At 31.7% G+C, this 72,089-nt stretch overlaps 2 protein-coding genes across 8 annotated transcripts in view; both read right to left on the reverse strand.

The window, feature by feature from the left end:
* Positions 1–220: 220 nt before the first annotated feature.
* On the reverse strand, positions 221–54,825 carry LOC106653561 (eukaryotic translation initiation factor 4 gamma 3-like). 4 transcript variants are annotated; one of them, XM_014373055.2, is made up of 24 exons: positions 54,736–54,825; positions 54,094–54,291; positions 42,556–42,890; positions 41,797–42,051; positions 38,435–38,558; positions 36,299–36,496; positions 34,074–34,258; positions 31,031–31,211; positions 26,883–27,052; positions 26,443–26,563; positions 21,074–21,879; positions 20,027–20,335; positions 17,524–18,226; positions 17,088–17,185; positions 16,289–16,428; positions 15,020–15,075; positions 13,641–13,882; positions 12,969–13,141; positions 12,714–12,793; positions 11,013–11,248; positions 4,261–4,386; positions 4,000–4,075; positions 2,895–3,044; positions 221–752 (listed from the first exon to the last, which is right to left on the reverse strand). In XM_014373055.2, exons 2-24 carry the CDS (start codon positions 54,272–54,274, stop codon positions 568–570), a joined length of 5,130 nt encoding a protein of 1,709 aa, XP_014228541.1. In that variant the 5' UTR covers positions 54,275–54,291; positions 54,736–54,825; the 3' UTR covers positions 221–567. The 4 variants fall into 4 exon arrangements, with proteins under 4 accessions (XP_014228541.1, XP_014228539.1, XP_014228540.1 ...); XM_014373053.2 differs by lacking the exon at positions 54,736–54,825 and adding an exon at positions 54,615–54,729; XM_014373054.2 differs by lacking the exon at positions 54,736–54,825 and adding an exon at positions 54,563–54,729.
* A 6,616-nt stretch (positions 54,826–61,441) lies between these two features.
* Positions 61,442–72,089, reverse strand: part of LOC106653449 (RNA-binding protein 1) — a 16,346-nt gene continuing 5,698 nt past the window's right edge. For all 4 annotated transcript variants that reach the window (XM_014372890.2, XM_014372891.2, XM_014372893.2 and 1 more), the window contains 3 exons: positions 71,965–72,089; positions 67,709–67,804; positions 61,442–61,636 (listed from right to left, as the gene is read on the reverse strand). The exon at positions 71,965–72,089 is cut by the window's right edge and continues 92 nt beyond it. In XM_014372890.2, coding sequence (XP_014228376.1) covers positions 61,543–61,636; positions 67,709–67,804; positions 71,965–72,089 — 315 coding nt within the window. In that variant the 3' untranslated portion in view covers positions 61,442–61,542. The remainder of the gene's footprint in view (positions 61,637–67,708; positions 67,805–71,964) is intronic.

Genomic DNA, 72,089 nt, shown 5'->3' on the forward strand with positions numbered 1-72,089 from the left:
AACTGTATGATTCACTCAATTGTTATAATAAAATAAATTATTATTATTATTGAATAAAGAAATAGGAATTTTCCTTAAATTGATTTTGTAAAGCTTAATATTTCTAATAAAGATCTTCGAATCAACTTACCATAGCTATAATTATTTATGAAATACTGATCAAATTAATAATTGAGTTGTTAGGTATTATACTTAGGAAATATAAAGAAAACTCTCGATAAATTTTTTGTCATTTTAATAATATGTATGATACTTTTATATCAATTCCTGCGTATCTCAAATACACTGGCTATATATAGTTTCAAAGAATTTTATATTATATAAATTTTTTTATTTTAGTATTTTAAAGTCTTCTTGCATAGCTATTTTACACACACGCACTTCACTTTCGAATAAAGTTTAATATTCATTTATATTCATAAAAATAAATTGAAATAGTTATAACAAGAATACTACGCAGAAATTTCGCGTAGTTTTATTTCAAAATCACGTCGTCAATGTAAACATACACTAAACAATAAATAACTTATCACAAACAGTAAATAAGTTATAAAGATGATTCTGAAATTACGGTTCCTCTTCACTTAAATCACCACTCTCTTTCAAGATAGCAAAAAATGATTTTAAGGACATCAGAGCTATTACTTTACCGTCCCTTTCTGCAGGTTCTTCATTTTCTTCCCAATTTAGAAAAGCTTCATTAGAGAGGATATTGCCTTCAAGTAGATAAGTAAAGAGCTTGTTCATAAGACCTAAAAGAACATATATTTGAAAATAAATGAAAAGATTAAACAAATTAAATGACATAAAGTTGAATAATTTTATATTGAGCATAACATCTTGCAATTTTGGCCAATTTGAGATAACAAAACATAATTTAAGAATTTTCTTCATATTCATGCGAGAAAAGCAAAATAACATTCGAAAATGAAAATTCAACTTTGAGCCCCTGTAAATTCATGAGAGATGGATCAGTAAGGCTGAAATTTTCAGGATTTTCATTTTTCAATTTACTTTTTAACAATACATACACAATCTCAAAGTCATTATTTTGACACATCACGCTTGATTTGGAATAGCTCATAAATTTAACTTTGATTGAGGGTGGTATTCATAATTCTGTTATGATTGATATGAACGCTCGCACTTTAAGAGTAGGGGTAACCGAAGTGTGCAAGAATAAACCAGGTGTATGAGTGAGGGCGCCACTGCTTCCCATGTGAATCTCATGGGCTCTGTACAATGGTTTTTTGTTGCTAATATTCATTTCAATCAATAATTAATAATAGTCGAGGTAAAGAGTGTTCGGCCTTTCAGGCCCAAGTATCGCATTATATCAGCTTACTGAGGTTACAATTATCCCCCTTCTTTTGAGATATAATTTGTATGTTTTGGGGCTGCGGGATGAATTTAGAAGAAAAATTAATTTTCAGTTTACTCCAGTCGAAAATAATCTATTTAAGCCCTACGGCAAAAAAAGTTAATTTTTATTGGGAAATTCAAAAGCATGCATATATGTGGCATTTCACGTCAACTCTCCCAGTTCCGCGCGGCGCGGCAGAATTAAGTCAATCACTAAATTTGAAAATCGCTGTAAAAGTACTAAAATGCACCTAGAGAAAAAAACGAACACAGGTTTTCAATGGGAAATTACCTCAGCTTTCCGATGGTAAGGTCAGATTTTCCGAAATTTCCAGCTTTACCCGAGAAAATCGATGGGAAAACTTTAAAGTCGATTATCTCAAAAACTTCATTTTTAAGATTTTTTTGTATAATCTAGATAGAAGGATCAGAAATTTTCCATCGATATAGACATTTTCCATCGAGGCGTTTTTTGATTTTAGTGAGATATAGCGAAAAAGGAGAAAAAACTTGGTTTTAGCGCGTGCTGCGCCAGCCGGGTATGCAAACACCATTAAAAAACCACGTTTTTTCTTCTTTCTCTCGCTATATCTCGCTAAATCCAAAAAACGCCTCTCTGGAAAATGTCTTTATCGATGGAAAATTTTCTGATCTTTCGATCTAGATTATTTAAGAAATTCTTAAAAATGAAGTTTTTGAGATAATCGACTTTTAAGGTTTCCCATTGATTTTCCCGGGTAAAGTGGAAAATTTTAGAAAATCTAACCTCACTATCGAAAAGGCAATATCACATCGTTTTTTTCTCTAGGTGCATTTTAGTACTTTTACAGCGATTTACAAATTTATTGATTTGACTTAATTTTGCAGCGCCGCGCGGCACTGGGAGAGTTGACGTGAAATGCCACATATATAAAGCGAAAATAAAAGGCTCAGAACATATATTCATTAGCCTCGATTTCACCTTGGCCGACAATTACACACGAGGCTTTCAATTTGTATGCTCCTAACGCACGCAATCTACAAATTTTACAGCTGAGCCATCATACGTCAACTGGCCCACCGCTGAGTCAAAAAATTGAAGCCACGTAAAATATCGAGTGGGGGCATAACATTTTCGTATAAACAAGGGCTTTTGAAATTTACCTAGCCTTTATTCCAAAACAGCACGTGACCCAGCTTTTTGTTTTGTTCAATTTATTATAAAACTATCATCGCGCGGCCGATTGAGGTCCCCGACAAGCCAAATGAAAGGTTTTAAGCTCTACTTTAAAAAACCATATGTTGAAATGAAAAATAGCAAAAAAGTCTAAAAATTAGTTTGTTTGTCACGGTCGAATTGGCCAATATTTAGAAGAAAATAGAAATTTTTCTAAAATTCGATTATCAGCTAATAGAGACCTACCACCAATGGAGAGGTCTATTGGTCAACTGATAGCCAAATTTTAGAAAAGGTTAGTTATGTAATTTAAGCCAATTGACTCATAATCTATTCAATGTATGTTAATTATTTCAAATATTTAAATGTGATTTACCTGAAGGATGTTGTAATTTGTGTACGAAAGATTGAACAGCAAACAGACACTGGAGTTCTAAAGACTCATCTGCATCCACATACCGGTGGATAAGTTTTTGTAAGATGTCAAAGGTTTCAATCTTTAAATTCCATTCAAGACCTTCCTTATCTATAAAACGTAAATAAATAATTATATCAAAACATGTTAGTAAATTCTTTCAAAAATAATTATTAAGCTTACAAAATAATTTTTAGGTTATAACACCGGAAAAATTTTTTTTTATTGTGGATACGGAACTAGGCCGTCCCTTTCAGAAGATCTTAAAGTCAGGCCAACCTACATTCGCCTAGGTTTCCGGACCAGGGGCAAGGAAAAACCTTGTACCAGTGTACGCGGTGTAACAGTGGATTTGCACTGGAGGTACACCTTTAGGGAAAACCCCGCCCCGAGACGGCGAAGCCTGTAGGTACTTTTCCCGATTAATACCCTTTCGGAAAAGTTCGAAAATGTACTCGCCAGGAATCGAACCTACGACCCCTTGAGCGGTGATGTTTCCATGACCAGCATGCTAACCACTGACCCATCGACCGCTCTAACCGGAAAAAATGAGAAAAATTTTGTCGGTTTGTACCGAAACAGATTAAACAATGTTACAGAAACGTTATAGAATCATTAAATAATAATCGAACCAATAACTTTATAATAAAAGTGAACATTTTTTTATCTCAAAAAAACTGGATATTTAATATTTACGAACACTTTTTAAATTTTAACATTATCAAATCGATTCGATCACTTGAATAACCACGAGTTCAACAAATAAAACGTTTCGATGGATCAAATTAGATATCATTATTTATACAAAAAATACTTTGACATTTAGTGTAAAATTTTGATTGTTTAACTGGATTTAGTGAGGTATGGTCAAAATTTAATTTCGGTAATATTCCCTGATAGAAATCAAACATTATTTTGCCCATTTATTAGCCAACTCACCTTATTGGTCATTTAATGGTCAATAAATTCTCAAGAAAACGTCAAGGAAACGTCAAGGAAACGTCAAGATTAAAGAAACATAAAGTAATAAGTAAAAAGTAATAAGTAATTTATAATGTTTACTTACACGTTACTGATTCTAAAATAGCTGTCATGAGCAGTCTAATAAATTTTGGATGTTTCGAGTTGGTATTTAGTTCGACCTGAAATTTATATTTAAATTAATAACAACTTTTTCATACCATTTTAGATTCACTAATATTTAATGTTCAATGTATTATCTTAATTGTTATTTGATTGGTATTTTTTTGTGTATCATAAACTAAAAAATGGTCTTATGCAGTAATTTATTATTAATATTCAAATCGAATATGCATATATTCCTTACCTTAATCCAATCACATATTTCATCAAAATTTGGATTTTTCATTAAATCAAGTAACTTTTGATGAATTTTTTCTGCATTCATAAGCGGATTGTCATTTTGCATAGGAAGAATTAAAAAACCAAGATTCTGAAAAAATAGAGTATAACTTTTAGTGTCGTGCATTAAAAATATGAAAATATAATAAATCTCATAATAATTATTATCAAATATAAAATAAAAAACAATTGATTTTTGGAATTTTCAATTTTGTATCTCAAATTCACATCGATTGTGACAATGACAGTTAATGTTGCCAGCTTCACATTTAAGCCCCCTTCTCCGAGTGATTACGAATTTTTTGGTCGTATCTAACCCCACTCCGCGGTACGATGGTATCACTCATGTCTCGAATTACGTGGTATAATGTAAATTTACCACAATTTTATAATTTGGGTAAAATATTCGTGCCGTAGGAAACCCATCGAGTCACAAAGTATCGCTTACTATTCTGGTGCCATACAATCTTTATCATACTCAATGCATTCTTGCGCTAACATCAGTTCTGTAATTTTGAACTAAGGGAAACACTCAAGTACTTGACTACTACTACCACTACTACTACCACTACTACTACTACTACTTGAAAGTACTAGTACAAATTAAAACATACTGCTTTTCGAATTTGTTATTTTTTCAAGCTTCGTCTTGTTCTCTTTAAGGAGGTTCGGGGGTCTCATTTAAAGTGCAGCCAAGTTTTTAAAAAACATTTATTTGCTTTGAAACTTTATATTATGAATGTTAATATCAAAATACAACTTTCCACCGTAAAATTTTATTAAAATGATAAAAAAAAGTGTTTGACCTTTTACCATGGTTTCTTACGAGAAATCATGAATTTTCCACTTTCAATGAGCATAAACATAATGTATATAACAAAAACTAAATGGAAAAAAATACATACATATAGGAAATTTAATAAGGAATGATTTGACTGCAAAAAAAAAGTTCATCGATGGTTTAGTTATCGAGAAATTAATTGTGTAAAAATTCGTGGGTCATTTGCGCGTACCCCAACCAACAAATGAGCTAGAGCAACAAAAATATGTGCTCATTCGACTCTAATGACAAATAGAATCAAGGAGCGCGTGTCGCGCTTCGAATGACGAGTATGGCGGACGAGAGCAGTGTCACTCCACGCTCCTCATATACACGAGAATCACGATTTTGGGACCCGCGAAAACAATCTAACATTATCATTTGAAATCTTTAAAAGATACGGTAATTCTAATTTGGTAAATCGATTCTTCGTAAAAAGTGACACAAAATAGTGTAATCATAGTCTCCGAAAAACGCAGTATTAACTAATTACGAGCGATAAAATAAAAAATCTCTGTGGAAAAAACGGTCTCACGCAAAACGCGGTCTCACGTGGTCTCACTTAACCGGGAACTTGCGATGTTATTGTACAGAAATAACCCCGGGCGGCTCGTTTGACGCGCTAGGTTCGAATCCGGACTCGACGATGACTTTCTCCGAGAAGTCACGATATTTTGGCACGAATATTATCGTCAATATGTAGGCTGGGCAAGTAGAGTCATGAGTAAGGTTTTTATATACCACTGTTAACTTTGAATGATCGCATGGGATTATCATTTCACTTATCACTGTATGTAATTGTAAATTGAATAATAGTTACTATAAATTTTAACAATTATATTAATTAATTATTTTATTGAATTATTTTATCACAAACTTTGCATTCTCGTTATCGCTTAAGAAATAAAAATATTACATCTGCGTGAGTACTTGTCTTAATGTATTTGATTTCATTACTATCATAGCTAAGTAATTAATAAATGGTGGATTGAGATTAAGAGTTTTAACAATTTGAAAAACGAAAGGATTTTACATTTAGATTCAAATCAAAAGGATAAGACTGTCATACTTGCCCCTATTTAAACTTTTGAAAAAAGTATTACCACGGTTTTGAATTATTCTATTGTAAACATTTCAGTAGGCTATTAGTTTGAAAGAAAAAATTTTTAGTTTGTTCAATACTTGACGGAATTTATTTGATTTCAATAATATCATAGCCAAGAAATTGATTGTCATTTACGATTTGAGATTACCAATAGAATTGTTTAGGTACAAATCTTAACACAAAAATATAAGAATAAGACGGATATACTTTCTCATACATGTTTCTTTTAAAAAAAAAGTTTATGGGATTTCAGATTATTCTGGATTTAATATTAGTATGCTTATGATATTGTTTTACTAAAACATTGAAAAAAACTCATCAAAATGATTTAATTATTAATAATAGCTATAATTGTGTGCCAGCTCATTGAAAAAACCTATAATTTCGTGTTATTTTGAAGTTGGCAGTTTTGATTTTTTAACACAGTTGACAAGGCCCGCGCGTCCCACTTTGTTTCCCTCTGAGACCCCCGAACCTCCTTAAGTATAACCAAAAGTTTTTAGTACAAATTAAGTATGTAGAATACGGATTGAATAACTTTAATGAATAAAATTTAATGAGTAAAATGATTTTAGAGCTAGTAAAAGTATATGAGCATTTCCGAAAAAAATCTTTCGTTGAAAGGTCAAAAAATTGGAAGATAAAGTTCGTTCGAATGCAAATTCTGCATTCAAATACAATGCAGATTTACACCTACAGTAGCCGGCAAGGGGGTACCGAATCAAACGGACACTAGTGTACATAAAAAAAGTTGATAAGTATTGGCTGTACAAACGTTTCGAACACACTTTGTAGACCACATGTATCATAAAAAATTCTAAAAAAAAATTGAAAATGCTCTTTGATAATTTCTAAGACATTTTCGTTCTATAAAATTTTCTTCGCAACTTATTAGTTTCCGAGTTAAATTACAATTAAATGTAATTTATTTAACAAGAAAATGTTACAATTTTTGAATTTAACAAAATTGACTAGAACGGCGAAAAAATGTTTTCCAAATTATATTTAAAATCCTTTTTTTTTCGATTTTAAACTCTCTTTATAGCACTGTGTGGCATAAGTCGCACATTCTGGCACCGCCTTTTTTTGCATAACACTCGCTACGCTTGTGCTCTAACCTCGCTCCACAGAACCAGAAACTGCGACTTATGACTCGGAAAAGCGGGCTTCAAAGTGAACTGAGCACAGGGCTTCAAAATTGAGTATGATGATCGTGCTGTAAGCGACACTTTCTGACACGGCCATTAGAACGTATGGTACTTACATCACGAAGCACTATTTATGTCGGGTCGTTGTCTCATCTACTCTGCCGAGCGGATGAGGAGTTATATGAAATCAACAGTTAAGCTATTTTCTCTTTGTTTTCAATTGACTCTTAGATTTCTATTGATAAGTTATGAACAACGCATAGTATAATAAATTTTGACGAAAGTTATTCGTTCGGAAACGTCTTTTTTTAACACTGTGTGCGCGAAACACGGGTTTTCTAACCTTAAAGCGTCAGAAAACCCTAGTTTCTCGCAAGCAGAGTTAAAAAATATCGTTTGCAACTAGTCCGCGAGGAAGTTGACTCATCCAGGAGTCTTTGCACCCTCGCTACGCTCGGGTGAAAACAACTCCTGGATGAGTCAACTGCTTCGCGCACTAGTTACAAAATATACTATTTCAGCACTCCGTGCGGAAAATGCTACTTTCGCGCACGGCGGGCGATCTTAAAATTGACTTTTTATCACAGCGTGCGTGAAGTATGTGATTTCCCAAACAGTACTGTAATAACAATACTTCTCGGAAATACATACTTTCCGCACGACTGAGCGTGCGGGAAATAAAAACTTCCCGCAACTCGTGATAAAAAATTAATTCTCGCGAAGTGGGCGAGAAGCCCCACGCGCACAAGTGACGTTATGTACTATTTCGCACGTTGTAATGAAAATTAGTAATTTACTAATCTAGTATGATCAATAATATCACTCATAGCAGGTTTTAAAAAATATATTAAACTTTTAATTTGTGAACTTTTGTTAAAAAAAGAATGATTTGAAAAGAACATTTAGTTGTAGGCTTGAGGTGGTTGGGTGATAAATCGAATATGGTGGTACAGTTGTTAAATTTTGGGTGGTTATTCAAGATGACTTTCCTCAGGTGCCCTTCAAAATTTTAGCCAAAGTTTCCGAATCAACTTTGAAGAAAAACTAACATAAAAATTGGTATTTTCATATGGACATTTATTAAAGGTTAACGAAACTCGAACAATAAATCGTAACGTATTAAAATTATGGAAAAAAATTATGGTAAAATTAAAAATTTAGCTCATTTCCTATAGTTTTCTCATAACTTTTTTTTGAAAGTAATTTTAAAATTATGGGAAAACTAAGGGAAACGAGCTAAATTCATAATTTTGCCATAATTATTTTCCCATAATTTTACCGCAGTTTTATTTCCACGTGTGTACATTTAACCGGAAGAAAATATTTAGTGATGAGGGGTCAAGTCAAAATCAAGTAATTTTAGTTTGCATCAAATAGATTAACCTACTAGGATTTTATAGAAAAAGGCAGTATTGGGAAGTAATGCTAAAGGTGAAGGCGATACATGTAGTCGCTATACTTAAGGAAGATGAAATTGTTGCCCCAGCGCAGGAAGGTATCTATTTCAAATCTGAACTATCTATCTAATCTCTATCTAACTCTCTCTAACTCGAGCGTAGAAGCAAAAAAGTAGCTTATTCAAACGAAGTGGCAAGAAAGTTTTGACGCACTGAATTTAGGTTGGCAACGCAGCCGTAAATGATAAAATTTTGTTTTGTACTAGAGCAAAAAAGAGAGAAAACAATTAAGCTAGTGTAATGATTTTCATCCATTTGTAATGCGAGCAAACAAATCAATCTCGCCGCGATTTCGACTCGATTTGCCACTTATGGAGAACTTTGTATGTTCTGAGAGGAAAGTAGAAGTTATCGGCTGTACATAACTTTGAATGAAAAGTTTAATGTTGAATGTTGAAAAAAAATTTCATCATACGGATGCATTACCAACCTAAATTCAGCGCGTCGAAACTTTCTTGCCACTTCGTTTGAATAAGCTACTTTTTTGCATCTACGCTCGAGTTAGATACCTTTTTGCCGCTGCGCTCGAGTTAGATACCTTTTTGCCTCTGCGCGCGAGTAAGTATCCTTCTTGCTACAGATTTGAAATAGATACCTTCCTGCGCTGGGGCGACGATATGTGAAGTTCACCTATACGTACACGAATACGTCATCCATAGTCAAGAAGCATTAGTTCCCAATAGTAAAGTAATACTATGATAATTATGATTATCCATCCATTAAAGTTATATTCAAAATATAGATGAATTACACCGAGACCAAAATAAAAATAAAAATTTCCAAATATGTTTCACAAGATTTCCACATTATATAATTTTCTGAACATTTACGTAGATTTTCGAATGTTATTAGATATACTTATTGAAAAACTCGGAAAATTTGTCTGAAAATTTACAGTTTTGGTGCAGTACTTGAGATTTAAAAATAAATTTGTCCAAAATATTTATGGATTTTTATACTGAGAAACTTTCTGAAATATATGAGCGCCTTCGATGAGGTTTTTTGCAAAATATTTTTTCAGAAATTTCAGAAAACATACTTGACAATTTTCAATTTTACCATGACTTATATTATTATTGATATAATTAAATATTTTATAAAATTTATATTTGAAGGATTAATAGATTTCTTAAGCATGATTTTAACATCTTTTCTTTTAGTTATATTTATTTTTCATTTTAGAGGGTGTGTTTATTTAAGTATTCTATACTTCACAAAAAAAAAATTCATTTATATCATGCATTGCAATAGGCCACTCATAGGAAGCAGCGTTGAAAAATCGTCGATATATCTCCAGGCTGAAACGAAAAATTGAAGTTGTTTAATAATTTACAAATTATTAATGATCAAACGAAATAAAATAATGTAGATTGGGTTGGTTGCGAACGTCCATTTGAATTTTTTTGAGTTCTATCGATAAAATTATATGATTTGAATTAAACAACAGAATTTTTTTAAAATCGATTTTATCCCCATAATAATGAGAAAAATCAACAACGACAAAGTTAATGAATTAACATAAAAAACATGTTTCGAGTTAAGTATGATTCAATTCATTCGCAGTCACAAGAGTCAGTCTGAATTTGTTAGTAAAAAAACAAGTAATAAAGTTTTGCTTTGGGTGCGTAAAATCATTTTTCTTCAAAAATTTCCGTTATTTTCAACATTCGTTCACTTTCAGGCTAAATTGTCATTGTACAAGATTTCATAGCACTACATGGCACGATTTTTTGTGTCACGAGTCACATATTCTGGTCTCACATCATTTCATGGCCATTGCATTTGTTTAACTCGTACGCTAACTTAAACTCACAGCCTCAGAAAATTTGATTTAAATTTCGGGAAATGGGGCACCCATGTAACACTAGCACAGTGTTATAACATTTCGTATGATGAGAGGGTCATGAGGATACCTTTAGGTATGTTCCGAAGGACTACTGGTATCGTAAGATTCTATTTAAATTGGACATCTATTTTCTAGATATATTATGATTTAATTTTCGCAATAGATACAGTGTATATGCCAAATAATGCATTCTAAAGAAATTATGTATTTAAATATGAAGGCAAAATCATAAATAGTATCAATTAAATGGAAAATATAAGATGGACCAACTAAGCAAATTTTGAAGCAATTTTCATGCTTAAGTTTCAACTCTATTACACTAGAGATAATTTTCTACTTACATATTTTTTCAATAATAAGTCCATTCTCTCTGAATTGATATCAAAATCTTCCTTTTTTAATGAACTTTCAGTCCAATTGTTAATGATCCATGATGAGTCTTTAATATCCAAAAGCTGTTTCATAAGTTCAGCAAAAAAGGTCGATGCACATCCATCGGAACGTAATTTGCTAGGTATAGCTTCTACAAACGATTTTAAATCATTGAAGCATAAAGATCCATTTGCAATGGATTGAACTGTAAGAAAAAATAAAATCATCAAGATTAAATTTTGGGTATAACGTAGAGTCAAACTCCAAATAAATGTGCTCCAAACATAACTTCAATACGTGGATAATGAGAGTTTGATATGCTTTAAAACAAAAATTTACCAATTCAATGGAGCAAATTATTCGGGAACTCTATATACCCTATTCCATAAAATTTCGATACAATTTAAGACTTTGAACCGTGATTATTTCACCAATTCATACAAACGTTAAAAAATTTGAAGAAACATTTTCTAGCGATAAATTAAAAAAAAAAGTTGTAATTATAATTTGAATCAACTATAATTTACTAATATAACGTTACTTAAGGCTTCTCTATACACACTGTAGTCGGTAACTAATTCGTGTATTTTGTATTCATTTTCTTCATTTTCTATTCAACCATTAGTCTCGAAATTTTGTGGGGGTGATCAGGAAACTAATACAAATGTGCCTATGAAGCTATTTTTTCATATAAATATTGTAACAATTTTTTTTTTCAATTATCTGAAAAAATAGCTTCATAGGCACATTTGTATTAGTTTCATGATCACTCCCACAAAATTTCAAGACCATAGGTTGTATACTAAATGAAAAAAATGGGTACAAAATACGTGAATATAGTTACCGACCGAGTGTGTATAGAGGACCCGTTAAACAACATGCAAACTTGTGAAAAATCATTTAAAATTGAACAATAAAGTATAAACATCTCTCCAGCGTAAGAAGGTATCGTTTTAAACTTAAAAAACTAAAACGAACACTATAAGACTATTGAATCTGCAACATCCTCCAAAGGTAAACACAGCGAATTCGGGGCCTCGGCCTATGCTAGTCCGTATACTTTTGCTATTATTGACACCTATGTTATACAGATAGGCAGTCCGACTTCGTTGTGTTTACGATTGGAGGTTGTTGCAGATTCAATTGCATTATAGTGTACTTTGGTCTAATGTTGTTATTATAGGATTTGGTTCTTTATCGCCTCTTAAATTTAAACTTATTGCGCTAGAGCGGCAATATGATTTAGAACGAAATTTAGTTTAGTTCAGTCTTTATAACACTGTGTGGCATAAGTTCACATTTATGGCACGCTTTTCTGTGGCATAAGTCGCACATTTTGGCATCGCTGCGTTCGCATCACACTCACATACGCTCGTGCGCTAACCACACTTCACGTTACCAGAAAGTGCGACTTATGACTCGGGAAAGGGGGCATAAATGTGAACTTAGCACAGTGCTTTAAAATTATGTACGATACTCGTGCCATGGGGACACTTTTCGCCCCAGCTATTAACTACGTCGTGCCAAAAAGTGTTACTTATGGCACTTATATCGTAAAGTACTATTTAATATCATTTATAAAGCTTTGAAAATAAGTTTAAATATTTAATTTAAAGATATCAAACAATATAGATATAAGTATAAGGAAATGGTTTTGTAATGTATCTTACCTAACAGCATTGCAATGTACGTCCAAAGTTTAGGAATATCGATGATAAGATCACCAGAAGTACTAACTATTTCATTTAATCTAGAATAAATTCAAATTTAATTATTGAAATAGTATACTAAAACTGTAGCTATTAAAAAACGAAATATGAAAGCGATTGTACTTTAAAATAAGTGATACAGAAAAATATATTATTAAAACTAAGAAACATAGATAAGGATTAGATAAGATTGATTATTATAATTACTGTACTCACCCTGATTTAAAATTGTCTTTGTCTATTAGTTTTTGAGATAAAAGCTGTGCGAATAATTTCGAAACTTTGTTTCGATACAAGTCAGACTTTTCAAGAACCGAATTAATTAATTCTTGCACGAATTCAGCATGTGAAGAAACCGGAAAAGCACCTTTGAATTCTCTGGCAGCTTCCTGATAGGATTTAAAGAATAATTTACAATTAATGCGTTGTTTCAAAGGATGGGTATCGCGTTAGAGTGTATATATTTATATCTGTACGATAAACGAACACAATGATTTCAGGACTTATTTTGTACACGAATTTCAGACACTCTTCATTCTTTTTAAATATATTCTTACAAATTGGGGTATATTTACTAAAATTCTTTAAGCAACGGGTGTAGATATGCTCTCTTTGCAGTCGAAGGCTCGTGCAGTAACCCTTCGTTTGGCAGAAATAGCTTATCTTTACAAGTTGCATACAATATTTTATGGTACAAGAGCTTAAAACTCGAGGCAAAACTGTGATTTTTAGGTTAGAGTGCTATAAATTAGTGTTTACAGCATAAGAGTCTAAAAGTGATGATAAAAATCAATTTCTTAAAAAAGTAAAATTATTAATTAGTAAAATATTAGAACTTTACAACACTTAACTTACACGTAACATTTGAAATATTATTAAAAAATTTACCTCTACGGTTTCTTCACTTGCAATGTACTCTTCAAAGTACCTTTCAAAACTCTTCTCAAAGGGTATTTGTTTATTACTTTCTGCTGGTACCGAAGAAGAAACAGATATAGGCGCATTCAATGATTGCGATGATGTTATCGGTGGTTTTGTCGTAAGACTTTGACTACGAGTAGTTTCAGCAGAGCTACTTTCTTTTGACCCTGAACTGAGTTGATAACTACTATTCCGCGTACTTCGGGAATCTGCAAGAAAAATCATTTTTATTGATGAAAACCATGAAAACTTTTTGTGCATCAGAGTAAATCGGTTTTACAATAGTATTTGAGCTCAGTCCTTTTTAGTCTGGTTATTAGGGTAAATCGTCCAGTGAATGACCACTCGATGAATAATTACTTATAAATTGAAAATACGAATGATATAGTATATTACTGCCTTAGGCCACGAAAAACAGAAGTCTCAGGGTAAGTATAATTGGCGATCGAGGCCATTAAACACGTGCCCTGAGGCTTTCTGTTTTCGCGGCTTAGCGCTCTTCCTGTTTTGCGCAGCGGCCGGGAAGTAGTCACTTTCGGGCCACTGGTATGAAAATTTAATTAATAATATTTTCCCAACATTAAGTTACGTTATACGTACAGTTTTAATCAACTTTTGACCCATATTAATTGTATTATCTACAAATAAATAAACGTTGAACTTTTTTGGCGGTCATTAACTGGACGAGGCGTCGATTTACATACGACTAGTAAATGACCGATTCTTTAAGAATACAATCGTAAACATGTTAGATTTGCCAATAATCTATTTTTACTGATTTTTGCATAAAATCAATTTAAACAGAACCATTTGACCAGTACTAAACCAGTAACAACGATTGATGATTAGATTCAATTATTAAAACAAAAGACAACGTTTAATTTCGATAAAACCGTATAGAAAAGTATATTGGTCATTCACTAGCGTTTTCGTGGTGACTCATGAAATTGTCATTTTTAATAATATTAACGATGTTAGAATGATTTTTAAATATTTTTAATCGATAGAACATTTAATTAGCTACACGATGCATCGCTCATTCAATTTTCCTAGATATTCAAACATTGGAAAATAACAATTCGGTTATTTACTGAACGATTTACCCGCCAGTAATTCACGGTATTATAGTTTTAGACTGTATGTATAGTACTGTGCTAAGTTTACAATTAACCAAATTGTAAGTTACACAATCTGACACTCACCGCGCTCCTGAGCTAACCTCACTACGCGGTGCCAGAAAGTGCGACTTTTGAATGTTAAAGAATAGAAAAATATTTTTTTTCCTTCGTGGAATTGAAAGGTTCTTTTTATTTTTCAAAAAATATAACTAGAAGATTAAAACTCACCGTAACTGGATTTGTATTCTATTCGATTGTAATCTCTCGAACCTGTTGATCTAGACCTAAAGAACAAAAATTTATCAAATAAAAATTATATTTAATCATATTGGATTTGAGAAAATTTATAAAAGAAATTTATCGTAACTGAAATTTAAATAAGGGAAGATAATTTTAGATAATAAATTTGATTGATAAGATTGATTAAATAAACCAGCTTCATAAGCATTTCATCTTTCAAAAGTGAATTCAAGCAAAAAAGAATTCATAAAATGTGTTGCACTCTATACAATAGCATAACTTTTTACACAGATTAAAATACGTGATGAGCCCAGAAATAACATGAACTTCAGACATAGGGAGTATTTCGGTGGTGCTTACGAAGAAAATCCCCTTTGTAAAACTGCACCATAATAGTTTTTTGATATAAGAATAACCCCACTTTTTTAGATCTAATCATCACAAGTTTTTGGAAAAGTTTGAATTACGAATTAGTGATTTTATCGCGACATTTTGAAAAAAAGATAATTTTTTCGCTATAGGAATTTGTCTGCATTTAAAAAAGAGATAGTCTTCGTAAGCATCGACGATTTGTTAATATCTCGATCGGAACTTATGTGGTTGTGGTTGTCTTTATGTTAAGATGTAAAGGAAAAATAATAATAATAGTTACATTGACCGATATTGATGGAGTTACTTCTACACTAGGCTGACTTTACGATTGTAATAGAACCATTTTGAGTATAGCGAGCTTCAATATCAAAATATTATTCAATATCGTATCTTTTATAGATTTCGGATAATAACGTTAGGTTATAATACTTAGGACAGTTAAGACAATAATAGTTAGGACATAAGAATATTGGGTTATTTTCGCGGGTCCTCGAATCACAGTTCTCGTGTATATGAGGAGCGTGAAGTGACGCTACTCGTCTAACATACTGGCCATTCGGAGCGCGTCACGCGCTTCTCGATTACATGCTCTTTTTATTTCAATTTCTCTTACAACAATTCAAGATAAATGGTTTCGAACGAAAATGGTTCTATTGCTTCTTTTATAGCACTGCGGGGCATAAGTTCACTTTTATGGCTCGCTTTTCTACAACTCAAGCCACACTTTCTGGCACCGCGCAGTAAGGTTAGCACACAAGGGCAACGAGTGCGGTGCGAACGCCGCGCTTCCGTAAAATGTGACTTATGCTGCCAAAAAGCGTGTAATAAATGTAAACTTATGCCCCATGATTAATTTTAGAGTATTAAATGTAATATAAATCTTACCCAGCTAGTGGTATGTTGGCCATTCGTCGATCCGTTTCTACATTTTCCAAATAGCTAAATTTATTTGGGGTAGATATTTTTGGGGTTTGGCCCCATTGATAATGAGACCTGTTTCCAAGTTGCATATCATCTACCGACGGCTAAAAAATAAATAAAATTACTTATATATTTTACCTAAAAAAATGTGAAAAAATTTTTTCACCTAAAACAAATGATGAAGTTTAGTAATATAATTTTTAAACCATCATTCTAAAAATCTGTCTTAGTGATTCTTTAAAATTAGCCTGCACTACAAAGTATATGTAACAACCTCGAGGATTTGTTTTGTAGTTATAATTATTAACAAAATAAAAACTATGGAGTTGCTACACTAAATAAAGAGAAAATGTAGTTCAACGTTTTCCCACCTCAACCCACGTTCTTATGGGACTCGGTTACAACTACCGCTCAATATTCGTAAGTAGCAGACAGATTTTTGAGACAAAATTTTACTTTAAAAATAATTTAATTTTTTTTGTCCAAACGCCGAAAAAACAGATGTTGTCACACCTTCGATTGAGAAAATTAATAAAATCACAGAATATTTTTAGGTTTCATACAATTTTGAGACTCCTTCAATCTTGAATAACGATTAAATGAATAAAAAATTATTAAACAATGAAAAATATACAAAAATAAAGTGAAATACTACAAAGTATGAGCAATTCAAACTGATAGACAAACATTTTTTTATGGACACTAAGCGTGGGTCCCCCTCAATTTAATGTATGGATGTAACGAAATTAAAAATGTAGCATACCAGTTTATTTTTCAATTTTGCAGATTCAATTGAATAAATCTGTGGTCTCGTCCTTCCTACAGGTTGACTCCATCCATCTTCCACGCTAACACCTCCGCCTGTGAAAAATCATTGACAAAAATGCATTTAAATATTTATAAAGCAATATGATTATATAATGGTTCCACTTCAATATAAGCCTGTGTTATTGACTGGGAAAAGTCAATATAGTCTAAAAAAGGTTTCAGAGTACATGATTATCAGCCGAGCCGTCACCTAGATACAAATAATACTATCGTACTGAAGTGGTAAACATTTTTTTAGCGTCACCTTTACTAAACAAGTCAATTGTGTATTCGGCATTTCGAAAAGATGTACAATTTATCATTATTTTTTTTTTTTTTCATCGATTTTTTTAACAGTTAGTGAAAAAAGTAAAAGATAGTTTTGTACTTACGATTTCGTTTTCGTTCAGCTGGTCTCTCTTCTTTTCTAGGAGTATTTGAGGGCATACTATTCAATTGCATATCCATTCTTTCGGAATCGGCTTCTTTTTGGATTTGATCCATGGTTTTAGGATTACTATCATTTCTTCTTGGAACCCACTTATTATTTCGTAAATCAATAACATCTTGCAACATGAACCTTATTCTCGAACTGACTTTACCTTTACTATGAGCAATTTGTTGCATTTGCTTAAAATATTCAGATAGATCAGTATTTTTCATTTCAAGAGCTTTTCCTATAGTTGTCAGTAATTTACATAAACATTCAAGATTTTCTTCATCAGCTTGTTTCAACAAATGCCTTATGCATTGAATCATAATTTTACACGTCAACATGTTTTGTTTGAACAATTCACCTATGAAACGTATGTTACCCACAGATTTAATTCTCATACGACGTTCTTCTTCTTCAAGACTTAATTGCAGTTCTTTTTTCTTCTCTGGGTCTGTACAATCTTCAATCATTTTTAATTTTTCAGATCGTGCATTTTCTTCAACAGTATTTTTTTCGAACTCCGATTGGCAGCGAGTTAAAATTAATTTTCTAAAATTAGTTGAGCTGGAATCTTCTGAATTACTGCCACTAACATTGATATTGGATAGTTCCTTGCACATAAGTGCGTAAGCCACCGAGAAATTCGGTTCATCGATAGCCTGAAAAATATTTTTTGACATTATAACATATTAGCGTGGCATAGTTTCAAGTTTATTTATAAGAATTATGCAAAAAAGTCTTGAAAAAATTTTTTTTGTCAAGATGAATTTTTCCTGTCACAATTTGACATTTACTTTATGTAAAAGAGATTTTGCGTATTTTAGGACCACGTTTATGGACTTTAAAAATCTATCGACAGTGGGTCCCACGTTACATGAATTTAAATCACGACTTTTTGTAAGTAAAGATTTGAATTTTACGAATAAGTCAGACCATTTTATGATTTTCAATATTTCTACTAAGTGCACCAGTTTAACGTGTATATTAGCTCTTCCCGACTTAGATTGCTTCAGTATTATACCATAAAAGTCAGCCAGATGACTATTAAAAAATTATATCAAAATTTTTATAGGGGCTTTTGCATGTTGAAGTCGTCAACATTTGTTCCAATTTTCGTGGTGCAAAACTGATTTTTTTGTAATTTTTTAATGCTGAATTGATTTATAGAAGTTTCTAGACTAAAAAATAGAAAGTATTTCAAGATAGAAGCAGTTCTGAGATTACATTTACAAACTCGTGCATCTACTTAAAAAAGAGATAACATTTTTCAATAAATTTATCATTAAATTAGCTATATCGTAAATTAGGATAATTATCACTTTTCCGTCAGACGTGGGCCAAAAGAAAATTTTTTATTTTTTACTGTCAGTCTAATGTCTACTCATGTACTATTGATTTTTTTGCAATGTATTTTATGTCCACAGACTGCTCCCACTACGCTTTTTTTACATTTTTTTATTGATGAATTAAACGGTACTCGTGTTTGACAACTACACTTATAATATCTACAGGAAATTTTAATATAATATGTAATAAAAATTACTATGTTCAATAGTAAGTGATGTACTATTTCTGATTATAATACTTTACATGATATTTTCAAGAAACATTATTATCACAACACCGAATATTACCATGTGCTTGGCCCAAAAAAAATTGCCTCTATGAAAAATCTTATTTAGGTTGATAAATCGCCAATAGATGGCAAAATACGATTTTTTAACAAAACTTGCAAGTGACAAAATAATTTTGGTATTAACATGCACAAGAACTTTTACTGAACCCCTCTATTAATGTTTCGATAGACAGCTTAGGTTCAATAGAATTAAAGTTGGGCTAGCGCGCGTCAAAATTATGTCTGCTTCTCAACATAGTCGAATATACGAAATAAAATTTTTTTAACACGCTTTTTCAGCAGCTCAAGGTTAGAATTTTTCTGAAATTCATAAATATCGCAAATATTGAAATAATTCGTAGCTCAGTATAGAAAGATTTTAACAATAAATTTTCATTGAAAAATACACGAAACTCCAACTCTAATTGGGTTCTTCAAAACTTCTTCAGAATGTCAGCTTCTACCTGCTTGATTTTTGTATCGTATCTGGCTTTCAAATCTAACGAACAGGAAATGTTAAAGCGTGACGAAAAACGTACAAAAAACTTTAGCTGCGTTTGGCGATTTTAAGCTTTATGAGCCTTTTTTCAGGTATTTTTGCATCAAAGCAAGTTTTAGAAAAATGTAAATTTTACAAAAAGTATCAAAAAACGTGAAATTATGCTTTCAATTTTAAAAGATTCCTGGAAGAGTACACCCACTTGAGTGATTATTAACTTAAAGTTTGTTTGTACGTCAATTACAATGTAGCCTTTATGGAGTAATTTGTGTGATATAAGACATCTCATGGATCAAATATTATCTTTTATGAATAAAAGAATAAGATTATTTATCTTTAACTTACCTTCTCAAAAACTAAATTGATCACACCTTGAAGTCGTTCTTGAGTGTCGATGTGCAAATCTCTAACTTGATTAATTAATGTGTCAAATTTCTGAGGAGTAAGCTTATTCAATACACTTCTAACTCTTTTATAAAGAGCATCAGTTTTATTTTGCTCATCAGAATTGGATGTTGATACCAATCTTGTTGGCTTCCAAGCATTCTCAGTCTCTCGTAATTTCACATCTTCTCTGAGAGAAAGTGAAACATGAATCAAACTTGGTTTAGCTGCTTTGGGTTTACCAAGATGATTTTTTTTATTAAGTGGAAGCTAAAAAATTAAAAAATATTATAAGAGGTTACTTTTTACTTTAATAATTATCAATTTCATAAGAAAGCAAACAACTTATAAATTAAAACTTATTCTGGATACAAAAAGTAATCGTAAATAGCATTTATAAAATTTTAAAATTGCCCAAATTTTACATTTCAGATTCATTTCAGTCTGAATATCTAATGAAACATTATTAATGTATTTGCAGAAAATAGCATTTGAAACAATTGATTGGATTTAGAAAGTTATATTAAAACTTCTTGAATAGTTTGTTTTAGGTTTTCACACTTTACAGAGTTGAAAAATTGATTTTTGTCCATGAATTTCTTATTTTCTTGAAACTAATGAAAAGAAAAAATTGTTCAAAGACCATATATATTCTCATAGTTGCCCGACTATTTTCAATTGTAAAACCATGGTTGTCTTGTTTTTACTGGATTTTTAGAACTTCCAAACAAGTATTCAGGAAATTTTCAAGAAAACAATAAGTAATATGAATTGACAAAAAAAAAATTATTTTTGTTCAGATCATAAAAATTATTAGTATTTTTTCCTCAAAACAAAAATTTATGATCTAAAAGAATATTTCACAAATAGGAATGAAAATAATATGGTGGTGTTTTAGGAAATTTTGCAACTTTCAAGTCTTTTCATTGAAATTGAGAATGTCAATCTTTATCTCAAAGCAAGTGTGTAGAAATGCTCTTTAACATTAAAAAGTTTATATTATCTTACCATTTTAGAGCTAAGAGAAGATTTTACAAATCCTGGAAATAGTGATTCATGGCGTCCTATATTACTTTCTTTATAACGTTGATCAGACATAATTCTATTTTTGGAATTCTCTTTTAAAACAACATCTAAATCTGGTAAGTTTGTTGGCTTGACATGACAACAAGGATCTTGTTGGAGCTTCATCAAAAATTCTCTTCCATATACCTTTTTACCCTGAGTGTTAATCGGGCTCCATTGATCTTCATGGTATGAGTATTTCAAAGTTGGAATACCTTGACCCTCAGACTTTTTAGCATCAGCATTTTCATCACTAGGTACTTCTGTATTGTCAGTATCATTTTTTTCACTTACATCTATGTTTTCATCATTTTTTTGTGAAATACGCATAGAGGATAGTTTTTCTTCCAAAAATTGTTCGCTCTTCTGGTGAACATGATCTACTACGTCTTCTATTAACAATGATGAAGGTACATCATCTTTTTTATTTTCTTTTTCTTCATTATCATGACTCATGGTATTAGTATGGCTTTCTTCAATAGCAACGTTATCAATTATCGTACTTTTATCTGAAGACTCTGGATCATTAAGTTTGCAACTGTTTTGATCTTCGAGCTGCTCTTCTTTCAAAACATTATTTTTATCAATGACATTATCTGGATTGGTTTCTTCTTTTGGCTGAATGTTTATGTTTGAATTATTTGTATTTGATGGTATGTCCATATCTGATTTTTCTTTTTCCATACTTCTACGATTTACCTCACGATTTTTAGTTTTATTTCTATTTTTCTGCTTTTGCATGATTATACCTGAAAACAATTTACATTTAAATTAATTGATCAAAATCAAATTGTAAGAAATATTCCTTATTCGAAGTATGAATTAGATATGTTTTAAGATAAATTGTGAATGATCATGTGCCAAGGTTATTGATACAATTTTTCCCTCAAATATAAATAAACTCATAATTAATAATGTATAAAATAAATACAGAAAATTAGCAATCTAAATTTACTATCTTCATGAACATTTTAATGTTCAATAAAATTATTTTGGCATAGATTTATTTAAAATATGTTCACCTACTTTCAATTGATTGACTAAGAAGATTTATGTAAGTTTTATAAAAATTATACAATAAATGAAATATGAAAGTTGTTATACAAAAAAGTTCATAACAATTTAAGGCAGTGAGATCATAAAACTACATTAAAATGAGAAAATTTTTTTTTCAAATTTGATTTTAGACAATTATGATAAATTTGATTTTTGAAATTCAGACAACTATATACGTTAGATGAAGTAAGTTGGTAAGATAGACGTTAAGATGAAGTATATGTAAATCATGTTAAGTTAATCAAGTAAGCTGCTATCAATTAGTTCTATTTCTGAAAAAACACAAATGAATCAACCTGGACTATGTGGAACACTAAACTTTTCCTCCAATATATAAAGTAATATATATAATAATGTTGTCTCATTTACTTTTTTATATTTTACGAATGAAGTGTATTTAGAGAATTAAAAACAATAATTGGTAATCATAAGAATTAACAAATATTATTAGTGTAATGGAGTAATTCAACATAAAAAAATGAACATTTATAATTAACCAGTTCATTTGAAGCATATTAACTAAGAAATTTATTTTAACATTCCCTGAATTGCTTCCCTTATAAAAATTTCCTATAGGATCTCGCGAAATTCCTACAGGAGTCCTATAGGATTCCAATAGGAATTTCGCGGGATCCTATTGGAAATTTTTATAAGGGTTTTTACTTAATAAATAAAGTATAAAATTAAAACTCTGAAGCTTAGTATAATAATCTATTTCTCAATAAAAAAACAGTAATATTGGAAGATTGATAATAGTTTTGTGAACCACTACTTATATTAATTTATTCTTATTGATGTTCATTAAAAAAATATTATCAATATAATGTGCATTTTGCAGTGCACTAACTTTGTCCAAAATAAAATAATTTTAAAATATAATATCCACATTTATGTGAATGCTTTAGTAGTGTTCATGGTGAAAAGTCTAACCTGCAATAGAGCTATATACAACTTGAGACATATTTCTTAAAAAATATATTAAATCTCATCTAAAGTCAATTAAAACTGCAGTTATAGAAAAAAAAAGTAACAATGTAGAGAGGAATAATTATAATAGAATTGTAATTATAATGGTTATCATATTTGACAGTGCCATTGGAATGATCTCTTAAGTATCATTTTATAGTAATAGGATATGGTTATAACAGTTTCAAAAGGCAATTTTTTCAAACATTCATCTTTTTAGAATACTTTGTTTTAAAGAAAAATACTGAAATGTCACTATTCTTATTGAGAATAAATTATATTAATTATCATTTAACTAAAAATAAGACAATAATTCTTACCATATGTGTCAGTTTTTTTCAATTCTTACACATGTCTTTCTTGAATTTTAATTTAAAAACATCAACAAAATTTATCAAAAATATTCACTTTTATCAATATGCTTCTACTTATATAACAATTTCATAATCATTATAAATACTTCAATATTTCAGTAATACATCAATAAAAAAGTTATGTAACGTAAACCTTAATAAAACTTGTTCAACAATTCAAAAAAATTGAAATCAAGTATAATATTGATATATAAAACTTAATTTTTTCATAACAAAACGATATCAAATAAACTCAATGAAAAAAATAACTGCAAAAAGATTATCAAAAAATAATATTTAACTTGAAAATATTTGCATTCCCAAAAGAAAGAAGTCGCAGATTTTGTATAAAAATGAATAACAAGCTATTTAAAAATGCTTTTCGTATTAGAACATTGTCTAAAATCGGCGAGCACGTGCATGCAATGTCCGAATTATTATTTTAAAGTACCAGATACATTATTTAGCCGAGCGATAGAATGCGAACAAGACCTAAGAGGTATATGATACGAAGAAAGTTTGAAAAATGTACTTCCAACTGCAGCGCGCTACATGTGAGAATATAAAACGAGAACTAAGTCTCATAGGAACATTTTAAAGGTGCTTACACAACTTTCAGAATGAAAAGGAATGATGCAACGCTAGAACTCCTAGCGGCAAACTTTGAAACTATTCAAAATATTTTAATATATATACACCAAAATTTGCGATCGATTAGTCGCTTCCTTCACTGTGCAATGCACGTCGTGAAACTGTAGTCACGCGCTGTTGTTTAAAATTGCGAAGGAAGCGACTAATCAATCGCAAATTTTCGAGCTCTGAGTATCTAAGTCTGCTAGTGTACACTAGACCTACTTTAATTCTGTCTGCTGGAACGCCGGAATTCCTATGCTTATACACGTTCCACTACTCTGCGGACCAGGCAGAATTAGATTGGGTCTAGTGTAACTCAAAGGTGGAATTAGAAAGATACAATACGTAGTAAGTGAGCGTTAACCTTTAGAGAGCCGGTCAATGATTTAAGATACCTTTTATACTAGTTTTTATGGATGATATGACAACGGAAATTCCGGTATTCCATTGGATAAAATTACCACTCACCTTATGCACAAGTGATTTAATTTTTATAAGTTATAAAGCGTAAAAATAAATAATATTTAATTCAATTTATCACATCATATGAAGGTTAAAATACTATCAATTTTCCATTAATATAATTTTCGGAAGAAACAATTTAACAAAAAACAATAAACGGAGAAAAATAATTTAAAACATCAATAGAAAAAATTAAAAATAAGAGAAAATTGTAATTATAATAAAATGTGCAAATGCATAGAATTATTATAAATTTTCAATGGCCGGTAAATTAATCGAGGTATTTCGAAAAATGTTTTTACAGTTATCATGGAAAATTAAGTGTTAAACTTTAAATGAAAACTAAAAACGTGAGGATTTTTTGAATATTTTAAAAGTTACGACCTGATTACTACTCTTCTCTGCCTTTTTTTCTAATTTTAAATCCTCTCTTTTTCATTTCATTTCACTACATTGTTATATATATGAGCAATTCTAATACTTTTCGCCCAAATTTAAAAATCGGATTCATGGATTTTCTTCTAATTTAAGTATTTTTGAGAACGTATAAAAAAATTCTCAACCAAATTTTTGGGTCTCATAATGCCTAAGGGCCTTTTGTTGTCCCAATTGAAACTTTGAAAAAATGGCCTGTCCGTCGCCTTTTTTTTCGTTGAAATTTCAACATTTCAACTTAAAAAAAAATTCAAATCCTTAGCTATTCAAGTGCATTGCTAAGAGCCATTCTCATGGAAGGTAACATTTCTAAAATCAGACGTACAGAGATGAGCTAATCTAGCTTAGCTGTTTTCGTGAAAATCGCGATTTTCAACATTATAAAAGTTTCCATATACTTTCCTTTAAACTCGAAACGTCCCCAAAATTTTTTGAGAGATAGGTTTTTAAATTTTCAAAAGAATTTTGTGGATCATTTTTTTGGCAACGAGCTAAATCGATGTTTTTTTATTCATCAAAAAATAGAGTTTTTACATTCAAAATGGCTTTAATACTCAACCTTCATCATTATCATTCGAAGGAGCGAGAGGTAAATATACTCATTTGATGTTATTTTTAAATAAGAGGTCTTCATCTTCAATTTGATTCGTCAACCTTATTTGATGCTCGGGCAACCAATATTATTGGGATTTACAGATATAAGAAAAGTCAATGCGAGCAAATTTAATAAACAGGGCGGGTAATAAATAAAGAGGCCCCGAAAATATCACGGAGTAAGGATAAAAAAAATCAAAAATCTCATATCTGACGTATTTATTGACGGAGAAACTAATGGCGACCTTGAATTTAATTTGACTTTGAGGACAACTTCAAAGCTACAGCGTCCCAGAAATTGGTTTTGTACACGGTGACCCCAATTTTTTTACACATATTCAAAGAGTTTATTTTAGAAAAAAAGTCGTTGGAGAATCCAAAAGAAAGACTAATCTAAGACTTATCATTTGTCAGTAGGGGTGTGCGAGTATTTGAAAAAAAGTCGACTCTATCGAGTATGCACATTTCACGGGGAAATTCATAGTTCTGTTAATGCATCATTCATTTAGCTGAAACTCAAAAACATGGCGAGTACTTGCACACCCCTATTTGTTAAACTAGTTATAATAAAAATATTTATCTTGTTACAAAAATAATGCGTTTTTTTTACAAAAAGTAAAAGAAAAGTTGACCTAAAATTATCTTTACTTTGGTTAAAATACCAATTTGAGCAAACAATGATGGTAATATTTATATAATTGAATTTCACTCAAATTCCTTCGATAAGAGTAAAAACTAATTAAATAATAGATATTTTATTCCTACAAAGTCAAATTAGAAAACAATAATATTACATTAAAATACTTGTCTTACCTTCAACGCCACACATTTCATTTTCTGCTTCATTTGGAATCATATCATCACAGGTTACTGGGTTTTGACTCTTTTTGTCGATTGACTCAATTGGATCAATGTTATCATTGATTGCAGATTCCTAAGAAATAAATGTTAAAAATTAGAGAAGTGACCCGCTATAAGCCATTTTTGACGAAGATTAAATTTATTGCAGAAGTTCTAAATGCTGTGATACATAGATATTTGGAGTGTATGTTATTTATCGCAATTGATTACGAAAAGTATTCGGAGGTATATTTTGTTCACAAAAATATGAAACGGAACGTTCAACCGCGATGCGCCTGATTATTTTCTAATTTCAGGAGGGATTCAAGTAGCTTTCGTGCATAAAAATATCAAGTTACAAACAATATCAAAATGGTCTCTTTACCAAATTAGATAGTAATATATGTACTTACTTCATGAATAGTACAAGAATCGGATGTACTTGTTGATGGTACAACTTCTGTCTCTTGATCAGTGGTATTTGAGCTTTCAGGATTTTCAGTTATTTTAATAGTAGATCCCTCATCATCAACTGAAATGGGATTTGCAATGAGTGAAGCATCTTCTTTTTCCACATTTATAGCTGGAAAAGAAACAAATAAATAAACGGTACAAAAAATGTTTAATTCCATTAGTAAAACTTCTGAAATAAATAAAATATCTACTATAATGAACGAAATATATCCTAAAATGTAGAAAAAAGTTACTTTATTTCTCAACAAATAACAGTTGTTTTTTCTGTCATAAAAACGTTGACTTTGTAAATAATTTGAAAAATTGTAACCACCATCTATCTTAACTCACTATCTCACACTGATTACGCTAGTAAAGATGCTCAAAATTTTATGACTAGATTTTGAGTGTCAATTTATATTACTGTAGTGTTTAAGTCCACCTTGGTTTAGTTCCACTTTATATTCTTATGTTTTATATACCCGAAAATAAATGCATCATTTACGTGTACTTTCAATTAAATTTCCATCATCTCTAAGATTTCTCTTTCCTGAATATCTCAGGCTAGTCTAAGCGCATTATTTATCAATCACATTTCACGATGCAAGTAATATGTTAATTAATATTTTTTAGAGATATGACACATGAGCATAATATGAGTAAAGAATCAAAAAAAATTAGAGAAAACCCACGTTTCTTGACTCATATCATGCTTAATAATGAAGTGTGTTTGTCCGCCGATGATCAAAATTTATCAGAAGTTGTATTTTGATGTATTGATGAACATATTGGCCTAATCGATGGATACGAACATGTGAATTTTTTTTAATGCTTTTTTCTCCTTTTAATGGAGTAACAGCTTGTGAACATGATTTTGGATAAAAAATTTGAATTCCTCATCAAATTTTACATATAAAATCATGTTTCAACAATTTTTTTCATATTTCGACGCTGTTAAGGAAGACTAGCACGTTTACATTTAAAAATGTATAGAAACGTGCTACTCTTCCTTAACAGCGTCGATTTAACCTTAAGGGTCCTCTATACACACTCGGTCGGTAACTATATTCGCGTATTTTGTACCCATTTTTTTTCATTTAGTATACAACCTATGGTCTTGAAATTTTGTGGGAGTGATCTTGAAACTAATACAAATGTGCCTATGAAGCTATTTTTTCAGATAATTGAAAAAAAAAATTCTTACAATATTTATATGAAAAAATTGCTTCATAGGCATATTTGTATTGGTTTCCTGATCACCCCCACAAAACTTCAAGACTAATGGTTGAATAGAAAATGAAAAAAATGAGTACAAAATACACGAATTAGTTACCGACTACAGTGTGTATAGAGAAGCCTTAAGAAGCAGAATAAAATTTGAAAAATGAAATTCCAACTTTGAACCCCTGCACATCTATGATGGATGGACCTATAAAGCTAAAATTTTCGGGATTTTTATTTTTCAATGAACTCTTCAAAAGTACATACTTAATATTTATTTTATTTTTTGAGGGGACAGTTGGCCCATATATTAGCAATTAAGATCATTGCAATTTGTAATCTCGGAAACGAACAATTCTAAATACGTGTTTAAAAAGGAGCAAGGTTGTGAGCAATGAAAAACCAGCGCCAGCAGCCAGCTGAACAACATCTATCAACTCTCTTCACGATCTTCTACCGTAATAGCTCGTAAGCTTTTATTTAAGGTGTTGCCGAAGCCCCGATTTGGGATCCGGACTACTCATCCTGCAACAGCTCATCCACGACAACTCATCCGCAACAATTCATCCTGGGCGACTAATCATTCTCACTAAAAATTTTATTCAATTTTTCTCTCGTTTCCTTTGCTTTCGGAGTTTGATTGAGTGACTATACGTGATATAGTGTGATCTCAGCTCATTCCCGAGTAGATTATTTACCTGATTTATATTATTTTCAAGTGTATATGTGTGTGTGAGATTTTTTTTCGGGATGATTTTTCGTCAGGATGAAATGCCATAGGATGAATTGTCTTCGAGATGAGTTGTCCCGGAAGAATTGTCGTGATGAGTTGTAAATAACTTTTTTACTAAACTGATTTTCGAAAAACGCCTCTGTGGAACACTCCGTATTGATGCTGTGAACAACTTTACCAAATTTCATCTTATTTCATTTAACAGTTTTTCCTGAAAACGGGATAGAAATTTTCAATTTGGGGTTTCAGGCTCAAAAATTTTGATCCCGTTTTCTGGACAAACTATTTAATGAAATGGGATGAAATTTGGCACAATTATTTACAGCATCAATACGGAGGTCACCACTGAGCCGGGTTTAAAAATTCGGGTTAAAAAAAAAGTTATGCGATTACAAATTTTTCAATGTTCGGTCGGTAAAAATTGGGGCTTCGGCACCACCTTAAAAAAACACCTTATATTTGATCTTCAATACAACCACAGAACTATAGTTAAACAAAAATAAATTTTTCACAAGTAGCTCAAAATTTTTATTGTCGATTTAAAAAGAGCAACAAATTTTAGGTTTGAATGTACCTTATATACAGGGTGCGGCAAAAGTATGGATACACCTGGAAATTTCGGGGAATTAGCGGAGGACATAAATCAAAAACCTCATATCCGACGTATTTTTTGACGAGGAATGCAATGGTGACCTTGAATTTGACCTTAAACATAACCTGCAAGCTCCAGCGACTCAAAAATCAATTTTTATAATGGAAACCCCCATTATTTATTGCAGATTTGATAAGAGCACAAAATTTTACGTTTATACATGTATTTTGTTTTTTTTTTCAAGGTCATTTTAAGGGCGTTACAGACTCAAATAAAACCCTAATTTAACCTAAAATCAAGTTTAAGTAAGGTCTTTTTTTCTAATTGTACCACCTCCAAGATGACTTGAAAAAAATAATAAAATACATATTTTTACGGAAAATTTTCCGCTCTTATTAATGGTGACCTTGAATTTGACCTTTAACATAACCTATACCCTACGGTGAACCAAAAATCGATTATTCACACAGTGACCCCCATTTTTTACAACAGATTGAAAAGAAAAATTTCACGTTCGAATATGTATTTTTTTTTTTAAGGTAATTTTGGAGTCAGTACAGTTAGAAAAAAAGCCCTCACTCGAACTTAATTTTAGGTTAAATTAGGGTTTTAGGTGCGTCTGTAACGCCCTTAAAATGACCTTAATAAAAAACAAAATACATGTTTCAACGTAACATTTTCCGCTCTTTTCAAATCTGTAATAAAAAATGGGGGTTTCCATTTGAAAAATAGATTTTTGGTAGCTAGAGCTTGAAGGTTATGTTTAAGGTCAAATTCAAGGTCACCATTGCATTCCTCGTCAAAAAATACGTCGGATATGAGGTTTTTGATTTATGTCCTCCGCTAATTCCCCGAAATTTCCAGGTGTATCCATACTTTTGCTGCACCCTCTATATTTTTGGTCATTTCGAAAGTGAATGGTATGTGTAATTTATTCGGATTTTTATATCAAAATATCCGAGCATAACCTTCAAATAACCTTGAATGGAAGTTAATAGTGGTCATCTGACTTCAGATTTTAATTCAGCATCCTCAAATACTGTACATGAGTTCTTTTTAGAGTTTTCACTATTTCCATGATGTGACTTTCAAATGACCTTTTTAAGACCGGGTATAAACCAAATGACCTTTGATTCAGATTCAGCGACCCTCAAAACTAAATGTAATTTTTCGAATTTATATATTGAATTCTCTAAGTTTGACCTTCAAATGACCTTTAAGGTGACTTCAGAAGTAACTAAAAAGTCATATGACTTTGGATTTGGATTCAAAAACTCATGTACGAATCTTTTCAGATTTTTACACCTCTTTTCCTTAATTTAACCTTCAAAGAACCTTGAAAATAAGTTAAACTAGACAAACCTTCATCGGATTCGGACTCAGCGACCCCAAAAATATAAAGTTTAACTAAGTCTGATCTTTGAGCATGAACATTTTCTTATGTGCGCAAAGTACTATTATAATATAAGGGCTTAAAAATAGTGGTTAAGTTGCGACTTCAAGACAGTTAGACATCCTCAAATCGTTTTAAAAATATTTTCATAGTATTTTATAATAATTACCTTCTTGAGGCAAATTTGATTGATCTTTTCCATCAAACCCAGGAGTATTTTCAGAACTACTTGAAATTTCATCAACGTTGTCAGATTTTGAATCTTTCTTTGGTACATCTGACGCTGAGTCAGATGCCAGTTTAGCCACCTGAGCAGCAAATTCAGCTACAACAAATTCAGCTCCACAACTCTGAAAGAAATAGAAATTCAATTAATAGTTATAATAGATAAGAACATACATTTCTATTCAAACAATAATGTTCTCACTGTATTTTTAAACCTATTGTATTTTCTTTTAAACCCAACAAAAAAAAATTAGAAAGTAAAATGTTCGGTATTAATCAGTCAATTGAGTAAGCGATGATATGTGTTAGAATGAGAAAATTAATGAAGTGAATATTTGAACTGTCAGTGAGTGTGTAATAACTTTGTCATAACATACAAACTTTTTAATTTGAATGATAGAAGATATGAATAACTGTTTGTTTGTTTGAGAAAAAATGATTTCAGAAGGGCATTTCGAAGATAAAATTTGTTGTATATGCGCAAACACAATTTCTTATTCAGGCGTTTGCGAGTTTGCTGAACACAAATAAAATTACACAATTTTTTTAAGGGGTTTGAGTAAATGCGAATATCCCAACGGAAGTTGCGTGCAAGAAATCTGAGATGTTTGGTGCCATATTAAATTTTTTGTTAATAAAAAGAGTTTGATAATGTGCACATTACATTAAATATTGCCACGAAGAACTTATTTTTAGTGAGTTGCATATTTTTAGCTAATAGGGTCAAGAAGATGCTTTTTCAGAATATATATTTTTTAATCTTTTTTCCATGTTATGTTATTGTTTCCACGTTGAGTAATGGAAATTCAACAAAAAAATTTTTTTGAAATAATTTTTTCGAAATTATTTTTTAAAAATTTTTTTTTGTATTTTGCCGGCTAGGTGCTACCGCACCTCTTGATAGTAAACGAAAAATGTCCCATGACTGTAAGTCATTTCACTAGCATTCAATGGAAATGCGCCCGGAAAACTGGTATGGAATATGTAATAATACGTACAGTGAATATCGTTAACTTGGATGATAAAAACAAAATATTGTCAAAGTCACAGAACGTTAAATGACGCGAATCAGACGAACTCGAGCGTGTGAATATGCGAGAGTGATACGAGACGTTAGAGAAAGTTGCTAGGTTAGCTAGGACATGGTGGAGTACAATAGAGATTGAAATTGAGACTTCGGACGAAATGCGGAAGTGTGTGTGGAGACGGGAGTGTCGTGAAAAAGCCGTATACAGCAGAAGACATGGTGCCTGAGTGTGTGCCAAGAGTGATAAGTGAGAGTCACGACTTGAAGAGGACGTAGCCACGATTTGCTTGCCAGAAAGCAGATACGTCGGACAGCGACACTCACAGATAGTCCAAGGCGTCCATGAGGCAACGAAAAGTTAAGGTGTGGAGGCGAAGCCCCCGATTTTGACCCACCGAGCATTAAAAATGTAAATTTAAATAACTTTTTTACTTAAGTGATTTTCGAAAAATAGCTCTGTGGAACGCTGTGAGCAATTGTAACAAATTTCATCCCATTTCATACAACAGTTTTTCCGGAAAACGGGATCGAAATTTTTAATTTAGGTATTCAGGTTTAAAATTTTCGATCCCGTTTTCCGGAAAAATTGTTAAATGAAATGGGATGAAATTTGGTACAGTTGTTCACAGCAGCAATACGGAGGGTTTTACAGAGTACAGAGCCGATTTCCGAAAATCGGTCTAAAAAAGAGTGATATTCTGCAAATACCTTTTCTGTTATTGTAAAATCAACCAAAGCAATTCCAGTCGAAGCTAGCAACATACACAATTTGACATTTGAAAAGGGCAATTCGCATTATAAAAATAAAATAGTTGAAAGTGTAAAATTTGCAAGAGGCTTTACCGATTTTTCCAAATTTCTTGAAAATTCTAAAAGGCGCGTTATTTAGCAACCCACAGCTACGGTTTCGAATCCAGAATATTGTTGAATTCACTAAAAAAAGGATGTATGCTAAATTTTTCCGATAGGCTACCAGGAGCCTCCGTGAAGAAATAATAGGGCTGTAGGGCGAGCACGGACTAAGGTCCAGACTTTCGCACGTCTTAATGTATAAACTTAGCGTACTCAGAATTTAAGAACTTGCGCTAAATGCATCGCACGCCATCTACCCAACACAAATGATCAATTCATTACAATGACATAAACAGGACGGGTTACCGAAATTATCTCCGCGACAAAATCTCCGGTGACAAAATATCACAACAAAACCTAAAATAACCCAGTAAAGTAATAAAATAATATTTATAGATACCTAAAACACATAAAAAATTAAAAAAATGCGGTGGAGATTTTGTTGCGCGGAGATTTTATCGCCGGAGATTTTGTCTGGATCCCGAACAGGACATATGTTATTTAAGAGAGGATATGGTGTATGGTGTTAATTTTTTTTTAAATACACTAAAATATTGATTTCTCTTTGAAAAACAATTTTCTCCGTCAGCTGTAGCACCCGGGTGGTGTATACTTATTCGGAACATCATTGATCAGAAACGCAACCTAAAGTGGATTCATAGATCACTTTGTAAAAACATTCAAGCATACTTATTTTTTTATTCCAGATTAATTTTTGTAGTATTGGTCTTAAGATTGCTTATCAAGTGACCTACGAGTCTTATCATCTCGCCCAAAATTGTTCGTGGCCATTAATATTCCGAAGGAGTGCAACCCGGGTGCGGTTGCGCAAAAGATTCACTCCGAAAATTATGAAAATTGAGGTGTGTTTTTGAAAAACGAAAAGTGTATGAAAAAATGCTAAAAAATCAGTATTAGAGTGAGAAATCAATCCTTTAGAGTTTAAAAAAGTACAATGAAAAAGGAAAGATAATGCTAAAGTGATTTTTAGGCTTATCCATACATGATGAACTCTACTGACATTTATTGAATTATGTACTCATGTACAGAAGTTACCCAATTAAAAACTATAATAATTGATAATGGGTATATAAATAAGTTATCTTACAGTTTTTTTCGAAGCATCCTTTTCACTGGTTTCAGTATCACGTGACGAAGTGTCATCCTCATAAATTTCAGCGCTGATATTTTGACCCGTATTAGGATTGACTATGTCAATGATAGCATTGCTTCTAGTCTTTTTTGTCCTACCAGATACGTTACTCATTCCACTGCTGTATGAAGGATATCCATCTACAAAATTAAATAATGTTCTTATTAATATAAATACGACTGCGCGTCAATTAACAAATGTATAAAATAATAGTTTTCATTTTTCAAATTGCTTTAGGGAATTCTCCAAAGTAATAGCGATAGCGATAATACTTTAAGGCGACACCAACGCATCAGCTATATAGCACAAATAATAATTTATAGCACTGCGTGGCATAAGTTCACATTTATGGCACGCTTTTCTGTGGCATAAGTCGTACATTCTGGCATCACACTCACATACGCTCGTGCGCTAACCTCACTTCGCGTTACCAGAAAGTGCGACTCCAAGGCTCGGAAAAGGGGCATAAATGTGAACTAGCACAGTACTATAAAATGTTGTACGATACTCGTGCCATGGGGACACTTTTCAGCCCAGCTATTAGGACCCGCGCTGCGCTCGGGCCCTAAACTATGCCGTGCCAAAAAGTGTTACTTATGGCACTTGTATCGTAAATTACTATTTTCAGAATAGTACTTGTGAGTACATTTTTATAGATTACCTCACCGCTTAAAGAATACAAATGTTTCTCCCTGTTTTTTTTCAATATAATTATTATAAAGCAGCATGGACTTTTTGAAGTATCTCAAGAGTAATTCGTTAAATATAACTTTAAATCGTTTTGTATATTTATAAGGTACTTTTTCAATAGTTTGACCATTTAGTTCAATTATAAATTATATTGAGAATTATAATGATTGGTTGAAATAATACTTTTTTACATTTTCGTTCGCACGTATGTCAGCGATCTTGACGCGCTTTTGGTATGTTTCAGTACATGATAAAAAAGTGTCAAAACTAAAATTTTGGACCCCCTCCCCCCTCCTACCCCCAACCCCCCATATAAACGTCCATTTTCGATCTATATTTTTTCTGAAGCCCTGAAGCAATTAATAAATCTGAAAAAATTTATAAAAATGATTTTCAACAATCCAAACAACCTAGAAGTCCATATACAGCGATAGGATATAATAACCTTTTCAAAAATTTTTTCACTTATTTATTTCATTCAGAAAGTAACCTTAAATTTTTTCAAATTTTTTCAGAGATGTGAACGCACCTTTTGAAGCCAAAAATCCCGTTTTTTGACGAAAATACTTTTTTTAGGACGATGCGGAGCCTCAAAAAATCTGAAAAATGTTTTTCTTTTTTCCTTTTCATTAAGATACATAACCTCAAACTTTTTCAGATTTTGCTTCCTCATAGAGGAAGCTTTGTGATGGGCTCCATTTCGGCTTTTTTATAGAGTAATCGTAGGGTATATTTAATGATATTTCTATATACTAGATCGAATTTCTGACACATGTTTTTTAATTGAAGGCGATAGCTTCTAGGGCCGAGAACTGCTATTTTTAACAAAAACAACGTTCCGAGAACCCGATGGTTACGGTAAAAAAATTTGAAAATATTTTTTTTTAATTTCTTGTCAAATTTTAATAAATTTTCACCGTTTCAAGTTTTCGATTGATGCCTTCTAGCTCAATCTAGAGCATCAAAATAGTTGTATCATTTTCTAATGTCTTCAGAAACTTCTTCAGAATTTCGCATTAATCTTTGTGATGCTTTAGATTGAGTAGATGGCTTCAATCGAAAATTTGAAACAGTCAAAATCTGAAAAAATTTGAGGTTATTTTTTTTAATGAAATAAAAGAGTGAAAAAATTTTCGAAAAGTTTATTGCATCCTATCACTGTATCTAGACTTTTGAAATTTTCAATAATTTTTTTTTGAAGGCCTGAAGCACTCGAAAAATCTGGAAAAATTCAAGGTTGTTTGGATTGTTGTAGAGTATTTTTATAAATTTTTTAAAGATTTTTAAATAGCTTCAGAGCTTCAGAATAAATATAGATCGAAAATGGACGTTTATATTAGGGGGTAGGAGGGGGGAGAGGGTCCAAAATTTTGGTTTTGGCACTTTTTTATCATGTACCATAACATACCACAAGCGCGTCAAGATCAGTGACATACGTGCAGACGAAAATTTTAAAAAGTATTATTTTGAACCTAATATATTTTATTTACCTGACTGGGGTAGTGATACATTCAATGGATGAAATGATTGCTGTGAAACGGATGGTGGTAAAGAGTTCCCTGTAGACAGAAGTGGAGCTCCTTGATTTCCAGAAACACCTCCGCTTAACTGTTGCGAACTAGTATTAACTGTATTAGTGTTTGTTCTGCCAAAATTAAGTTGGGCAGGAGGTGTTTGATGATAAAATACTGCAATTAAAATTTTATTTTATATTAAGTTATTTTAACTTTAACTGATGACAATGCTATAAAATACTTAATATTTAAAAGAAAGCTACTTGTGAATAAGGCTCGCTCTATTTTGGTTCAAGTTCAGTAAGGTCAATTAATCAGCTAAGCTTTTGAAAGAGTTTTCTACGAGACAACTTATTTCTTATATTTTGCACCGCAGCGTTCGCATCATACTCGCTACGCTCGTGCGCTAACCTCACTTTACGGTACCAGAAAGTGCGACTAATGCATAGGAAAAAGGTGAATAAAGTCCAGCGACCCAAAAATCGAATTATCTAATGGAAAACACCATTTTTTATTGCTGATTTGATAAGAGCACAAAATTTTACGTTGATACATGTATTTTGTTTTTTTCAAGGTCATTTTAAGGGCGTTATAGACGCAAATAAAACCCCAATTTAACCTAAAATTAAGTTCAAGTAAGGGCTTATTTTACTGCCTCCAGAATGACCTAAAAAATAATAAAATACATATTTTTACGTAAAATTTTCCGCTCTTTTCAATGGGGACCTTCAATTTGACTTCGAACATAACCTATACGCTATGGTGGGCTAAAAATCGATTATTCGCACGGTGACCCCCATTTTTTATAACAGATTTGAAAAGAGCGAAAAATTTAACCTTCGACAATGTATTTTGTTTTTTTTTAAAGGTCATTTAGGAGGAGGTACAATAATAAAAAAGCCCTTACTCGTACTTCATTTTAGGTTTAATTGGGATTTTATTTGCGTCTGTAACACCCTTAAAATTATCTTGAAAAAAAAACAAAATACATGTTTCAACGTAAAATTTTGCGCTCTTATTAAATCTGCGATAAAAATGGGGGTTTCCATTTGAAAAATCGATTTTTGGGTCACTGGAGCTTGAAGGTTATGTTCAAGGTCAAATTCAAGGTCACCATTGGATTCCTCGTCAAAAAATACGGATATGAGGTTTTCGATTTTTTTTCTACGCTTATTCCGCGAAATTTCCAGGTGTATCCATACTTTTGCCGCACCCTGCGTTGGTTTCAGTGGGCTCTACGCTCACAGTCTATGCCGAGTAAGCGCCGCCAGTGGCGAGAAACCGAAACATTCGAGCCGCAGTTAAGCGGTCAGCGATCTATGCGCTCGAAGGAATTTTCAAATTTTTTTTCAGCTTTTTTATCTTCTAAACATAAACATAATGCTATTCATAAATTTTTTGTTAATGTGTTGCTTTTATTTGATTTTTTTTTATTAATGATATGGTGTATCTTACATTATTATACGAACAATCTCTTATGTGATACTTTTAACGAAGAAATAGTCGAGCGATGTTTGCACGCGTTACGTAAATATATGCGCATCGTTTTTATTTGTTAATATATATTAGATCAAAATGTACACTAGATTAATACGGTATAAAATGATGGGGCATCGGCAAGAAAACATTAACAAAGCCAAACACGGGCTCTGCATCTATGTTAATCAATGTACCATTTAAAAATTGATAAATATTATAACAATTATTAATAACAATACCTACTATTTAAGTCATCATTCAGTTATTAATATTGATCTAATAAGTTCAAAAATAACTTCGCGCTTATGGTAGTGACTGCTCGACTGCGCGCTTCAATTTCTCGCCACCGTGGCGCTTACTCGGCATAGACTGTGAGCGTAGAGCCCAGTGAAACCAACGCTGGCCGCACCCTGTATATTTCATTTGATTAAGTAGTTTTTTCGTGCCCTGGGCGACGATCCTAGCTTATCATTCTACGATGAAGTGCCTACACGCGGCTTTCGCGGTACATATTACACCGATATAAATTTAATATTAACCAATACATCGCATCACATTTTTATGATAAAACTTTTTTCTAATGTAAACACTAATACTTTATTTACACGATCGACATACAAAAAAGATACTTACAGCTAGGATGTTGAGCACTTGCAGCATATCCAAGAAAATGGGGTGTTGTCACTAATGTGTTCGGTTGATAAGACCCATAAGAAAATTGATTTTGTGTTTGATGTCTTGCAGGGGGTCCAGTGAACTGAGGAAATGTTAATATTAAAATTAAATACGTAAAATATTGTTAATGATAGTAATTAAATAAATAAATATTCGATATAATTCTTTGTGATATCTTCAAATAATTTTTTTAATTAATGATGCTTCAGCGAAAAAAACTATATATATAAAAGATGTTATTTTTCACATTTCAGTCACGTGAAACTGATATGCATAAACTGACCTCACTTAGAGTCAGAACCAAAAATAATTAAGTTGTACTCAAAATTGTTGATGACACATATTTGATATCATTAGAAGCTTATTATGAGTTCCTTCTTCAAAGAAAATAAATTATATTGGGATTATGAATATAAGCAAAAAAACGATCACGGTTACATTTCACAAAATTGTTTTTTCACCTTTTCACAGTAGAATATTGTGGCACGGTGTAGTGTAGGGCCCGAGCTTATAACATTTTATAGCACTGTGCCAAGTTCACATTTATGCCTCTTTTTCCGAGTCATGTGTCGCATTTTCTGGTAGCGCGAAATGAGGTTAGTAGTCCAGTCCAATTAGATCTGACTCTATGTTAAAAGTGAAAAAGTTCACAACCGGCGTTTCTCACCGGGATTCGTTAGGGTTCGATCGTAGTAATGAAGTAATAACAAATGCCACAGTCGAGTCGATTGGAATTTCAACAATTGGGCCCTTTGAAATCAGGAAAATCGGTTTTTCGGCTACAGATTGAAAACCGTACATTTCATGAAAAAAAGTTTCAAACAAAGGTTTTAGGTCCTTGCAAGACCTTCAATTTGATATATATAACATTGGAAATCAGTTCATTTGTTTATTAAAAACGCCTCAATTGTCATTAACAATAAAAGGGACTTACAGACATCGTAAGAATACCTAGGTGGGCTCAAATCAAAGATAATTACTTCTTATTTTGTAAATAACATATTTTTATCATAGTTTACAAAATTAGAAGTAATTATCTTTGATTTGAGCCCACCTAGGTATTCTTACGATGTCTGTAAGTCCCTTTTATTGTTATTGACAATTGAGGCGTTTTTAATAAACAAATGAACTGATTTCCAATGTTATATATAGGTCTTGCAAGGACCTAAAACCTTTGTTTGAAACTTTTTTTCATGAAATGTACGGTTTTCAATCTGTAGCCGAAAAACCGATTTTCCTGATTTCAAAGGGTCCAATTTTTGAAATTCCAATCGACTCAACTGTGGCATTTGTTATTACTTCATTACTACGATCGAACCCTAACGAATCCCGGTGAGAAACGCCGGTTGCGAATTTTTTCACGTTCAAAACTAATTTGACTGGACTATAGCGCACGAGCGTATGTGAGTGTGATGTGAACGCAGTGGTGCCAGAATGTGCTACTTATGCCACAGAAAAGCGTGCCATAAATGTGAACTTATGCCACGCAATGCTATAAATTAGTGTACGCAACTGGGGCGGTTATCCACCGTCCGTGGACTAATTTTTTCCACTGAATTACGGAACGTCGTATGCTTATGCAAGTCCCATACCGTCCGAATTCATGTCATAAGGACATAATTAGTCCACGGACAGTGTCCATCCTGCACTTGTGTCAATGCAACCTTCGCTACGCTCGGGCTGCAAACTTGACACTCGTGCAGATCGACAACCTCCCACCCCCGTTGCGTTATCTGCTATTTTCGTTTTAACCTCAGGGACGAAAAAGGATAGTTTCAGCTGGGGTGGCATGAAAAATTGTTTTTCTTATAGTAGCTGTTTAAGATTTTCAAGTAAAATTTTTAATTTCCGATTTTCGAAATCCCCTAGTGATACTATTAACGCAATGTAATGATGTACATTTTTAATAGTCAGTATATTTATTACTAGGCCGCAAAAAGTTAACAATGTGTGAGCTCATAAATAATTTGAGATAATCGCTTGCTTTTCCATTCAAAGATTAGGATAACTAAAAATAAGTCTTAATAAACTATTATAAGAGGTTATGACTCATTCTTAATAGCTCTCATATACTAATATTCATACCGTAATAATCATTAGGATTATCCAAGTCGCTTAACACATTTTTCTCGACACTTTGTTTTTTCGTGCAGTAAGCACGAGAACGAGTTGACCGATGGAGATGAAATTTCGTATAGATCTTCTTCAGGAACTGACTCGTGATTGAACGAGGATATTTGCTAACAGTCAACTCTTATTGTTATATATGGGCTATTCCACAACAGGTGTTGCAGGCCCAAAAAATGAAGTTGAAACTAACCATTTACTCTTCAAAAACACAATGAAAAATGAAAATCCTGATCGCCGCATCCCCCTAGGTCCAACCCTCATGGATCTACACGGGCTCAAAGTTGGATTTTCATGTTTTGAGGATATTCTGCTTGTTACTCTTCTTTTCTGGGGTGCATATGAAAAAATTTTTAAACCATTTTTTTTTATTTCAAGGGGTTTTGAGGTTATGAATGACTTATTTGAGTACAGATTTGAATTCTACATCAAATTTTACATGAAAAAACATGGTTTAAAAATTTTTTCATATGCACCCCAGAAAAGCAGAGTAACAAGCATAATATCCTCAAAACATGAAAATCCAACTTTGAGCTCCTGTAGATCCATGAGGGTTGGACCTAGGGGGATGTGGTGATCAGGATTTTCATTTTTCATTGTGTTTTTGAAGAGTAAATGGTTAGTTTTAACTTCATTTTTTGGGCCTGCAACACCTGTTGTGGAATAGCCCATACATTAAACACAATGAATAATAGAGAAAAATGATCATAATTTAAAAGTCGCTCAAATAATATGAAAAAAAGTCATTTAAACTTGTGCAAAATTATCAAATTTCATTTGTTTTTTTTTCTTTCGTCCAATCACTAGCCAAGAGTTTTGAAAAATATATGAAATACCGACAATAAGAGAGTAGCCGAGGAAAATCGATAATTTTCAATATTTTAGCTGAAGTTTTTTGGAAACTTCATGAGCGGTTAAATTTTATTGAACCAAAATTTCAAATCGATTGAACTTTTAGTTTTTTAATTGAAAAAAAAAAAAATTCCTGCCTCACAAAGCTATATAACCTCTTAAGCAAATAAACAAATAGGAAACTCCTTCGATTACCAAAAATGAAAAAGGGGAATGAAGTTCAGCAACAAAGGTATATTTTATACATTAGCCTCCTTAAAACTGGTAACAACCCAGAGATTAAAGAATGCAATAATCTTCATCAAAATTTTTCATAATCGAAGATGCTTATAAATTCATACCTGCATAGTTATTTGATTTGCCATCGTATAAACATTTTGTTGCGGATTTCCAGAATGTAAGTTTGGAACTTGTCCTTGCGGAACGTACATTGTAGGCGCTTGTATAGCAATAGGAGAATGCTGGTACAAAGCCGTTGGTTGATTACCGGAATTCACCCCAGACATATTTACTACCTGATTTTGATTTGATGTTTGAATATTTCTCTGGTTCACATTCCTTGATGATTGATTTCTGTGCCCACTGGCATAATAATTCTAGAAATAGTAACGAATTTGTTATTTTATAAGTGTGTTATCTTTAGCCGGAATATTTCCTTATGATCCAAAAACTTTTAATATCAATGTTACAATGCAGAAAGGTGTTATTCTAAACTCAGAAGCAGAAAGAAAACTGAGAAGTCTTCAAGTTAAAAACTATTCTTTTCTGCATTGGACGACGATGTATAAAGACAGAAAAATGCGAGGAATGAGTGTCTTTTTTTCGGTATCCTGATACTCCAACTTTTTGTGGCTATGAGTTAATTAAAATAACGGTGTCACGGGTTATTGCAATACAATGATAAGTTTATTTAATGTGTTTAATTTTTCAAGTAGTTAAGACAATCATATAAATAATTGAAATGTATATTTATTATTGTTTAAAAATAATTTCAATATAAAGGTTATGATAAAAATGTCATCTTGTAAATTTTAATTCATAAATGAAAATTCGTACGTTCAAAAGAAATTATTCTAAAATAAAAATAATTATTGAAGTACCTGAGATGGTCTGTTTGGATTTCCAGGATAAATTTGTTGCATAGATGATGGTTGACCTTGTAAATGGGTTTGCTTATTCATTTCTGATGATGATGAATTATGAATTGCTGTTGTAGTTGATGCAGATCCCTGTAGTTGATGAGACTGAATATTTGAACAAGCTGTTGTTTGAGCAGGATTATTAGCTGCAATGCCAGTCAAATTTGATGGTGATATTAACGAAGGTATGGCATTTATCGGATGATTCCGATCATTGATTACACTAACTGATACACCAGATGTACCTAATTGTCCGGCAGGTTGCGTATTATAAGCTTGCCCAGAAACGTGATATTCTAGTTTAAAATAAAATTGATTATAATGTAACAGTTTTTAATAAAATTTTATTTTTAATCGCATGATAAATAGATAAAAATATCAAGCTACGAAGTCATTAAGAATCAAACAATATTTCACTTTTATATTTATGCCATGTTTACATTTCAGAATAATAATTATAAATGTTATAAATGTGTAAAATTTGGAATGTTCGAAAATCGGAATATTGAAAACGGAACATGAAAAATTCGGCAATACAAAATTTCGGAATAAAAAAATTTCAGAATGAAAAAATTTCGGAAAAATTAAAATTCGGATTCCCCAAAATGTTCCAAATTTTAGTCTAAATTTTTCACTCTTTTTCTGTGGATTCCGAATTTTTCATGTTCCGTTTTCAATATTCCGATTCTCAAACATTCTGAGCCTTTATATTTCCTAATATTTATCATTCTGAAATGTGAACATGGCTTGCTATAATAATAAATAAACCAGCTATTGAAACTGATTTTAAAATTTGACGGAATAATTCACAGTATTTATCTATTTTTGAAATATTGTCTAGTGTTAAAATTGAAATGTTCTGAATTCGCATAAGTAAATCTAAATTATATAAAACGTTTTACGCCAAAAATCGCAATTTTTATCTCATATTTTCGAGGGGTTTCGCATTGTTCTACATAAACAATAAAAATAAAACAACCTAGTTTTAGGACTTTAATTCATTAAAAGTTTATTTTCTACCTTTTCCGACCTTCAGAAGGCTGACATAATTTCAAAAGCAATGCAATTATGTAACAAAGTTTCAAAAAAAACTTTACAAATGATGAACTTGCAACCAGGCAGTAATAGTAATATGATAGATCGTTAAATTTTTACTAAAAGAGCAGCGACTTCAAAGTTAATGACGTGTTAAAGAATAAAAAGGCTTTAAAATCTATCAAAGAATGCGAGTGATTTTTTCACAGTTCTTTAAGTAAAACTTCTTTAGGCATATTGGGTATGAGAAGTGATTCTGTGAAAATCATACGCACGTACGGACGCACGAGCGCGCGAATATAGACTCTAAACATTCAGGGTTCTTTAGCGCAGTCCACGCTGGCCGCTGCCGAGTCTTGGGCGCTCATGTTTTTGTAACGTCTACGCAGCGTCACGTATGTCTGTCTCGTACAAATTTCTTGATCAAATGAAAACATATGTCATATATTTCATGCTTTGTGTAGATGTATATGAGCAGTTTTTCATATATGTCCAACTTTTGTACGGGGGGTTCTCAGATCTGCCCCAAAATTTAGTATGTTATTTGGGTATGTGAAAAAAGCCTTCAGGTAAATTTTTAGCCCTCTAAGGGCCTACTGTGGCGCCCTTGAAATTACCTTGAAAAAAAAAACAAAATATGTATTTGAACGTAAAATTTTCCGCTCTTTTCAAATCTGAAATAAGAAAAGGGGGTCACCGTGCGAAAAATCAATTTTGGTTCGCTATAGCTTAGAGGTTATGTTCAAGGTCAAATTCAAGGTTACTATTGGATTCCTCGTCGAAAAATACGTTGGATATGAGGTTTTTGATTTTTTTTATAGAGGTAAATACCAAGATCCTAACCTACATGGCTTCAAACTACATATAATCAACTACACTCACACAAAATTTCAAAGAGATTCATGTTACTAGAAAAAAGTTACAGCCTATTGAAAACTTGAAAAAACGCTCTTTTTCATGTTGATATCTTTAAACAGCTGTATCTCCGTCGTTCTCGAACCAATCTTAAACCTGCGCACGGCGATTCAAAGGTAATATAATAGAAAAATACCTATCAAAAGAAATCTTGCAAAAGTAAGTACGTCAATCCAATCGCCTTCTACATTAATTCAAAAAAAGCTAAAAAAAACGACAATTTTGCGATTTTTTATCCTCCTCCATTACCACCCTATAACCGGGAGTGGGGTTGTCGAGCTCTACATACTTTTTTTATGAAAAGTACATGCCTTAACCTAAAAAATGCGACCCTCCGGGTTAAAAAATATGCTTCGGTGCCTGAGTTACAAATATTTGAACAATACGCAAAAATAGGTAAAACCGGCTATATTTGGACCTTCAAGGGGCCCAAAATTTGGCCCTAAGGCCCCTACAGGGCTAAAAATTTATCTGAAGGCTATTTTCACATACCCAAATAACTAACTAAATTTTGGGGCAGATTCGAGAACTCCCCGCACAAAAGTTGTACAAATATGAAAAAACTACTCATATATATTTGGCATCGGCGGTATGACCGCTCATACCTGTGCCAACCCTGCTTGAGATAAAATACTTCTGTTCATTTGCGTTTGATCGTTAACTTGTATTCTTTTGACGACTTTGAGGCTTTCTTATTCTATAAGTTGTTGACTTAAAATCTATGGTTGTCAAATTAAACATTAATGATGCTCCTTGATCTAATTACGCCATTTTGTAACGTTTTTTAAGCATCATTTAAGGGTTTCGAAGGGTAGGTTAAGGTGGAAATTCATTGTTGAAAAATAAGGGAGCCGAAAAATTACCTTATTTTCATTTTCAATTGCAAAATATATGATAATTATAATAATTTATTGCAAAAGTACCGTTGAAAACTGAAAAAACGCTCTCAAAAATTTCTAGTTTCGCAAGTTTCGCAAGCTCAAACGAAATGATTCAATCCTCAAGTGGCTCTCTACTTGTACATTTGATGAAAATTAAAAAATACGTAAAATAAAAAAGTAGTTTCTTTCTAAAGGGATTATCCTTTTCATCTTTTTCATATTACTTTTATATAATTTACTCAAAATTTAAATTTAATTGAAACAGGATTAAAAATTTCGATCCTTTTTTTTGGAAAAACTACTAAATACTCGTTAATATGAATATCGTTTTCTAAAAACACACCCAAAACCCCTAAGTATGAATTTTCTGGGTAAAAAGACTCTATTTATGGTTTTCACAAGATTACAAATGTATTCGCAAGTTTGCAATTTTGGGGTTGGGTTCAGGGTTGCGCAAATTCTCAAGTTTTGCAATAAAGGGCTAATACAACGCAAACTCTAGGTTCTTGAAAAGTAGAATATCGCTTAAGACGTCAAGTAAGTAATCTTAAGTAGAAATTATTTGAAAGGGATAAATTTATATCTGTTATCGGCAAAACCCGCTTTTAGGCAAAAGTGACTTTTGCCTAGGCAAAAACAAAAATGCCTAAAATTTTAGGCAAAAACCGCAATGCCTAAAAAAGTATAGGAAATTCCTAAATTTTTTAGGCAAAGCCCGCAATGCCTAAAAAATTTTAGGCATTACTGTAAACATTAACACGTTAGTATACGATTAGTCAGCATCTAAGTCGAACTTATTTTTTAGTTGTGTTTATAACCCAATATGGATACAGCTTATACTCTCACTAGTTACTTAACTTAAAATAAAGTAAAAACCACTTGAAGATGTCTTTGATATCAATCAAGCCGTGCATATTGCGACCGGACATGGTAGGCGCGATAGGCTTTTGAAAGAAACATCGATCAAGTATTCCAACTTTACAAGAGAATTGATTGAGTTATACTTAAAAATGTGTGAAGTCGGTCACCAGAAAAAAATAAAGAGAAGGGGGTTGGTATCCAAACCAATTTTCCATTCAGAAATGAATAGTAGATGCCAGATGGACTTCATTGACTTTCAATCATTAAGTGTCCATGGGTTTAAGTTGATAATGGTATACCATGACCATTTGACGAAATTTGTAGTTCTGAATGCATTAAAAACAAAACTTTTGTATTCAAATAAATGCGCATTTTTTGAATTTACATTAATTTTTTACTTAAAAGCTCGCAGTAATGCCTAAAATTTTTTAGGCATTGCGGGTTTTGCCTAAAAAATTGTAGGCATTGCGGGCAATGCCTAAGATTTAGGAAGTTCATATATTTCTGCGGTTTTTGCCTAAAATTTTAGGTATTTCTGTTTTTGCCTAGGCAAAAGTCACTTTTGCCTAAAAGCGGGTTTTGCCGGTAACATATCCAAGTTGAAAATGTCGAGAATCAGACCGAAAAGACAATTCTGCTGTTTAAGATCATTTAGCCTTTTGTGAAGCAATAAATTGATCAATCAAAAGATAGTAAATAAGTCTTATAAAGTACCTGGAACGACCTATTTTTTTTCAAATAGCTTCGTGTAAAGTATAAAAAACTTCAGAGTTTCAAGACAAGTAAAAGACCTTGAAACTTCTAATTTGCAAGGTCAAACTTCTGTTGAATCAAATTTATTTAATATATACTAGTGACTTACCTTGCTCGCTAACGCTCACTTGGTTTAGTCAGAGTTTTGTAAGAATTTTTAAGAAAGCCAGAAATATAAAATAAGTTTTTACAAGGTGTATACCAGGTATATCTAGTGCATTTACCTTGTATTTATTATATATATGGGTCAAAATAATACTTTTTTAAATTTTCTTTTTTAATTTTGGTATGTTACAGTACATGATAAATAAGTGCCAAAATGTTGGGCCCCCTCCCTCCCCTCCTCTCCTATAAACGTCTATTTTCTATTTATATTTTTCTGAAGGCCTGAAGCAATCAAAAAATCTGAAAAAAAATTCACAAAAATACTTTCTAATAAACTAAACAACCTTGAATTTTTTCAGATTTTTTGAGTGCTTCAGGCCTTCAGAAAAAATCATTGAAAATTTTGAAAATTCATATATGGCGTTAGAATGCAATAACCTTTTCGAAAATTTTTACACTTTTTTATTTCATTTAAAAAGTAACCTCAAATTTTTTCAAATTTTTTCAAATTTTTTCAGAGATGTGAACGCACCTTTTGAAGCCAAAAACCCCTTTTTTTGACGAAAATAATTTTTTAGGACGATACGGAGCCTCAAAAAATTTGAAAAATGTTTTCCTTTTTTTCTTTTCATTAAGATACATAACCTCAAATCTTTTTAGATTTTTTAATTGAAGGCGATAGCTTCTAGGGCCAAAAAATGCTATTTTTAACAAAAAAAGGTTCCTAGAACCCAATAGTTACGGTGAAAAAATTTAAAAATATTTTTTTTGAATTCCTTGTCAAGTTTTAATAAATTTTGACCGTTTCAAGTTTCCGATTGAAGCCTCCTATCTCAATTAAAAAAAGGCGCACTTGTAAAAACCCGGACATCGATAAGGCTCTCTACAAATGGTTTCTCCAGAAAAGAAACCAGAATGTACCCATCAATGGACCAGTTTTACAAGCGCAAGCTGATCAATTTGCAGCGGTTATCGGTGACACCGATTTTTTTTGCAACCATAGTTGGATTTCGAGATTTATCAAAAGGCATGATTTTTCTTTTGGTAAAATATGTGGAGAAGCAAATAGTGTCGAATTTTTTAAAAACACAATCTCTGCGACAAAATCTATGCCGATTTTTTTTTAATTTTTTGTTTTTTTAGGTATCTATAAATAGTATTTTATTACTTTACTGGGTTATTTTGGGTTACTTTGGCAATGTAAGGTAGTCGCTTTCCCTATGGCGTTCATCTCCTCGTTACTCTCAAGGTCTCGGGTATTTATAACAAGGTCCCTTGGAAAGTCCAGACCTAGGGCTCGGGCCCCCTAAGCCGCCGCCCTCCTTCCCTCCACATCCGACCATGCCCTATGTAATCTTTCATTGTAGATAATTCTTCTTTATGAAGTTCTTAAGGTTCCCATAGAGCATTTTAAAGAAGTTTGAAAAACCATGTTTTACAATAACTTTATTGTTTATAGCTAATAAAATCTCTTTTAAAAATCTGGAACAATTCTCGGGTATTCTTTGATTTAATCTTAAAATGCAAAAAACAAAAAGAGCTTAGAATTATTCAAAGAATCATATTAATTTAACAATCCATATGTACAGTATGGATCCCAAAATTTTCACTCGAAAATTCACACGTCTGAATTTGATCAAATTATATTGAAACTATTATGCTGAAACTAATATTGATTGTCTTAGTAAATTTTTTTTCAGGGTCTACAAATGTTCTATTACATCACTTTTGTTTTTTAAAAGAATCTAGAAAAAATTCTCTGAGATAAAACTGAAAACATATAATCTTAAAATCGAATCTCTCTTCATATGCTATGCATTTTTATAGGCACTTGCCCCTATGTAACTATCAGACCACGTTCTATACACCCAAAATAAAGTTTAAGTGTATCTGAGGGCCCTGAAAAATGTTTTAACAAAATTTCTCACACATGAAAAATGTCTTGGATTTTAATCATGCTTCTGAATAATTTTAAACATACTGCCTGCTTTGGATAGCTAATTAATTCTTGATGTCCCTAGCTATATAACTGTCTAGTATTATGACCCAACTTTCGATTTGTGTCGGTTGCGGATTCAAATTTTACATCTTAGCTATGCAGCGATTACTATTTGATTAGAAAATTCATTTCTTTAAAAAGAACTGACATCTCCGTGGACATGAAAATCTCGAGCTAGAATCATTTCTTTCAATCACTCGCACCGTCAAGACTCCCTTTTCATTACCGAATTTCACGTTGCACGGAAAATTTTGTTGATTTTTTATTTTTAAAACATACTTGATTAAGGGGGCGATTTGTCACTAGGGGAGACCGGGGCATGTGTGACAATAAATTTTCATCAACTTGAATATCCGCCTCATTAATGTTTTTCAGGATCGGACAAAAAATGTCGATAAGTAAAGCAGCTAAATTTTCAAAATCCGGCTTAAAAATTTTATTCTGTCTAATTAAAAATTGTTTATTGACGTTTAAAATCAGTCCGCTGAAATCTCTCGCATGCCCCGCATGCGGAGCATGTATGAAATACAGATGGGGCATGCGTGGTCATAGCAATTACTAGTCATTTAAGAGGTTAGGTACGCAGTCGGTCTGCTCCTCTGTTTCCCGCAGCGTATGCTTCATGCGTCACACATGCCCCATTTGGATTTTTTTTAAGATTGTTAACCCATTAAGTCCCAAGAGGACGTTTTTTCAACACTTTATTCGGCCACTGTATTTTTGGTGTAAATGGGGTCAAAAAAATATGCGAGTAACTAATTCTAATGTAAATTTAATGTCCTTTCAGAATCTGATCTCAGATTTTTGAAAAAGTGATTAGGTCAAAAGTTAAACTTGATTTTATAAAAAAAAAACGTGATTTCGACAAAAAAATTTTTTTTATTTTTCGAATTTCTAAATGAAAACCATTAGAAATCTTAGGGGTTTCGTGAAAATATCGTGTCCTCGATACCTAAACTAAAAGTTAGTGGGGTTTAGATTGAAGAAAATAAAGTTAAAAAATACACTTTTTTCTCAAGTCCTTCGTTTTTGAGTAAAAATTCTATACGTTTTCATTTAATTTTGCGAGTTTCAACCGCCGTTTTTTGTGTTTAAACATTAATTTTTTCAATCGGTACCCCGCTAACTTTCAGTTTAGATATCGAGGACGCGATATTTTCACGAAACCCCTAAGATTTCTAATGGTTTTCATTTGGAAATTCGAAAAATAAAAAAAATTTTTTTTTCGAATTAACGTTTTTTTTTTTTTATAAAATCAAGTTTTGACCTGATCATTTTTTCGAAAATCTGAGATCAGATTCTAAATGGGCATTAAATTTTACATTAGAATTAGTTACTCGCATATTTTTTTGACCCCATTTTTACCAAAAATACAGTGAACGAATAAAGGGTTGAAAAAACGTCCTCTTGGGACTTAATGGGTTAATAACTTTTAACCAGTTCAATATTGAACAGATTGCAAGGTCGGAAATGAAAGTTGAAAAGTTACACTTTAATTAAGTACTATTCAGATATGTTTCATTTATATTTATGATATTCAAGAATCGATGCGAAAAATCCAGACGGTGGCGTATAATCGTGTGAAATTTTAAACTAATATTTTTCTTTATAAATGATCAAATTGAATAAAATTAATGCATGGGGAATATTCATTGGTTGATGTTTAACATTTTTATCAACTTAAATGTTACAGAATTGATCTGTATATTGGGAAAATCCATTTCTCCACATACCCGGGTGTCACGGCATGCCCCGGTCTCCCCTACTGTGTGTCATCTCCGTAGTCAATTTTAAGATCAAAACTGAACATTATTTTCAAAAAACGAAATCTCAAGGTCCTAATTTGGTTGACTAATTTGGGCCGTTCAATGTGAAAAAAAAGTTCACCTTTTTTCATTTTCAATTCTCAGTTACGCAGATTTCGAGAGAATCAACCATATAAGTTTCATGCACATAAGCACTACATCATATATTTTCAAGAACTGTTTATATTACAATTGAGTTTGAAATTTTAATTATATTAATAAAATTAATAATTACAAATCTTTTTTATATGAACCTAACAAACTGAATTTTACCATTAATTTTAATTAACGTTAATTCCTTTCAGATAACATAGTAAATGAAGCTTGTGAATTGATACTTTTAAAATAAAATCCTCATATATTCATTCTATTTGGTTGTTTCAATGAATACATTTTTTTGCACACACATTGAATTCTGTTTCCTTATGTTAATTGATCATGTGAATTTCTAAATCATTTTTTCATCATATTAAAGAGAGGATTAATGAATGATATGGCACAATTACCATGACAAATTAGCAAAATTTTTCTGACTCAACTTATTTTACTGACCATTATATTGATAAAATGTATTAAAATATTGTAATGCAAGTAGTCACATTTCAAAACATATGGTACCAATGATAAAAGTAGAAATAATAAAACGTAATTGGCAAATATCAAAGCACTTAGAATTTTCAGGATATAGAAAAAATTACTCAAATTCTGGCACATAGTAACAAAATATATAACACATAAAAATTTTCTTTACTGACTACAACGCTTAAATCATTTGTAAGACAGTCTTGAACCAAATGTATGATTTTATTGTAATTAAATTTCATGTATAAAAATTTTCAAACATCATAACCTCAAAATGGAATTTTGTTCTCAATTTCCACATTAGAAAGTAAAGTTTTATGTGATATGAACATGTTTAGATAATGATACTCTCATCGAGATTTGCTTGCTTAGTGTATGCTTGCTTATTTTTAATTAGTTAGAGATTGATAAACATTGCATTGCATACATTTGAATGTAAATCCAAACAAGGAAGAAAGAAGAATTTTATTTTGAATTAATTAAATATTTATTAACATTAAAGAAATAGCAAAACCAGCCCAAAATCTAGTTTTTAATTAATTTTTTGGAAAAATTCACTGAATAATTGTATACAAGTTATATGTTCTTTAAGATCATATACATGGAGGTACATGTGGAATCTTTTAGAGAAGAATTTAGTACAAGATTCTGAAAACGAGATTGTAAATTTGGTTTTTCAACTGGATTTGAAATACCCTTAAATTAAGTTCCAAACAGACTTCATTTCACCCACATTGAATTAAATTGGATTTTTTAGTAATTTCTTATGTCCATGAAAAAATGATCAAGGTCCTTGATTAAAAATAAAACCAAGAAACAGATGGCTAACGACTATAGATGTGACTTGGCCTTTTAAGGGTTTGATTTTTATTCAATTGATAGCTGATTAAAAAGGGTTGATAACTTTTGGTAAAAACCAAATAAGTGGGTGTAAAAGTGGGTACAACTTATACATGGTTTTCTATCCATAAACTGGATTTTTATCCGGACTTATTGACCTTTTGCAATTAAAGGGTTCATATAAACTACAAGTGACAGAAGATTATTCTTAAAGTCTGCTAAAACTGTAGAAATAAAAAACTAATTTATATTAATGTTAGCATAAGGAAAATTTTCAGAATGGATTACAGAAAATGTTGCCTACTTCCATAATTTTTGTAAGCAAGCAATGGTATATATTGGTCAATGTTAATTATAAGACATTATCAAGGATTCATGACCAAGAATAGATAAAACAAAATTCTTTATCCACATTCACTGTCTTCGTAAGAGAAGTTAATAATAATACTAAGTAATAAAGTTTAATAATAATAATGAAAGATTATTCATAAACTAGGTATATAACGCAGAGCAGTTCAAATAGAAGTTAAAATATTCAAATACATGTTGTACCCGTAAGAATTTTCAAAGTTTTTTAATAAGTACAATGAACTATTATGTTCCTTAAAAAAAAAATTTTGTAAACTGACAGATCATGATAGGTTTGATTTTGAAAATGAATCATTATTTACAAAATATTAAAGGTTGAAAACTCATAAAAAATTTGTGTTAATTCTTATATACTTTTTTTAAGATTTTAAACTTGTATAAAATTCTATATGATTTAATGAATTTGTTTCTAACATAAATGTCATAGGTAAGTTTTAAGCATGGATTTAAAAATATACATAACAATGTATTATAAAATAAATACACAATCATTGGAACATAAGTAATCAATTTTTATTTCATTGGTAACTATGATCTGAATTCAAATTTAAGAATTGAAAAATTTAATCAAAACTCGATATTGTTATAATACGTACAAAAGTAAGTACATATATAACTTCAACTTTTTTAAAACTGACACCTTGCTTTTCAAGATGACAATTGAGCGTACTATAACTATCCATGTAAAAGTTGCTTTTTTTCAAGTGTCATGTGTATTATCATCATCTTTTTTTTATTGCTTTAATATGCAACATAAAGAGCCAAAGCAAGAGAGAACAAATGTATAGACAGAAAAAGAAAAGAAGATTAAAAGCAGTTATTTATTGCAATAACATGTACCATAAAAAAATTTCATTCACTAGTCTAATATACTAATTTTTAATTTAAAATTAAAATATTACAAAATATTTTTAGCTTTAATTCAAAGAATTTTTTGATATAATTTAGTTTTAAAACTAAGTGTAAAAAACCTATATATGATTGGTTCATTTCAATTGCACAATCGAGTCATCTTAAAATTAAATACTTGAAAATTATTAGAAAATCTTCAAGTATATTGATACAGCGCCTTGAATTGAAAATTTGAAGTAATTATAGCATCATGATAAGCATATTTTGCTAAATGTTTAATTAATATCTTTTATTGAGATATTTCTATACTACTTCCAACAAAGCACAGAAACTAGATAATTGATAGTTTAGATAGAAAACATAATACAAATACATAAGAAGTTGAGTTAAAGTAATTTTTTGAAATGTATGAAGTATGCTATTAAACTATGAACATTTCTAACCAATCATAATTAATAGTAAATGTTAAATAAATTTAAATATTAAAATATTCACATCTTACCTGGATTAGCCATGAACCGAACAGCATTACTATTTAAAATTGCTGAACTGTATTGTTGGACATGTGGTGGCTGGGATAAACCAGAATTACTAGCTTGATTAGCACTAAGAATATGCTGGTTTTGCAATTGAGTGTGGTGACTATGGTGAGCATGATATTTCCCTTTGTTAGGCATGCTCATGGCCCAGCTTTATGAAACTGCAGTAATTGGTGTTAAAATTATAAGATTAAGAATTTCTTACCATTACACAATAATTTATGAGTTATTAGTTTATTAAAATCAGAATTATTTTTAATCAATATTTAGCAACACTGTTTCTTGTCAAGTTTTGAAATTTTACTAATAGAAATTTCAATTAAAATCACTTCAAGTTCATAACTGATTTCGGAAACGCGAATTCAATAATTATTTGACTTCAATATGTACAATCAGCAAATTATAATTCTATGTTATATGGTAAGAAATTACGATCATTATTCTCTTGATAAATATTCATGTAACAAATCTCACTAGTTCTTACATAACTTTCCGACAATTAAAGAAAAGTTCTTGATCAAAATACAATGAATTATTTATTTCTTAAGTAAATTCACTAAGAAATTTTGCATTTATAATGATTGAATAAGAATACAAGATCGTACTTTAGTGTGTATAAAATCTTGATACGAAAAGAAATTGATACTACAAAACTTGTAAACATCTGCATGTACCACTAGTTCCGAATCTTATCCTTCGTTAGAAATATGTTTCTTATGCTAGTTGAGGGTTATCTTCAATGAAACAGAAACCACAGAATACAGATGTTGAAATACAAGTACATGTACTGAGTAACGGCATTGATTCTGTCCGGTAAAACATAGTAGGGGGAACGCGTACAAATGTAGATAGTTCCACGTTTCACTGGGGAAAATCAATGCATAAGGAGTGTGGATCATATTTTTTTCCTAGATTTTTATTAAAATTCACATTATTTTTAACTTTTAATAAAGTTATATTGTTAGAATAATTTCCTTATATTATTCATAAAAATTAAATTATATCAATTTTTTTATATGAATTTTCGGAGGCTGTAGCGATGCAAGGTGGTTCTGTATTAAAGCGCTACATGCGCAAGGCTATATGCGTTACGCAGCGCACAGCGTTAGAATGGCAGAACATACGGAAAAAATGTTCAATTAAAAAAAAAATTAAAAAAAAAATGTAGAATAATAATTCAGTTTACGGATGATTTTTTTTACAGTTCAAAAATTATATAATGAGTATGTCTCAAATTTTAAAAGGAGGCCCTCGTTGGCTGAGTGGGTGAGGCTCTTGCCTGCTGAAACAATTAGTGCTGAAGTGGTTCGGATTCCACTTTAAACTGTAGGGCCAGTTGTGGCGCGTTTACGCATAAAAACAAGCTTGCACTGTGGCAGTTCGTGAGTCTAAAAAATATTATTAATGAAGAAAGATTATAGAATTTATTGTGCAATTATAAATTGTAACACTATAAATGTGGAAACCATCCCGACATATTTCTTTTTGCCATCAAATTTTTAAATAATTATTTTATAATAATTTTTACATTATTAGTTTATTTATTAGTGTAACATACGTTACAATAACATGCTAACATACGTTCCAATTCCTGTTCCTCGAACAAATATACCCACGTATGGTGAGTTCACGCATTAAAATAAGTGAAAACTGCGGTCACCGCAAAAAAATTAAGCTTTCATTTTTTTCCGATTCTGTTGCAAGAAGAATTTTTACGAATTATCTTATAAAGAGAAAACTTTCAATTGCGGTCACCAGTGGGCAATATTGAGAGGCCGCTATTAGGAGGTGACCGCGATTCAGAAAATCTAACCCACAATACTTTGCATATTTTACCTCCAAGCAAATCGTAAAGTGACCATTTTGTGACAATTGGAAAACGCCCCTGTACTTAGTTTTATCAATATATTTATTTGAATTATAAATTTTGTATTTGATAAAAATGTTTTTTTTTTTATTAATTTCAGCGAGAAAATAAAATTGTGGTAATATTGCGAGAAAATTATGGAAAACGAGCTAAATCAACAATTATGCTATCATTTTTTTTCCGCGCAATTTTACATCAATTTTATTTCCGGCGAGATTTAATGATCTATATTATCAATAATCTATTTATGAAAATGAATAACTTTCAATAACTTAAAATTTGTGCTCAATAAATATTGAATAATTATTTTAATAAGAAGTTTTACGAAGTTTTCACCGAAACTTAGCATCAGCCTCTCGAATCTCATTGCACCTCTCTACTCTAAGACCCCCAAACTTATTTATATTTTTACAGCTATAAATGTAAAGGTTAATGTCTTAACTGATATGGTGCATTATTTCAAAAGCGTGATATGACATGTCTTGTTATTGTAGAAAACTTTAAAAAAATGAAAACTAAGACGGTAGAGCCTTTCATTTCAACGAATTTAACCTTCCGCAACTATAAAATTTCCATCAAAAAAGACCACATTGATTTGCCAGCCGGATTATAAACACACAAAATGTCCCCTCCGTGACCTGTCCTGAACTCAGAATCGATTGTTTTCACTCATTAAAAACATTTTTACAAATATCCAGCAATATCGTGGTACATTGACCTTATTCTATACATCCTAAAGAAAGTTTTTTTTCATCACTCGTCATCTTAAATAGTTTCAAAACAATTGTACATAAGTAACGAATGTGTCTTTAAATTATGTGAAATTTTACATCATTACAAATATAGTGCCAGTAAACGTGCTAGACAATAATTTTGACCTCTCTAACTATACGAGGGTCATCTTTCAGAACTAAGGTACTCGATTTTTACCCGTAGAATATTCAAATCCTAATTGCAGCTTCGCTATAACAATAGTTGCACACGAAAATCGTAATAGTAAAATAAAGTGTCCCCTCCGTGATCGACGAGTTTTCGAGCTAGCAATTTTTGTTTTTGACTCTGGTGGCATAAAAACGTTCGTTTTTACAAACAATTTTTGTGGGTGATCGAAGAAAAAATTTCAACTTTGTTGTTGTCGGGAAATTTGATAAAAGTGCGATTTGCCCCCTCCGTGAGTGTCCCCTCCGTGACAAATTTTCATGTTTGCAATAAGAAAATAAACGGATTAGATGATGGCCGGTAAAAAGTAAATATTCCATGAAAAAACAAAGAATCAAGAATCAGAAACTACGGGGGTCCGGAAAAATTAAACTCAAAAAATAGAAGAATAGAAGAAAATAAGTTTTTCAATTTTTCCAATATTGCCCATTTTACCCACTCCAAATATCACACTTTTGAAATAATGCACCATATATGGTGACTGAGTCTTTCTAGAGGACCTGAGTTCAAATTAAATTCTCATCCAATTTTTTAGATAGTTAAATAATATTAATTTAAGTTTTCTCGATAAAAATCCCCTAAAGAAGTTAAATAATCTAATCCGCTGACAGTTAATAAGGAATAATGACGCAGAACATAATTTGGATCGAATTTATGTTTTTTATCTTCGACGATGATGACTGCGGTCAACTGGGGTCTGCGACGACCCTGATACGCTTTATTTTTGGGATACGTTTATGATAATATAAAAGTCCTTACTGTACCCGCAAACCTGATACACAAAGTAGACAGGTCATAGTTCACTAATACCATACTGCCCTAAAGGCATATTGGATTTCAACATGATCAACTAAAAATTGGTCAAGTACAAATCGCCACCCCAGGCTGGGTCCCCAGCGCAGGAAGGTACTTGTATTGCTTTCAATTCTGCAGCATAAAGGGTACTTACTCGCGCGTAGGGGTAAAAAGGTAGCTTGATCGAGCGTGGCACCAAAACAGCACCTTGTTCAAATGCAGGGGCAAGAAAGTTTTGACTGGCTGAATTAGTGTGGCAACACAGCCAAATCTATCTACTTATCTATCTACTTTCTCTTTTTATTTTATATTATATGTATTATATATATATTATATATTTATATTATTTTGTTTATTTTATTTTATTTTTATTTTTTTTATTATATATTATATATTTAATTCTTTTTTTAATTTTAATAATTTTAATTTTAACTTTTAAAAAAGAGAACGGCCGGAAAGTAATGCCGCGTAAAACGACCTCTGATTGGCAAACACTGACGACGACACCCGACGCGATACGAGCGCCTGCGCTGCTAACTGTCAACAGACAGTTAGTACTTAGCGCTGCTAACTGTCAACAGACAGTTAGTACTTAAGTAACCTCAACTCAAAACACGAATGAAAAAATTTACCCCCACGAAGCGCGTTTGAAACTTACTCTTTCTGAAATAATTGTGAATCTTAAACTAACCTCAAAACACAAATAAAAAAATTGAGCGCCCTTTAAACGTCTGATATGATAAAATTCTGTTTAAAAATTCAACATTCAAAATTTAATTCAAACACAGTTGAAAAAAAATGGCGTCGATTATCCACGTGGATTCCCCGTGGATCAAACATCGATATCACGTGGATCATAAAAAAAGTCTACGTACGTAAGCCTCAAGGATTTATGAAATATCCGTGTTGATTTTCGATGAACCCACGAGGCTTTCCACTGGGCTCCTCATTGATGTTTGATCAATCCACGCGAATTTCCTCAGAAATCCTGGTGGATCTTCAACTATCCGTTTCTTGTGGTGAAATCCTCTTGGATTTTGAGTGGAAAACAATCGTGAGGTAATTTTTTTTTTATTAAGAATTATCAGTAATATGAGAAATTATTTACTCAATAATTTAGAGTATATTATTTACTTGTAAACTTAATAGGAGTGTAAAAGTTCCCCGAGACCTGGGTTTGAACCGGTGATCAGTCGGTTTCAAGTCCAGCTCCCTACCACTTGAGCTATTCATTGATATTACGCAAGAGCTATCGAACAGTTATATTACTCAAATTTTCTAAATATCGAATACATGTGTAGAGACTTGCACGCCAGTACAAGCACGTTTTTCTTAGTAAAACTTGCTGGTTTTCAACTGGCACTGTGTTTAAATTGATTCTCGGTGGAAACTTATGTGGTACATCTTCTCAAAGATGCGTCGCTATAATCATCACTAAAGGATGAAAATACCTTTTTCCTCGGATTTGGAGTAAATCACCAGCAACTTGGATTACTAAATCTCTCCGTAACTCCAGTAACAGTGCCACTCGCAACTACTATGCTAATTATAGCAGTCACATTTTCCAAATTATTGTGCTAGTAAGAAGGAACTTCTTGAGTCAATAAGGTCGTACAAACAGCGACAAACAGCAGGCATTATTTATTCGTGCTGCAGAATTCATCGAAGCAAATCATTTTTTTGTGTGGGGTCTCCTTGACCCCATGTGACCACAGTGTGATCGAAATTTCGGAAAAATTTTGAAAATAAATTTCATAAAATAACGTGTTCAATTGATTTTTGAGAACGTAAGTGTCAGTATGCGTGATCATAATTTTTTCTCCACATTGAAACGATTTTAACAATGTTGAAATGGACTATTCAGATGCCATATAATCTTCGCAATCGACCCGTCATCAGTTCGCATAAAATTATCATTTATTATAAAATATGATAAATATCATATGTCATCAGTTATCATAAAATTATCATTTTATGATAATTTTTTTGTTTAATTTCATCTTTTTTTATTGATATAATTAATAAATGTACTATAAAAAAATATTTTTCAGTGTTATATTTTATGATAATATCCTCTTCACATTTCAAAATTTCGTCAAAACGGCTTCGTCAAAATCTTCAAAATAAATATACTTTTTCCGGCCGATCATTATAAATTATTTTTCTCTTGAAAGTATATAATATCAAGAGTAATAACCCGGAACATATCCGCTGTATCTCAAAAATTGAATGTTTTATGACATTTTTAGTGAAAAAACATGAAATTTCGAAAAAAAAAGTTCATTTAATCTTTTCATTATTAAAAACATTATAAAGAGGCAACTAAACAATTTTCTCTCAAACGGGTACTTATAAACTATGTCCGGACCAATTTTTAAGTCGATACAATTAATAGGAGAGAAATGGCAGAGTTTTTTCCGCGTGGGGTCACGCTGACCCTATGTGACCACCACGTTATTATTCGGAGGTGTGACCACAACGGGTTAAAGCCTATAATCGTTGCGGGCTGTGAATAAAAGGTAACAAAAATCTCGTAATTTTCGTTGAATCTGAACTCGATCTGGTGAGTCAACGTGAAAGGTCCAATTCAGCTGTCAATACGTAAATTATGCTTATGAAAGCCGTGTTGTCAGTTCAGCAGTCAGTTATTTGTTTCCAGACATCCTCATAAAGTTTCTTCCCAATTTATTCTAATTATAAACTATTTTTATTACACTCAATTGATACATTTCCGAATTTCTTGCTGAGAACACTGTTGTGCCCTCTTGATATAGGATATTTCATTTCTTTTCTTTAGCTTTTTATTTCAGATATGGTGTACTGATGTCTGCCTTCAAAAGTAGTCTCTACAATAAGGTTAGCTTGGCCTAACTGAAGTAAGGCTTTACTATCTAGGCAACTGTAATGATAGCTGAAGGCAGGTAATAGTTTGCTTATCGCGTCGCGTAAGCTACGAAACCGATCAGAAGCACAAGTTTTTCCAAATCTATCTTATTTTTCCAATAATTAAGATACTTTCAAAGTCTTGAGAAAATGGTATCTCAAACAAGTATGAATACGTTTTTCTTGAGCAGCGAAGCGTTTCGTCACAAGCCGAAAGTGATTACTGTTCAGACTTTTGCAAAAAAAACTTATTCACAAAAATTTCATACGATACTTGATATCACAATAGCTTAAAATTAGCGGAAAAGTTGCGATTTGTAGGTAAAAAAAAGTCTTTTGGAATTGAGTTAGTTACGAGTTGAATAATTGAATAAAATTTGTTTCTTTCAATTGCTTTATTAAAAGTGAAATAAAACAATATTTAAGGTAAAATATAAATTGTGAGCTTATGACGATGTAACCGTGAGATGAGTGTTTTACACAATCAGTTTAAATGGACATTTAAATGAACATGAGTTATATGAAGTTTTAGATTATAACAAACCTTGTCCACAATATTAAAGAAATTTTTAATAATATAATACTCATTACAAAAATGATATAATCAGAATACATGTATCAAGCTTTCATGAATAAAAGAATTTGGTTTCACTTAAACTTATAATCATTGACAGAACATAGTTTACTTTAGTATGTTATGATTAAAATTTTCAATATTAAATGAACATAGAATCGACTATACATACATACGTATCGTTAAAAAATTCAGAAATATTTTTCAATAAACAATTCGTGAAATTTTGATCTTATAAAAAATGTTTGCATTGGTTACTTTTTAAAGATAATTTAAATTTTTATATATAAAAACTGTGCTATAATGCATTATTAAAATCATTATACAGGGATTCTGTTTTCCACTATTTCATGATTAGTATCGCCGTTCACGAGAATCAGATCTTGAACGTCGATCTCGGCTGCGACTTCTAGTTAATGATTTTCTTCTAGGACTCCGGGAACGAGATCTGAAAAACATTCATTCATTTACTTAATTTTAGATACTTTTATGCATAGTAAAATTATTTAATAATAATTTTTGATTCATTTTAAATAATAAAAGGTCAAGAATCATTCGGTAATATTATATAATGAGCGCTTTCATTCCTATACACAAGGAAAATGTGTGTAATAATTAAAAACAAAATAAAAATAAGCGTAACTATATTCTTTAATTGATTAAAATGTTTACTTAAACATTTTATAATAAAGAAGAAGAGAGTCTCATATTTTTGAATGCAACTTTTGATTAACATAATAATATGGTTTACTATTTACTCTTATATTAATTGGAACTACAGTCAAACCCCGTTATCCGCGGGAGTTCGGTTCCAAAAAAGTACCGCGTATACCGAAGCATTGTTCTTATGGGAAAAGGGGGGTTAGGTTCTTCGTCCAGCTGAAATGTCAATGTACGAAAGAATAAAACAACTTTTGAAAATGAAAGTATTTATTCATTTTCGAGTATAATAACACTGCAATGATTTTGTTATATCTTGCTTGAATTGAAGACTGTGAGTCATCATTGGATCATGATTTATGGCTCGTTCAATGAGTTCTGATCGAAGACTCGTTGACGTCGAATCTTCTAGCGAGGGTAGCAACTTTTTCACCAGTTGTCAATGCATCGAGAATTTTGATATTTTAGTCCAAATCAAGGCCTTTTATGGCGCTTTTTTCCGTTTTGAAACTGTTTTTTTGACGTTGGTTGAGTCATACTTAAAAAAAATTAATAAAAAAATTTTTTAATTTTATGTGCACAAAATGTTAACCTCCAGAAAAAAAACCGCGGATACTGAATTTGGATCATAAACGAGGGTACTGCGGGTATGAAAATAAGATTTAATTCACTACATCAAATAAACATGTACAACTAATTCGTTCAGGCTTTTTCGGCAGCTGCAGCTCATATGTGCTAGGATTCATTGCGTAATTTAAAAATTGTTGTTTTCGTGTGGCAAGCTCTGGTGAAAGAAACAAAGGAAGACTGCAAGCTAATTCTAGTCGATAGTAACCTTTAAAAGGAGCTGCTATTGGTGGAGAATAAATTCTTCAACTTTTAAATTTACTGAATAAGCTATAACTTTACTTTTGACGAAGCTATACCGTGCTCTGCGGGATAAAAATCTGGAAAAGAGTAACCGATTCGAGAGGGACTCCTCTTGTATTATTCGACTGCGCATATTTTCCACGATGTGGTAGTTCTCCTGGAAATTCGGTAGCCAATGTTAGCTGGGATGGCTACTAGACATCTCTGTGGCAAAATATAAGGTTAGGTTTCAGGTACTCGATTTCCGAAGTTATAAGGCCAGAGAAACATAAGAGTGGAATGTTTCTTGCATAAATTTTGGTCACTAATTTTATCCTGGCCGAAAACACTCGTAGTTTGGTGTAAACATATCACCTATTAGTGAACGCCAAAATTCAAGTCGAACAAGTCATTACCTACCACGCTGGGCCGCAGCGAACGATTTTTGCAACCAAAAAATTACGAGATTATTGCGATTTTTTTATCGTGGATGAAAGTAAATAAATTAATAAAAATGTTTAAAACTTATTAAGGGCTAAAAGGGGACGAAAGCTATATATTCGTAAAATTGCTAATACATGAAATTTTGCAAACATCGACTCACAGCAATAATACTGGTGATCTTTCATTCCTTTTAAAACATGTTTTCATTCTGGTATTAAGGGTATGTGCTCATGGTATATGCATAACACTTCTATTAATTGGATTACTGTCTAAAGCAATAAAACTGTGGTTTATTGTAGAATTCCCAAAGAACGGCTTAATTAACTTACTCCCAACCTTTTCAAGCTTCTTCAGTACATGTGTGAGCATGGTCGCAACTACTATCTAAGAGATACATACACTGTTGATTCTATATAGATTATACTATCCCAAATAAATAATTTTTTAGAATTTTACTAGTTATCGCTAAGCGCACTCCGCGCGCATTTTTAAACAAATTTATTAAAATTATAAGCCAACTATTTTATTGTTTTTTTGATGTGAAACATCTATATTCGCGTTTGGTGTCAGGGGTAAACCCGTAAAAACCGAGCGTCCGTCCGTCCGTCCGTCCGTCCGAGCGAGCGCAACTTTAGTAGTAGAACTGCCTATACAGCGTCGGTTTGCGCTACGCGCTGTGATTGGCTGCCGCGCCAGCTACAGAACTGCTTTCTGCTGCTGCCCGCTGCCGAGATTCGACGCGCGTATGCCTGGCAACGTAACAGCATAAGCAACAGCAGTCGGCTCAGCTCACGGGATTGACTGCGTTGAGATATCTTTCTCTCTCTTGCTTATGCGTATCGCTAATTCATATAATACGTATGTGTTGTCTATGCATGTACGTCGCGAGACTATGCACTATCATGCACGTTGTCAAATCTGATACTTATTACTGCATGTATGTATACGTGTCTATGAGTGTGTGTCTTCTTAAGGGAAGTCGAAATTATCATGTTATATTAAGATACAACGAACGATAATAGCTCAATGCACTAATTTGATTAATAAAACAAATTGAAAATTGAAAAAATTAAAAAAAATCAGCTGTTTATGAACAGCTGCAAGATGTGAAACATCTTTATCAATTAATTAAAGAAAATTTGAGAATTTAAAAGTAATCGAACAAGTAAAAGTCGAAACAAAAAAAGAAGTAAAAATTAAAAACAAATTAAAACTCGAAAAATCAAGAAAAAATCAATTTAATACAAAAATCTAAAATCAAACAAGTAAAAAGTAAGAAAACAAAAAAACAAAAAACATGAATCAAAAAAACGAGAAAATCAAGAAAAAGAAAAGTCAGAAAATCCCAACACAAGCAACGATGTTTCACATCTGGTGTGCTAAAGCTCAAGAAACTACTCTGATTACTTAACTCAATGAGAGGGAACGATTTGAAGAGTAAGCACGCATTGACAATGCACCAGATGTGAAACATCGATGCTTGTGTTGGGATTTTCTGACTTTTCTTTTTCTTGATTTTCTCGTTTTTTTGATTCATGTTTTTTTTTTTCGTTTCTTACTTTTTACTTGTTTGATTTTAGATTTTTGTATTAAATTGATTTTTTCTTGATTTTTCGAGTTTTAATTTGTTTTTAATTTTTTACTTCTTTTTTTGTTTCGACTTTTACTTGTTCGATTACTTTTAAATTCTCAAATTTTCTCTAATTAATTGATAAAGATGTTTCACATCTTTTTTTCACGAGTCAATCATTAATGGAGGTACAACATTTTTTAAGTGAACATGATGACATACTCTTCGTTATAAATGATCTTCTTTAACAGGGGATTAATTGAAAAACAATAAAATACGTATCAAATGATTTTCAAAAGTCGACATTGCAGACCCAGTAGATGTTTTCAATCAGAAATGCGAGCTATTGCTGGATATGGTTTTATGATCCCATATCGAAACTTTTTAGCAACACGATGTTGCACCGCAGAGCAGTACAATGAAGTTCTATTTCCAGTTTATTAACCAGCAAGATGCCTCTTCCGAGCTCAATTCTGCATGACGCTACATTCGCATCCCATTGCGTAAAAATAATGAAAATCAAGTTCGGCTAAAGATGGCACTTTGCAAAAACAATTTAAAACTGTACATGCTAATATCGAAGTCAGCTCAAAAATCAAAATTTCAATCCAGTTTTCTGAATCTTCACTGAATATTTATCTAAAATGCTCTACAATAGCTACCTTAAAATCATTAAAATAAAGCTCGTTCATCATTAAAATCATTAAAATAAATAACATGTTCACGTAAAACTCTTTGTGATAAAACGCTAGGATTCACGTTGATCAACACTCATGGGAACGCAGATTGCTCGTTTTTGAAAAGAACAATCCAAATTATAAATTACTTTCCCTTGTCAATTTAGAAAAAAAATAATCTGCATTCACAACACTTTTAAGTGTAGTGTTCACGAATTACTCTTTTGAATCATATTAAGCACGGCCTCGAAAAGAATTTCTGGCGAACGTTTCTTGGGAATAGCTTTTTAAAAGTACCAATGTTAACTCTTTGGGGTTTAAAGCGTGTTCAGTTTTAAATTGTCTTCGTTGAATGCGAATTTTTTTATTTTCATTGTACGGATGGTCGAAGTAGAATCTTGCTAAATCAAGTCCTATTTTTCTTAATCCACAGTAGCATCATTTTGCTATGAGACATAGATATATTATATTTATAAATGATTTTACCAGCGGCCCGTAAGCAACTATTTTCCTTCGTCTGCGCAGAGAGGGAAATGCTATTATGGGACCACTGAATATGAAATATAGGCTGCTATATATCAAACAAAGGCCAATAACACGAATTAAAAAAAAAAAGAATATGAAATACCGTATGTAGTCTAAACCGCCAAAAAAGAAATCCCTTATGCACTTCTTTGGCGGCCTCAGCTTTGTCTCGACCTGGGGTTATGTACTATTTGATTTTTTATTCTGACTGATCAGGTTAACGAATTATTTATTAACAATTTTTTTAATCTGCTCTGTTCCGATTATATATTTCGATTTTGATTCGATATCGATATACATACTTCAATTCATAGAGACATTCAGCGCGCTTCGCGCGACTCATCATTCGATATTCGATTCGATATTCGATATTCGATAAGCTTCATGATTCGATAATCGCATCCTCAAATTTATTATTAGATTATATGGTTCTTTTTACTAAAATAGTGAATTAGTACTTTATAATACTCCAATCATTTAGATAGTGGTTGTGACCATGCTCGCACATGTACTAAGGACGTGTGAAAAATTTAAGAGTAAGTTCGTTGAGCGGTTCTCTGGGAATTCTACAATAAACTATATTTTAATTACTAAGAACAGTAATCACATTAATAAGAGGGGTACGCATACCCTAAGCACATACCTTTAATATAAAAAAAAAAGAAATGTATAACACAACATGGGAGTAAAAGTAAAGAATATCTCAGAGCACATGGAATTGTAACCCGAGGCAAAGCTAAGGGTGATATACGAATAAATCTCGTAAAATTTTAATATTTTAACACTAAAAACAATTTTTTTTAAAGAACACTCATGAAATTTTTTTTTGGGACTTGCAAGTGATTCGGAAGTCTGAAAAAAATAGTACTTATCAAATTTGGATGAGGGCCTTCGAGGATTTGAAAAAGTACATGTTGTAGCTGAAGTTGATAAACCATATTTTTAAGACAATATTTGCTCCTAAATTTGGTTTAAATGTTGATATTTTGACACACAAAAAAAGTACATAGCGTCATTTTTTCCAAAATGTCTAAAACTAAAATGGGCAATACAAATTGTGCCATTTGAAGTAAAACTGATGATGTGCAACGCAAAATTCGATTAAGGGGACACACCAGTGTTCAAACCTGAAATAATTAATAGGTGTACAATATTGCATCAATCAAGTTTCAACCCTATGTATTCTTCGATACATAGTTAGCGCAGGATTCGGAAGTGAGTTTTTTACGAATTTTTATGGTAGACTGCTTAAACTCTTTATAAAAGTATCATCTTCCACTTAATGTAACAGAATTTTGAAAAATATCTTAGAAACATTTGTATTTGTATTATACCATGAAATATAAGAATTTATATGGATATAATTTCAGTATTTTTTGATTTTTTGTACATTTATAGTCATACCAATTTTCTAATGATATTTTTCAAAATTCTGTTCCACTCAAGTGGAGGAGAATGCTTTTACCAAGAGTTTACTTTTAGCTGTCAACCATAAAAATAGGTTAAAAACTCATTTCAGAATCAAGCGGTAACTATGTATCGAAGCTTAAAACTTATTTTAGTGGTCTTCTCAGTTAAATTGATATGCTAGGGGTCCTGAGTGGTTTTTTGCATTCAAAATGAAGCAAAAGAACATGGATAATTTCTATATTTGTTGAAACTTGATTGATGCATTATTTTACACCTATTAATCATTTCAGGTTTTAACACTAGTGTGTCTCTTTAAAATGCATTCAAAATCAACAAACGGCGCGCGCATAGCCGATGTTTATATCGTATATAATGAAAAGCTTACCTCGAATACCTTGATACGGGTCGACGTCCACCACCCGCGCCACGCCGACTTCGACCAGTTGACATTTCTACCCTCACCCGTGTTCCACAACAGCGTCTGTAAAAAAAGTATTTAAAAATTAACCACAGGATTGCAACTCACAAAATTGTTATTAGACATTTTGAATCTTCCTTTTTTAATAAATTTTGAGAAAATTTCGTTTGGAATAGGAAATACCCATTATTTTGAACCTTTTCGAAACTTTATGGGTGTTTTTTCAAACGAACTAGATATTTTCAAAAAAAAGTTTTTGCTTACTTTACTTAAAAAAGTTAAGTAAAGTAAAACTCTTGTAAAAGACGATTATTTTTTTTTTGTTATCAGTTGAAATTGGAAAGTAGTCTAAGCAATAACGAAAAAAATGAGCCTACACAGAAGTATGTGTCATTAAATTTGACAATCTGAAGCATAATTGAACATTTGTTGAAGTGCCGTAATTCACTTTTGAACATTTTTTTATATTTTTATGATTAATTTTTTAATTTCTCATTACTTATTGATCATATTTTTTTTATTTTTCTATTTTTTATTACTTTTTTATCATTATTTTATTGTTATCATTCTTTATTATAATTTCGGATAAATTGATTCCAGAAGAGTTTATGGATCGGATTCGACCATGTCAAAGTCAGTGGTATGACAGCTGATGATTTGTTTACGATGGTAGGTTCTGTTATAGTAGGTGAGGCTGCACATTGGTATAAGACTACGAATAGTAGTCTGACCTCTTGGAAACGTTTTAAGTAAGGTAAACGTCCCCAATACTGGACACGACCGAATGCTGGACACCTTATCAGAAATATGCTGAAAATAAGATTATATGACCTTTTTCATGATTATATTAACCCATTAAGTCCCAAGAGGACGTTTTTTCAACACTTAATTCGGTCACTGTATTTTTGGTGAAAATGGGTTTAAAAAAATATGCGAGTAGCAGTAAGAGCGAGACGGCTATTGTACCATTCGAAAAGCCAAGATTATGATGGAAAGTGCTACAATTGTGGAAAAAAGACCATATAGAACGCAATTGTAAAATGTTACAGATGTCACCAGATTGGAAATTACGCAAATGATTGTTATTTTAAAAATCGTACGTCACAAAGGAACTGGATTGTTGAGTGCCAATATTGTGGAAAGAGGGATATTATAGTATAGTCACAAATAAAACATTATTTGTAATTCACGGTAGAAAGTGCTTGACTGACGGTTGTCAGTTTATTGTAGTAATCCTAAATAGCATTACAGTGAGAGTGGTTTTGCCGTCTGGTTGACGGTTGATGTGTGGAGTTTACTGATGAGTTGTCCGTTATGATAGTTGAAGAAGATCAGTAATTATATAAGTACATTGATTATCATGGTAAATTAGTGACTAGGTGATAGTGAATACGGAGTCTTCGACGCTGCTGTCCTGCGTGAGAGTTGGTGTGCCAGGTCTGCAGACTAGCCCACCTTCACTGTTGATGTTTGAATGTGTCAGTACGTGTTATTAAATCGTTTGATTTATACTATACGAGTGATTCGTTATTTCATGCGCTTTTATGCCGTTTTATACGCAGGTAACCCGAGATCCCGGAGAAGCCAAGCCCACCTTTGGATGCGACACGTATAGTCACATGATCGGGTCTGATCATAACGTGATGAAAAACCATGAGATTTCAAATTTTTTCTGTTTCGAAAATCAAAAAATAAAATTCTTTTTTCAAAATCACGTTTTTTTCTGATATGTTTATATTTTACATTACCCATAAATATATTTGAAATTCAATTAACCTGCAGATTACAAAATCAATTCAACTTAAGTTTAGGTTAACTGACTGCACCAACATGCTGCTTGATATACTCTAAGCGATATATCAAAACCAGTTTTAAAGAAATGCATGTTTTAAACGAATTGTGCTTCGTATTGACATTATGGAGCTCCTTGTCACTCCATGTAATTAAGTGCCTGTTTACAATATTAGACCGTCAGAAAATGACAGATTATATCGACCGTGCCTACGAAGACAATCACTCATGCGAATGCGGTCAAAAAAATCTCTCTTAGAAATCTCTTAAAAAAAACTGCAGTCAAGGACCGCATTTTCTTGACTACATCTTCGAAGAAGAGTTCTTTTTTCTCCGCAAGTTTTCAGGAGAGATTTTTTTGATCGCGCATCACTAGAACGGTGATAATCTTCGTAAACACGGTCGATATGTGATAATCATTTAATTTATGTCCTTAAAAAGTCTAAAAGTAACATTGGTAACAAGCATTAAAACGGAATATTATGTTGTATTAACAAAGCGATTTATTTAGAAGCCTTTTGTAACAAGTTTTAGAATTATTTGTTAACTTTTTAAATTATGACATTATTAAAATTAATGTCTAGCACTAATGAAGTCTATTATAAGAATATCTAGCTAAGCACAAGAACATCTTTAGGTGTAGAATCGTAGTTGTAGGGTCAAAATGTGAGAATTATATACGTGAGTTTTATACGAATTTTCTCACATATGTCATTGAAAAGGATGAAATTACGAAAATCATGAAAAATAACGGCATTTTGGATATAGCGTAATAGTTTTTTAATCCAAACATTGCTCTACTTTCGTAGAATCGAGAATTTAATATCTACTAGTGGTACTTATGCCATTATTTTTCATGAAATTGATGGATTTAATAATTTCATTCTTTCATTGCCAAAAGTGGAAAATCAATGTACAATAATGGATTTTCTTACATTTTAACCCGCTTAATCTACATTCAAAAATCCTATATGTCCTTATGCTTGGCTTGATACAGACTTAATTAGTGCTAAAAAATCGTTTTTAAAAGAGGCACAAATAAAAAAATAAGCACACGAGGCTAAAATGTGTCACGAAACGGATATATACTCAAGGAGAGGTTTTTATCTAGTAATCCAAAAATTATATGATTTTCACGATTTTTTTCTCACAGAATAAAAGAAGAACACCTGAAAAACCTTGATATGAATTATGAAGAGAAAACATTAACTTTATCTATGGTTTTAAAGCGATGGAAAATTTATGCCCAGAAGTGCCATTTTGGGCCTTAATGGGTTATATACATTCGAAGAAAGCCATAAAAAGTCCTCTTCCTGGACGGCAAGGTAACGCATCCAATTTTTGTCTAATATCAATCAAATCAAATAGAAACTCTTTATAACATAGAAGACATTTGTTGAATCCTGAACTAAAATCACTAAGAAATGAGAAAATTAGCAAAATGGCGGACTTAAAAAAAAAAGTTTTTTCGTACTATTTTTTACTTTAAAAAGTGCTGTAACAATAAAAATAATGTTTAAAAATCATATTTTAGTCTTAGAAACTACAAGTTTAATTATTATTATAATGAAAAAAATTCATATTCTATGTTAGTTTTTGAGATATATTGCCTCTCTTCTCAGAAAACATGGTGTCGGGAAAAACGTGTTTAATTTTGTCAACTGCTATTGAGCGCTGTACTCTGAAACCTGAATTTGATTGACTGAGAATTCGAACTTATATACGAAATTTTAGCAAGGGATACTGAAAAATTGATTTTTTGATCGAGCTTGATGTGAATCTCTTTTAAAAATTGATTGACATGCAGATACAGCGTAATATTCCGTTTTTTATTTTTTATCGATGTAACTTTCAGTATTTTCAATGGCATTAGTTAAAAGTCGCCACATATAATCTGTCACTATCTGCCAGTTTATGTATACAACATTTTCATTTCATTTTTAATTATGAGCCTATTCAAAAGATACGAGCAACTTTTTTGTAATTGTTACCTTATTTATTGATGTTTAAGGAGTTTTCGTGTTTGGTAAATGATTTTGATAACAAATTTGAGTTCCACATCAAATCTTATGATATTTATCATTGTTTTTATGTTTCTTTAGTCACCTAATAAAACAAAAATGATGTTTAGAAAATCAATATCCAATTTTAGATGTAAATTGTCTTTTGGTATTCACTGTTATAATTAACTGCACTTAAAATAATATGCTGAATGTTAATTTATCGAATTTTTACTATGCGCTACTCTACCGTGTTTCAGAAAGATATTGTAAATTGTTGTTCCGTGACTTTACTAGTTTAAAATTGATTATGATGGTAGATTTGTCTTTTACAATTTTATTAAAACTTTAAATGAATTATTCATGAACTATAAACTAAATTTTATTACAATGAGTACATAATGAAAAAATAAAATAGTTAAATATACGCACGTTCCATCCATTCCTCTTACGGCATCTTCAGCATCTCTTGGATCTTCAAATTCAACAAATGCAAAGCCGGGTGGGTTTCGAGCAACCCAAACATTCCTCAAAGGCCCATATTTACTAAATGAACT

The sequence above is a fragment of the Trichogramma pretiosum genome, unplaced genomic scaffold, assembly GCF_000599845.2.
Source record: "Trichogramma pretiosum strain Unisexual culture from Peru unplaced genomic scaffold, Tpre_2.0 scaffold71, whole genome shotgun sequence".
In the NCBI taxonomy this organism is placed as follows: domain Eukaryota; kingdom Metazoa; phylum Arthropoda; class Insecta; order Hymenoptera; family Trichogrammatidae; genus Trichogramma; species Trichogramma pretiosum.

What these genes read in the sequence shown, in the direction of transcription:
- LOC106653561 (XM_014373055.2), bottom strand. Translation starts at nt 54,274, where the DNA reads ATGAGCATGCCTAACAAAGGGAAATATCATGCTCACCATAGTCACCAC. An exon ending in GCCAACATACCACTAGCTGG is followed by an intron (nt 15,076 to 16,288) that starts GTAAGATTTATA and finishes TTTGTTCTTTAG; the next exon opens with GTCTAGATCAACAGGTTCGA. An exon ending in AAAGACAATTTTAAATCAGG is followed by an intron (nt 12,794 to 12,968) that starts GTGAGTACAGTA and finishes AATTTATTCTAG; the next exon opens with ATTAAATGAAATAGTTAGTA.